Raw genomic sequence first — 65,857 nt, forward strand, 5'->3', positions numbered from 1 at the left:
ATTCTCTTTCAGTGAACTCAGAGAGAAACATTTACACCAGCAGCTGATGCACTCAACTGTTGATAACTGTTTAGCTAAAACAGGATACCCTCCAGTCCCCTTTGTGTTGCAATAAGTTGGCTTTCTTTGCAACAGCTTGTGGTCAGTCGCACCCTACATTATTCCCTGAGCTTCTTGGGCACATCACCCTTGCCCATCTCTTCTGAGCCTTTCTCCATTGTAGGGTTTTACTGGACAGTCACACAGGAAGGAAATACCTTTGTCCTGGAATGAAGATGGGGTAAATGTAGAAAACTGAGTTGGGCAATATCAGTTTAACACACAAGATTCTCCTTCGGTAGCCAGGTATATTTATGCATGTCACCATGCACATAATGAAACAATATGACATAACAAAACAAATAACACTGAGATAAATTTTGATTTTAAAAAACAACATCTATTTTATTTGATATGGTATTCAACTGAAGTAGAATATCAGTTTAAGCATTTTCAGCATTTATCAGTTTAAGCATGTTTCAGGCTGAAACTGCAGGCTGTAAATGGATCAGAACATATAGTGCAAACATATTTTTAATACGGTATTCTCAAATAAATACTAATTAGTCACATGAGCAGCAGAATTAACAAAACCCTAGTTTTTCTTATGACTTCACATTTTGTTGGTGGATTCCCAAGTGTATAAGAAAGTGTGACTTGCACTGACTTTATCCATGCTTGCACATTAATATTCTCTTTCCTATCTGGATTTTTTTGGGTGTCTGCCATTTGGAATATTGGATGTTTGTTAAGGGATGAGCCCCCTACTCAGGGGAAAGTAGGAGAACTTAACTGTCACCCATTATATTTGATGTTCTTGCAGCCATCAGATATTCTGTCTTTTGCACAGCTGGCAGACAAAACAATTTATAGGAGGATGCTGAAGATGAGTAGCGTGGACATAATGGACATAAGTACAAGTTTTGTATTGAATGGGATGTCAGAGAGCCTGAGAAATGAGTGATAGGCACTACATATGTGCAGGGAGGAACTGAATGCCATTCTCCGAAGGTACTGTGGTGGGATCTTGTTGCTGCTGTTTGGATTAAAAGTTACTGTTATTTCATTGAAAAGGGGGAGAAATTTTCTACAGATGTTGTTCAGAAGCAGGGGAGAAGCAGTAGCTGGAAATATTTTGGTGAATTTCTGTGTCAGATATTGAAGAATCTATCTTCTTACAGAAAGACGGATTTCTGGCTGCCGCAGTTACAGGCTTCACTCGTAGAAGCAGCAAATAACATATCAAGTGAAGAACAAAAGGATAACTTTCTATTTGCGTGATTATGTCTGTGTTATTACTGCAGCCATAGCCACACAAAAAAATAGATTATTGAAGTAGCGGTATGAAATCTTAGCTGATAAATTCTGCAGAGAATTCTAAAACTTGTAGCATAGTAGGACCACTATTAAAATACTATCTCCAGTTCTACTCTCTTCATTTCGAGAAGGGTATGAATATATAAAAGAAAATTTACATAAGAGTTGATCTTTCCAGTGACTAATTTATCTTTGAAGACAAATTCTACCCAATGTTTGGGCAGCTGTAGAGTGTAGGGTAGCTGTTGTTTTAAGTCTAACATATGAATCTCTAACCTCAGAATGCTCCTGCATAAGATCATCTTCCCTGGAACCTGGAGAGAAAAGGAAACTGCATTGCCCTTGATCTGCCCAGAACTCTAGCAGCTCTGCATTAAGGTAATGGCTGTTATCAAAATCAGCTTGGCCTGTCTTACCTTAGCTCCATGGAACCATGAAGCAGCTAACTGCAACGGATTTGCCCAAACAGCTATATTTTCCTGAGGGGTTGCCAAAACATCTCTATTGCTCTTTCAAAAGTCTCTGTAGATCAATAAAACCACTTACTAAGTTGATGCCTTCACATATTTTCTCTGGAATTGGCAAAAAGAGAGCCTAAACTTGTGCCTCCACATTCAGCTCTGAAACCACTCGATATCTTTATCCAAACATTTATAATGGATGGGGGTACTGAAGAAACTCTCAGAAAGAAATCTGACATGATGTTGTAGGATTTACAGAGGACTCATCATTTGGTTCCCAGGGGTGGACAGATAAGAAATCTCTTGTTAATTTGCACTAATTTGTCACCCTATCATACAGAGAGGCTAGAACTGTATACCCAAAATAATACTGATTGGTAGAGTCTCAGACTCCCAGATAATACAAATGGCTGTTGATTAATGTGGATAAGTCCTGTTTAGCCATAATATTTAAGTTTGAAAAGCATGTGGTTATTGTGATGGAATCATAGAGTAATTTAGATTGGAAGGGACCTCTGAAGTTCAACTAACCCAACACAGAGCAGATACAGCTTCAAAGGTAGATTCAAGTTTGGAGCTAGATCAGGCTGGTCAGTGTCTTGCCCAGACTAGTTCTGATTTCTCCAAGGACAGAGATGCCACAAACATCTCTTGGCAAATTTTTCCACCTTCACTGTGGGTTTTTTTCCTAATGTCTAATCAGAATTTCCCTTGTTGGAACTTGTGCCTGTTGACGGCCATCTATCTGTATCACTGTGTACATCTGAGTCTGGCTCTCGCTTTGCTATGACCACCCATTGGGTAGCTGAAGTCAAAAGTAAGATACATACTTTCACCTTTTCTTCTTAAGACTGAACAAACCAATCTTTCACCATTTCCTTGTGTGTCACATGCTCCAACATCTTGATGGCCCTCCACTGGACTTGCTCCAATATGTCTCTTGTTTTGAGGAACCCAAAACTACACAATACTCCAGTTGCATTAATTTGCAACAGACGAGCAATTTGATTCTTAATAATTTATGACTACCACTTGGTAGTAGAGGACTAGAAAGCTGTGGTTGAATTAGTAAAACCTGAGATAAACTGGAACAGTGTGTGCCCATTTGAAGCAAACCTTAGACTATTTTGTTGACAGATTGAGGAGGAAGTAGGAATATTCCTTCTATTCAAAGTATCAGAAATATTGGACATTTTGCCTTCCAGTGCAGATTGATCAATTTGCTGGGAACTGCTTATGTATTTCTTAGGAATAGAGACCTCTAAGATACTGGTGGAGTCTTTTTTTATGATATAGTTTTCACTTCTGGAACTAAAATCTTCTGTTTGTTGTGTGGACAGAGAAAGCATAATAGATGCTCTTTTCAACCTTCCTACATTTAGTAGGCAATATGCAATTCCCAGCGATTCCTGAAGTGTGTATTCAACGTACCAGATAGTCCTTTCTCATCCAAAGTTCATCTCCCCTCCCCACTCATTTTCATTCTCTTTTCCTGAACTATTGTTTCCTGTTCAAGGTTTCTTTGGTACCAGCTTCTTCCAAACAACCAATCTAATCTTTAAATTGTACCATCTCTTGTTCTTTTAATCTCTCATTTCAGGCTATTCTCCTCTTGCTAGAAATAGATGACACTTTGGAATACCAAAAGGGAAGGACTGTTACACTGTTATTTAGTTAGTCCTCACAATCTATGGTATTTTCTTATCTTTATCTTGCATGTGTGATGAGATACTGTAATAAGTGAATTGGTTAATGGAATTACTGATACTCTATTCTTAATTTCCTGTTATATTTCTGTATCATTCTTGGTGTTGATGAAATGCAAGCTGGGCAATGACTTTTTTTATAATGCTACTAAAAATATTGATAACTATGAGTTTGTGAATTTGGCAATTGATAAGCTATTAAAACTGAAAAGAGTTATCCAAATCTAGGAATAACTGAAGAAACTATCCAATCAGATATGAGAAGAAAGGAGAAGGGAGACATGCCAGTAACTCAAATAGTTCTTCCTTCCACACCATTATCTACATGTAAGAGCCAAGTTAGTTAACATGCACATAAGTTTTGGCTTGTACAGGTGGTTGTTGCATGGGCTTCCACCACACAGACTTAGCAGACAGTACATTAAGGTAATGTTAAACAATAAAAAGGAGAAGGCTAGGAAACCACAGAGAAGTCTCACTGGAGTGAGACCTGCTCAAAACATGGTGATCCTACTTTCCAGAACAGCGAAATGCTTGCTGAATTAGGCCTCAGTAACTATAATCTATCTGTTTGGTTCTCCAAGGTACCTCCAGGGCAACTCCAAAGCAGAAGGGGACCAATAGCTGGAACGATGATACTGATCAGCAGGTACTCTGGGATAGGATCTAGGATGTTCCTACTGAAGACAGTCTATGTCCTGAGGAGCAGAAGAGATGGGCAGCTCTGCATGTGCCAGGCCCATTTTATTGTTCATCTCTGTGAAACAACTGGCAGAACCTTTCCTTGGCAGGTGAGACAGACTTCAGAAAGTAATCCTGCAAAGTCTACTGAAGCAAGTCTGACCTGCTATCAGCTGGCAGTAGTTAACAGTAGTATTTAAACACAGTTCCTCTAAATTTGTAACTTTTTTTCATAAATATTGAAAAATTTGTTCTACTCAGTTTCAGCATAATTTGGTAGACCACTTCTTCATCACTTCTAGTAATAATCCTGACCTCTGCCTAAAGCTGCTACAGTTGTTGAGTGTACTATTCTTATGGGAACATTCACTCTAAATATGAGTTAGAAAAGCATATTGTGGCATGTTGTCTTGCATAACGCAAGTTGTAACGATTTCTCAAGTTGAGACAGAATGTTTACTTGACTGATGGCTATGGATAACGACATTGCAGATGACACGCTTATCAAGCACAATGAGCTTTGGTGTTCCAAGAAAAGATGCCATGGTGAGATTCTCTTTCTGGTACATTTCTTTTCGAATAACTTAACTACATATGGGACCTCTTAGAGTCCAGAAGAAACACTATAGATAGTGTTATCTTTATATATGTTATATCTTTATATATGTTATATCTATATATGTTTATCTTTATATATGTTATCTTCTATCAGCCATTACAAGGTTGCCAGTAACTGAAGAGCTCCAGAAAGTAAAAGGGCAGTTTCTGCAAAACCCTTATGGGGCCTGTTCTCAGGGATACAGGATACAAGGTTATCACAAAAGTAGAAGAAAACTCTTAATTACCAGTGGTCAGTTGCTAACTATTTCTACACAGGAAAGTGATAAATGGAAATGTAATGATGGAGTTCTGCACCACCACTAAGGAGGTGATGTTGCTGTGTATTATATTGCTGGTCCTCAGGAATTCACTAGTAGCTTTACTTGCACAGTGTTTCTTTACCAGAGGGATCCAATATTCCTTTGTTTTTGCTGTTCTCTGATTTAAGTATCAAACTTCATAAACAGAAAGGAATATTCTTGCACTATGTTCCAACATGCCTGACCACTTCTCATGAAGTTCACATATGTCCAGGCAGTTTTACATGGAGGAATTCACAGTTCCAGATACCAGAATTGTCACAAATTACCACCTGTTCACTGATATTAACTCATCACTGTATGTAGTCATCTTAAAGAAACTCTACATTGCCTCAGCAGTTGAATTGGCTTTTGGTCAATTCTAGTATGAAGAAGCTGCAACAGCTGGATATCACCACTCTCCTTGCAACCTTACAGTAGTGTGCTAAGGCTACTTTAATGCTTAAGCAACACTAAAAATTTGGTCAGACTTTTAAATTTGCACTGTGGTGGATTCAGGCGCTTTTGTATGTTTCTGAGGTAAAATAATCACTAAGAATGTGTTCATGCTAGGTGTGGTTTCATCCAAAATTGCTGCCCCTACAATGGAAATAAAGTGTTCACCTTTGAAGTATTTCTAATTATGGACTGGTGCACAGCACCTGCTGTTGCATTCAAACAACATAATTTTAAATTGTAAAGAACAGATTAATTAAAAAAAAAGGCATTTTGTTACATATTATTACTGTTTAAAATTCTCTCATGTGGTTTTTCCAGTCTTTCCTTCTTTTCCAATATGCAAGAATTACCTCTTTCTTAGCAAACATTTCCTGCTACAATGCTACAGAGTTATGCTTGAAACTACTCCTCTGGAAGACCCAAGCATACAGGAGAACTTTTTTTTTACAGTTATTAAGGTCTGTCAATCTGTCATATATAAAAACCAGAACAGTCAGTGAACAAGAACCTACTGAGAACTGTGGCTAGCTTGAGAGCCCAGGACAGAAAAACAGTGCGTTATGACATTATTTTCTAAGTTATTTACAAGTCATTTATTACCTCCATGCTGAAGTGTACAAGTTCGACATCTGTTTCACTGACTGACCATATTCTAAAACGTAGTAAATGCTGCCATCTAATGGTATTTGCTTGTTGAACAAAAGCTGTCGGCTCATTCCATCTCACACTAAACAGAATAAATAGGTCCACCTCAAAAACATCACTGTGCGCCGCAGGCACAAAACCAATCCAAGCTGGCCAGAAGTAGGTCTCAAAGCAGGCCCACCATGTACCTCCGCATCCTACTGCTGAGTGCTTCTGACACCAAGTACAAATTTCTGAATTATCCTAGTTGGTCTGGAGACCTTCTTTTCTGAACAGAAGATGGTTCTGGAAGTAATAAAGCTAGTTCAAACCATACTATATCTGAGCTCTTTAATTCTCAGCTTTCACGGGCCTTTATTTGTCCTACAAATAGCTTAGATTTGACTATATCTGTCATAGTTTAACAGTATTTAACAAGGGAAATGACAGTAAAAAATGAGTAATTACCTTATTGTTCTTGCTATTCTTGCCCTGAAAACACTAAATTTTTTCTGATTCCCTGTAAAAAGCAAAACATTTACAGTTTTCTTGTGCTAATAGGTAGCTATTTTTTGAAAATTATATTATCCTGGTTCTACCCCTCTAATAACAGATGTGCTGTGTTTGTGTGAGCGGCAAGGTTTTTGGTAGAGAGAGAGGGGGCTACAGTGGTAGCACCCTCTGAGAAGCTGGACCTGCTTCTGGCCAAACCCAAGCCCATGAGTGATGGTGGTTGCGCTTCTGCGATAACATATTTAAGGGGAAGATGGGAGGATGAGGGGGAGTTGTGAGGAGGAGTTGCGAGGAGAACATCTGTGTGAACACTGAGGTCAGTGGAAGAAAGGAGGAGGAGGAGGGGAGGGAGGTGCACCGGTGCAGAGACCCCCCTGCAGCCCGTGGTGAGAGGGCAGGCTGTGCCCCTGCACCCATGGAGGTCCATGGTAGAGTGGATGCCCACCTGCAGCCTGTGGGGGACCCCACACTGCAGCATGTGGCTGCACCTGAAGAAGGCCAGCACACTGTGGGAAGACCCCACTGTTATAGTTCAGCACTGGGAGGACTGCAGCACGGTGGGGGCACCCACACCAGAGCAGCTCAGGAGGCACTGTGGCCTGTGTGAAGGACTCACGTCAGAGAAAGTTCGTGGAGAACTGTCTCCTGTGAAAGGCACCCCATGTTGGAGCAGGGAAAGAATGTGAGGAGTCCCCCTCCCTCCCTTGAGGAGGAAGAAGTGGCAAGACTGACTGCAAACCCCCCCCCCCCCCATTCCCTTCCCCCTGCACTGTCGGGGAAGGAGGTAGAGATATCAGAAGCAAATCTGAGCCCCGAAAGAAGGGAGGGGTGGGGGAAGGTGGTTTTAAGATACGGTAACGCTTCTCACTGTCCCACTCTGTCTATTAAGTGTTGTTGTTTGTGTCTGAATTAAATATTCTTTTTCTTCCCCTTATTAGTGTCTGAATTAAATTTATGTTCTTTAAATTATGCTCTTTTTCTTCCCCCAAGAGATCAGTCTTTTGCCTGTGAACATAATGGGTGAGTCATGCCTCCCTATTCTTATCTCAATTTCCGAGCCTTTTGCTTCATTTCTCCTTCCCAGTCCTGAGGGGGAAGGGGTGAGCGAGTGGCTGCATGGTGCTCAGTTGCCCTCTGGGCTCAAACCACAACAACAGATTATGTCTTGTAATAAACTGAAACTGAAGATACTTCCTACAAAACAGACAAAAATTCATTAAGCATCTGGACTCTTTATTGAATAATCTAAAATAGTCTCATTTCATTAGTAGCCACCATGGCACTTCATCTGACCAATCTAAACTGCAAAAAAATAGTAAAAGTAATATTAATACATATTGTTCATACATGGGTTTTTTTTCAGAACTAATGAAATAAATACTTCCTCTAACTGTAATACTGTCCCAGAAGATATATCATGAAGTCCTTTTCAGATTACTAAGTAATACTTTCTATGACATTTGGATTAAGTATAGTGATGAAATTTTATGTACAATAATTTTTAAGATTTTTTGGAAACAATACCTCTTGCATAATATTTTTTGATTTTGGTGACTAATATCACAATTTTCATACACTGAATGATACAAAGAACAGATTATATATAACTTTCAAGCACAGACACCTGAGGATGATCTGTTAAATCCATTTAGGTGCATGTGTAAAGACACCTCAAAAACTCTTAAGCATAAACAAATCCATCGAAAGGTACTAGAAGGAAGAGGGTCCCAGACAACAAAGAAATTAGTGGCTGAATATACTCAACTGTCTTGAGTGAGCTCTTTTGCAGAAAATGCAGTAATTATAAACAATTTTTCAAACTAGGCTTTATCTCTAAAGAGATATACATTGTTCTACAGCCTTGTGTACTTATAAAACATATTAAAGTTACAATTGATCCTTCACAGATTTCTTCTGTAAACACAGAAATATGAAGTAACACAAAAAATGACAGGTGTAAAAATTAACTCAACTACTTCAGTAGCTGAGGAAAAAATATTCCATGGTTTGATTTTCCTCTAATATTGATGACATAGTTGTTCAAATATTAATTGTTTTAAGAAGAATTTACAAAATTGAACTATCACAATACTTAAAGGCTGCCATCATTATTCTAAATTTAGAGTATTATGCTCTGGGATGAAAATATTTTCTCCATCTAAAAATAACTGATATGGGTTTAATCAAAAATGCTGCAGCCTGGGGCAACCTTATACATCCACATTATCACTATCTGTTTCAGCAAAACCATCATAAAATAAAGGGAGAGATATGGAAGATGTAGTCCGTGATTTATCCAGCTTCCTAGCATTATTTTCATTAAGCATTGATGCAATAAGACCTTCCTTCTCATGTGTTTCTTCTTCAAAGACAGCACTGTTATAATGTTTATGACGGTAAAAGAAAGATTTCTTTTTAAAAGAACGCTGCATCAAATACTTTCTGAAGGCCCTTTGAATGATAAGAGCCGATACCTCCTCTTGTTTTCTTTTAAGAGTTGTAGTAATTGGCTTGTAAGAAACTTTAGATAGATTGGCAGCCATAAATTTTTCTTCCATGTGTAATTCAAGACCATCCAAATCTCCAGATTCTCCCAAGACCCTTTTAGTGAAAGCAAGCAAGATATCCAAGCAGTGGATCTTATCTCCACTAACTATAGGAAGGTCCATGGATATGAGCTGAATTTTATTAGGCTTTGGAATGCGTAAGGGTTCTGACAGAGCATCTGCAAAGTCTGAAAGAGCAGAATATTCAATAAACTGTGTTGCCTGAGGATCAAATTTTCCCCAGGTCTCATAAAACATATCAAAGTCATCCTCACAAAGAGGATCTGTGCTTTCTTCAGTGGCAACACTGAAGTTCTCTAGAATGACAGCTATGTACATATTTACAACAATAAGAAATGATATAATGACATAGCTTACAAAAAATAAAATGCCAACCTCCTTACTTGTGCAATTTTTTTTCTGTTCATCTGTTAAATTTAAGTTGGGAGCACATGAATTAGATCCTTTTAACAGAGGGACCAAAAGACCATCCCAGCCAGCTGATGTTGTAATTTGGAAGAGACAGAGAATGCTACTATCAAAGGTTTGAAAGTTGAAAAGGTTATCAACCCCACCTTCCCAGCCAAGACAGGCGAAGTTCGTCATGCCCACAATGGCGTAAATGAACATAACCAGAAAAAGCAGAAGACCAATGTTGAACAGTGCAGGAAGAGACATCAGTAATGCAAAAAGAAGAGTTCGAATTCCTCTAGCTTTTCGAATTAATCTCAGGATTCGGCCAATTCGTGCCAAACGAAAAATTCTCAAAAGTGTTGGAGAGAACAAAGTTCGAAAGCCTTCAGAAAGTCCAATACCTTTGAAAAGAAAAAGAAAACAAAATGTCAAGCCATATCAGTGAAATTCCCTATTTATGTCCATTTTGTTATTTTCTGTGCTTTAGGTGCTGAAAGCAACATCGATCATATTACATCATTTTCAACAAAAACATTATCATCAATACTGCAATTGCTTACCAAAGAACTTAGGAAAAGAAAGACAAATTGTAATACCTTTAAATATTAAAGAAGTATCAAGATTATGTATAGTTTGGAAACTGCTTTCTCCCAGATTTCTCTAACTCAGGGGATGAAATTATGCATTGCTCAAGTACTTAAAAAATCCTTTTAAATCCATACAGGTCCTGTGCTGAAAGCTATGGGGCTTGTTTCCCAGCTGCTGTCTGATTGCCTCTTCTTCTACAGGCCTAAACCACATGCTAAATGTGAGACTGTCATTAATGCTTGGTACTTGAATGAGATCCCCGAAGAGCAAGAAGAAAATAAAGGGAAACTGTCTTTCAGTGTTTGTCCTGCAACACACCTCATTCTATGATCCTGTTATCAGAGTAATGATACCACAGTAATGTAAAATTATTACAAACAGAAGACTTAAGAAGTCAGCATTCTTCTGGGTTGCATGGGATAGCAAAGGGGTACTGTGCTTAGGGACGAAGTAGAGATCTCAGATCAGTTTTTCTTTCCCATTTTTTAATTATATGATATAACCTGAGACTGAATAGGAAGCACAGACCAAATAAACTGTGCAAGAAACTAAAGCTATATATGACCTTTTGTAGAGGAAATGATAAGCATCTAGTCTTACTTGAAAAGCAAAACAAAACCAAGCCAGTTTTAGTAAGACTTTTCAGAGTCACAAATAGTGGCCTGAGTTTAGAATGGTGCTGAGCAACTAAATTTTGCTGAGCTTTCTAACTCAGCCCTCAGGATCTGCTTCCTTAAAAGAAAGTCTGGAAAATGAAATAAACCTTTCTCATTTTTCATACAAATGTATTTTTAACCTGAATGTACTTTCACTGTGAAAACAAGTTAACTTGATTACATATAAATCAAAATCATTAAGACAACAGTTTAAGTACAATAACTTAGAAAATATGTTACTGTATTAAATTCCTATTCTGTTAAGTACTCAATAAAACTCAAACTTTAAAAAAAAATTAAAACTATCCATTTACCTTTTAGTACTCTGCAAAAATATAAGGGAAAACAAAAATATATCCTTTTAGAAGGAATCACTTAGCATATGGCTTGAAAAAGTACAATGGATCTGGAATGTATTTATCAGATCTATGTAAGTGGTTACTTCATACTGAAATTTGTCTTAGTATTGGTAAGACACATTACCTGATCTAATAACAATTGATACTTACTAACTAGTGAAAGGATCACAACAGCTAAATCAAATATGTTCCAGCCACTGGTGAAGAAGTAATGTCTTAAGGCTAGTATTTTTATGACACATTCCCCAGTAAATATCGCCACAAAAAAGAAGTTGATTTTATTAAGAACATCCTTGATGCCTTTCTGGCTATTTTCTGCCATCATAACGACCATATTTAGACAGATGAAAGTCACAACGGTAATGTCAAATGCTTTGTGCGATACTATATCAAAGAGCAATCCTTGGAACACATTCTGTGGAGAGAACAAGAAGAACTGCTTAACGCTACTTCTAAGACCCAGTCTACATTTGAATATTAATCAGATTTGTGCTTAGAAAGAGAATTTAAGAAAATATAAAATTAACAATAAGCTACTGGAAGCATTTTTTAGGTGATTTCTTTAGACCTTCATAGAAAGCACTCAGTATGCTAAGTATTTTCAGGTATGAAACCACGTTTCCTTAGGAAAAAAATATACAGCAGGAAAACATTCAGAGTATGTTGTGATTCTCTTTTAATAGAAATACTTATTGAAACAGACATTTTAGGATAAGTAATTCTAATTAAAATAACATAAGCAAGAAAAACTCCGAATAGTTACTATGTGAAGCCAGGCCTGGAATTAAATTTAAGAAACTATAAGAAATAAAGCATAAGATTATTTAAAAGTAAATAACAGCCACGGGGTATGTACTACTCACTATTCATTCTCACCTGCAATGATCTAATTTAGTTGCAGAAGCAATATCATGCAACTTAAGTAATCAAGTTCATGTTATGAATATCAAATACTTAATATGAACCTCTATAACTAGGTTGTACATTTGAATAGGTGATAAATAGGCTGTAAATTTCCTTAATTGATACCCACAAAGAAAGACTGCATTAGATGGAAATAAGAAAAAGAGAGTAAAATGTAAATACTATATTGAATGAGGAAGATGATGGGCTCTAATGTGAAGTTTATTTCCAGATGCGTGGGTACTGAGTTGAAATATGGCCACCATCTTTATATCTTCTATCATATTCTACTTAAGATGGTCTCACCAATGGTCTTGGGATGGGTTTTTGAGGTTTCTTAGATCCGAGTTTTTTTAGGGCATTATAGTACTTTTTCTGTTCCTCAGTCAAAAACAGATCTTTTCCACCTAAGTAAAGGGAAAGAAAGCTGTTCTTCAGATGAAGTTTAAGCAGTCAACTGAGCAAACACCAGCAAGTTTATGTAAAAAAAAAAAAAAAGTAAGTTACAGCTGTCACAAACAGGACCTAAGAGAGCACAGAGACAAAATGTGTCTTTACCACTTCTCCTTTTCCCCTTGTTGTTTGAAAAGATGTACTGCAAAAAGCTGATCAGGGTTCGATCATGAAAATCTAGTCTAGGCAGTGTTCCTGAGTCAGTTTCCTCAACTGTGAGAGCCTTTCTGAAGCTTTACAAATCTATTTCATATTTTTAAAATGACATAAGACTCATCAACAAGTAAAATACTTTCCATTTGTATTTTTGGGAAATGTAGAAACAGAAGTATATTGTTGGGCTAGCAAGTAAATGGAGGATTATTAATAAGCACTTTGGGACCAGATTCTACAAGTGGGGCTCCTCATAATGAGTTTCAGGTGCTCATCTTTTTCCCATCTATGCCACCTGTATTACTTAGCAATCGCTTTGAACTGAGTATTCAGAAGAAACCACACATCATTAAAGCATTAAACGATTAGCATTTTGTAAAACAAACATGTAACAATGTTCAGTAGGGCATCTGCACTTTGAATCACTGTAGAAAGACCTCTAAAAATTCAGTTTAACTTCCCTAAAAATTCAGTTTAACTTCTCTATATGGAATCTCAATGAAAATTCCCAAGAAACAGCAAAGAAATAAAAAAGGAGAAAAAAAAAAAAAAAAACCTACTTACAGCATGTACTGAGAAAAGAAAAAAGTGTTATGTCCACATCAACTTCTAGTAAGTGTTCAGGCTCATAAGCTACTGACCCAGTGTTGTTTCTGTCTGTTGGGATTATTATAACTGGGACTTTGTTATAGAAGGAAATTATTATAGTGAAGTTGGACTGTTGTTCCTCAATCCCCACACATAATTTCTCTGTTCAAATGCAGAGAGCAGAACTTCTTGTGGGCCTTACTGCTATCTATCTCTACCAAGGGCGGTAATTCTTTGACACTTGGTGTATAAGTCAACCTGTTGAAATAATAAACGGCTCCTGCAGAGATCCTGTCTTCCAAATGTGAACCTTGAAATTGTAAACCTCCTGTTGGGGTCTGCTTTTCTGGTATTTTTTTAATGAGCAAGATGCTTATTTGAGTTTCAAGTGGATTAATTGACTCAATTTCCCCTGATATTCCGGATACTTTAAGCCCCTAAATGAATCAGGGAGAGAGCTCAATTGACAAATAAGCTTGGCACAAAGAAGCTGAAGTACACCAGGGAAGGTTGACTGTTGCTTTTCTTTGGTTGTTGCATTTTTCATTCTAAGATTTTTGCCTTCCATTTCTTACTGAATAAAAAGAACAAGGAATCTAACAACTATGAGGAGAAAAGTGGAAGCAGTCAGTGCTTCATGGGCTTTAAGAAGAATTTCTAGACAGACTCTTCCTGGGGCCATGGCCTGCATCTCAATGAAGAAATTTTTAAAAACCTCAGTAAATTAATCTGCATATTTACTTAACTGACAACAGGATTTTTTAAAGTGTAGCTAGTTTTAGAAGAAATTCTGTTTAACAAGATCTTTTCAAGTTTCTTTACCAGTAAAGCAGTGGTTACTTCTTTCATGAGCAGCAGTGTTTCTTGATTATCCTTAACACATTTGTTAGGTGTTTACTCTCAGCAAAAAGGGATATTCTGTTTTCCAAAGCAAATCTTCAAAGCAGAAGAATTCCACTCTCCTGCAGCAAAATCTATACACTTTTTTGGCTTCTCTTTTCTAAAACTACCCACTCCTTCCTCCTCATCCTCCTACTTAGAACAAATTAAGGACTTGGCATGAAAATGGAATTTACAGGTAAATTACTAAAAGCTTTGAGGAAAAGGTGACTCCTATTTTCAAAACTTGGTATCTAAATATTATTTTAAATTTCTCCAAACAGCATTCACTTAATCAGATTTGGATTACAAGAGACCCTAGACCAGAAGAACTAGACTAGACTACAAGAATTAGCTCATGTAGTACTTATCTTTTTCCTTTGTTGGTTAAAATTGCTGATAACCACTCCAATGAAAAGGTTCAGCATGAAGAAAGATCCAAAAATAATGAAAATCACAAAATACATATACATGGCTAAGAATGCTTCAAACTTTGGCTGTTCATCTATCTGTCAAAAAAATCAAAACAGAAAAATAATATTCGTAAAAATCAGATAATCACAGCTTTATCATTTCCAATTTATACTAACAAATTTTTAATTGTCAGGAGGGATAAATTATTTCTACACATTTAAACCTTTATTCAGATGTACATGTAGAACAACTGTCTTGTTACTGTTTGTAAAGATAATTACAAACAAAGACATATAGCCAAATCCAGCTCTAACAAATTCTCAAGTAACAGATAAACAGTTCCAATAAGACATGATATACTGTGAATGCCTGGATTAGAAAAACAGCTCAGACTAAACATAATTGTGAACTGCCATCCCCTTGAATGCTCTCCCAGACAAGATGCAGTTTTAAAAAGCTAGCTCACTACGATCAGCCCTCCAAGAAAACATCTTTTTAATTAGCTATTATTTCACTACATTCAAGAGTACAGCAGCTGAATGAATAAGGAAAATGTAAAATAAATTAAATATAAAAAAGTTAAAACACACTATACTAGTGAGAAAGTAAGAAACAGCACATGGAAATAGGTAAGAAATAGTAATGATGTCAAATATAGGGAAGAAAACCTCCAGAAATAACTGCTAAAGATGCATGCCATTTTAATGCTACTGTACACACTTAAAAAAGAAGGAAATTTGCTTCACAGTCCCTCCAAGACCTTCTGAACTCTGTTCCCAGAATAAACTTGTGCAAAACTTGTAACATCTTGCCCTCTGCATTCTTGATGTAGTATGTTTTTGTGTGGTGTCACTCTATTTTGGCTAGCTTTCTCTTGTCTAAATTGCAGGTATTTGGTACTCCAAGGATTATTGTTTCACTGTGTAGTTTTATGCACTCATCTGCTTGTTATTTCTGACTTGATATTGCAAACAAAGCTGGAAAATTAATTGTATGGATAGAAAAGGAAAGAAGGAACGGGAAAAGAGCTAAACTTTCATTTTAGTGACATACATTTCGTGAATCCACTGCTGCATACATAATATCCATCCAACCTTTAAAAGTTGCCTGAAAAAAATGCATTAATAAGGTTATTATCACTTTAAAAAAATTTAAAATTAGGTAGAGCTAATATAAATGTATTTGGAGTTGTGCAAAAGTGAACAGTGTGCTATGAAAAACGTGCATCACTTCTAAAGATCTGCTTGAAAGTATGATTCACTGAAATTTAGTAAAGAGAAAAAAAAAATTCCTGAAAAGAAAAAAAAAGGCCATGAATCTTGTGAAATGTGTTTTAATGTTAGCTCTTGTTAAATTTAATTTTTTGTAAATTTTCTGCTTTTTGAAAAAGCAGTAAAAGTTTCAGCTTAACTAGCAAATATATCCTAAAAGGATAAAAACAATTTCTAAGAAAATAGCATACAATTCCTTCCTGCAATTTTTAGCAACTCTGTAGAATCATAGAACACTCTGAAGGATACAGGGCAAAGAATTTCATCTAGAAAAGATACAGGCATAACAGCCACTTTTAAAAATGCCTTTTGCTCCTTTGTTGTGGTATTAAGGAGATCAATAAATTACCATTCCAAAATTTCATGACTTATACAATAAAAGAAAAAATAGAAATATAAATAAGATGCATCATGCTTTTTCTTTCTCATCCACTCTAAACCAACTTTTACTAAAGAAAATGAGAATAACTTTAGATCCGGTAACATGCAGACTATTACAGATTTAATATGTTAATCAAAATTAAAACAAACCTGAAAAGCCTCAAAGCACAGTGCTTGATTTTAACTCAAGGCTGCATATGCTAAAGTGTTCTTTAGGAGAAAATGAGCATTTTACAGATAAGAAAAATGTTTATGGAAGCTAAAAAAATCCCCAATTTCACTGAGATGAACAGAAGCATAGTGGTGTCCCGTGGTTGAGCTGCTCAACACATTTCCTTAAAGAAAACAAAACTGAGCATGTTTTTATAGAACTTACCACTTGGAGAAGAGCCAAGTATCCCATCCCAACATTATCAAAGTTTACATCATTATTTGTCCATGTCCCATTATAGAAAATACAATGATCTTTGTTATCAATTAGACTGATATTTCCTTTTCTGAGTGTGCATTTCGAAAATTTTTTTCCAAGTAATTTTACTCCTGCAATGTTAAATAGGAGCCAGAAGACAATACAGACGAGCAAAACATTCAAGATTGAGGGGATAGCTCCCAAGAGTGCATTCACAACAACCTTAAATAAAAAGAATGAAAAGGATTAATTATTCACATTCAATAGAATACCTTCCCAGAAAACCACTCATTTTTAATTCTGTATCTATTGCAGATTCTCACCCATATAAAAACTAGTAGATGACAAATGTAAAGCCAGCCTTTAGCCCAACTTCAAGCTTGTCTTAACATGTAATTCCATGGTATCTATCTTGCCTTTTTGAGGAAGCAAGTAAACCAGATGGCAACCAGAATTATCCTTGGGTAGTAGAAATACATAAAATAAGATTATGGGTCTGTAGTAGCTATGGGATCTAAAAATCAGGTATAGGGGAATGGGTTGTATGATCTGCATTTACTACAGTACCATAAATAACCCCTTCTTATCTTGGAGGGGTTTTATAAGAGAACAACAGATTGCTCTCCATAACAAAATGAATCTCATCGAACAAACTGCAGACATCATCAACTCATCCAACATCAGCTGACTGCAGACAGCACATAAAGTAGAAAAGTTTGGCTTCCAGAAGACTGAATTGTTTTGGTCAGCAGTCTTCCTTCATTTAGGCTTGCTTGAGGACAAGGTGAATGCAAACCCATGATGAGCTTAAGTAAGCCTCTTCCAGAAATGGTACCAGTGAAAATGGGATTCCAGCTTTTGGTGTCTGTGCTGGTGACGTCAAGGGACCTGACACAAGCAGTGATTAGAACTTGTATTCACAAATCCAACACACTGATGCTGGCAGACAAGCCCATGCCTGTTGTCAGTGGGAATTTGAGGACCATTATCCAATTCCTTTCACCATTTTTCACCACTCTGTAGTGGGGCATAGTAAAAATCTCTCTGGAAATGTTTAATTGCTATCATTATGAGAAAATTCTGAGCTTTTTATCCTGGCTTTGGATAATATCCATATACTAGAAACATATAGAATGAAGCACATTGGAAGGGACCTCTGAAGATCAGCAGTTCCAACACAGATCAAGTTGCTCAGCACCTTATCCAGTCAAGTTCTGAATTTTGCCAAGGGTGGAGATGCAACCACCTCTCTGGACAATCTATTGTAATGCTATACATGCACACTGTCACCTTTTTTCCCAGATAGCTAATTGGAAAATCCCTCACAGCCAACTCATTCTCTCTCATTTTCTCACCATGGGCCTACCAGAAAACATTAGTTCCGTTTCTTGCATAACCTCCTATTAAGTAGTTAAAGACAACAATTAGATCCCTTACCTAATTAGATCCCAATCAGATCCTCCCTTTAACCTTCTCTTCTCTAGACAGAACAAGCTCCATTCTCTTAGCCTATCCTCCCCAGTTCCCTGACCATCTTGGTGGCACTTTGCTGGACACTCTCCAGTATGTTAATATTTGTCTTGCACTTGAGAGCCCTAAGCTAAACAAAATACTCCAGATTCAGCCTCACAGGTGCCAAAAACAGAAGACTGAATTGCTTCAATGTGCTGGCCAGATTCATGCTAATACAGCCCAATATGTGGTAGATCTCTCTGTTGCTCACTGACCAATGTTTAACATGCAGTCCACCCCAGATCTTTTTCTGCAAAGCTGCTCATTTCTCAGTGTGCCACAGTAACGTGTGGTTTTTCTGGCTCAGGTGCAAGACTTTGCATACGCTTTTGCTGAACTTTCTGAGGTTTCTGCAGCCCCTATCTCCACTCTGTCAAGCTCTCATTGCAGAGCAGCCTTGCCCCCAGTGTATTAACTGCTCACACCCAATTTTGTATCATCTGTGAACTTGCTGAGGACAATTTCTACCACATTCTTCTGGTTGTTAATTAAGCCATTAAGCAGTATTGGTGCCAGGACTGACCTCTGAGCCACTAGTAACCAGTTGCCAGTTAACCTCATCCCAGTGATCTCTGCATATTGAACCTCGCAGTTCAGCCAATTTTCTGCCTAGCTTATAGCTCACCTATCTAAACCAGATATAACCAATATCTGCAACCACAGATGGCTCCTCCCACCTCAGCCATTTCATCATAGAAGACAATCAGGTTTGAGGGGCAAAAACTGCCCTTCTTAAATTCATGCTGTCTATTTCTAACTGATTCCTTCTTGTCCTTCATGGCTTCCAGAAGGATTTGCTCCATATCCATACTGGGGTCTGAAGTCAGTGTCTCATCACATTCTGTGATCTAACACTGGTCAGATGATTTGCATTATACAAAATTTTACTTCCCCTCACTGACTTAAAAGATTCTAGATATTTTGCTCAGAGCTTTTAAAATTGAGTTAGAAGAATCCCCTCTCCTATTAAGAGAATTCCACCCTATTTAAGTTTGAAATGATTGTTATCTTTCAGATCCACCCTGGAGAATCCAAAATGTGGCATGCGAGCCTATCTAGATAACTGTCAAGATGAGTTGACATAAGCACAGCAGTCTAAAGAAGGGGAATTATGAATAGTATCCACTAAAGTAATGAATTAATGAATCCATTTTTTCAAGTCCCAATTTCTTGACTCACACAATGATAAAAAATTAAGGACTGACTGTGGTCACTACATTTCTTATGCCATGAAGATTGATAAACTTTCACAGTAAAGGTAAACTTTCACAGTACAGGTTTCTTTCTCACATTACAGTTTGTTTTCGGTAATAACTATATATATAGCTTCTTTTTTGTTGGCAAGAAATTAAAAATGGTTCCTATTTTTTTCAACCATATTAATTTTTTTCAGAAGAATTTGCCAAATACACTGGATGAAATTTTTCCATGTCTAAGATAAACCAAAGAATGGGTTTCAGAAAAATGCAAGTATAAAAAAATTCTTGTTTGTTCTGAAAATTGCACTGAAGCTGGAAACATGGAAAAATGTTCCAGTGTTCACATTACTATATGTAATAATTCCTTGTGGTAACACATTATAATTCAATTTCCTTATTTCATCTCTATTTATAAATTTCTGTGAAAGTGTTAGGTAATATTTCAAAATAACAACCATAAGATGTAAGTAGGCAATCTGAACCATGCCATTAAGTTCCAAACTAGAGATTCCAGTTGTAATTTTCACAAAAACTTCAAATGCAGCTATTACAAAATATGGACACACACCCCCAGTAGCCTTACCTTTATCCCTTCAAATCTTGACAAAGCTCGTAGAGGCCTCAATGCTCTAAGAGTCCTGAGAGATTTCAGGGCACTCCCAGATGAACAAGGTGATGTGTCTTTTGAAACAGTATTTAGTCCCCAGGAAACAAATGACAGCTGTGTTCATTGAATTGAAACTGAGTTTATTAAATGGTATGCAAAAAAAATATTTTATTTGTGTCAGTAGACAATCATGGGCTGATTGTTTGATCTCTGACCAGTAAGTCAACTGAAGAAGATACCCATTCAAAATTATCGTAATATAATTTTACTTCATTCTTTCCTAATATTTTAAAAATAATGGAGTTCTCTTGTTCTAATTTGAAACACTTTTTTTTTTCTTTTTTTTTCTTCTTTTTTTTCTTTTTCAAAACCAGTTCATATTATTTTCTTAGAATGCTATTATAACAACCAAATTGGTAATTATGGTAATTTTGTACACTACGAGACCAGAAAGGATTATTTAAATAAAATATTCCCATTTTCTGCATAGTTATTCTCAGAAGTGTATACAGTAATTTCTTACCATAACTTCAGATGGTGATGTGGAAACAAAAATTGTTTTTAAAAAGATATGCAGCTTTTGTTTTAAATTTTCTTAAGAGAGAAAATTAACTGAAAACATTAGAAAATTGTTTCAGTAATTAGTGGTTTTTTTCAGTTCATAATTTGCCTCTTCCTGTTTGAATTTGATATCTCATTGTCTAGCCATTGGTTATTTTCATGCTTTTCCTGTTTTGGACAGCACTGCTACTAATATTACAGAACTGTAATTGCAAAAGTCATGCTATATATTCTTTGTAAATAGCCGTAATATCAGATTTTTCTGATTTGTTGAAATTTCCTAGTACTTCACAACTTTCCATACTAACTATGCAGAGGCTATCAAACAGCTACTTTGACATAACTGGAAGTCAGCTGTTTAGATGTCCTTATTTTAAAATATTTAACTTCAGTATCTTCCCACTGTATTGCTGACAAGCAAAAAAATTTCATTTGTATATACAAGATTATGTTATTTAACTTTGTCTGAATTCAGAATAAATACATATATATTGAACACTGAATTTCCTCCATCTCACTATTGATGATTTCAGCATTTCTCTTTATAGCTGTATAAAGAATTGCTAGGATTTCTTTGGTTGCAAAGCAAAACATACTTTCCTACATGTTTAACTCTCTGGTAAATGATTTTTCCAACAATACTTTTCAATTCCCTTTACCATCTGAATTTCTTCTCCTTTAAGGAAGCAACTCTATTTTTTTCTGTTTCTAAATGCCGGAGCTGCCAGCAGCTTCACATTTTTCTTTTGTCTTAATTAATTTATTTTAATTTTATTTCTGATTGGTAATTGCACTCTCTCTCTACACTCGAAAATGTTTTTATAACCAACATGGTCCTCAATGACAGTGATACCTAATAAAATTTTCTTAAGCAACTTCTGATTATTACTTACAATTTCCATTTAAATTTGTCCTAAAGACTCTTTTGAATGGATTTTTTTTTCAGCTTTTGGAAACTGTCTTTTACACTTGTGTTTATTCATAATGAGATTTTACATGTAGTTCTCTATATAGAAAATATCAAAATGCAAAATGTAAGACAAGTTGAATATAATACTTACACATACAATGATGAAGTCAAGCCAACACCAGGCATTTGTGAAATAACTGTGCAAACCATAAGCTACCCATTTCAGAAGCATCTCCATAAAAAAGATATAGGTAAATATTTTATCAGCATACTCTAGAAGCATTTTTACTTTTTTCCTCTCCTGCAGGTGAATATCTTCAAATGCCTGGAATTTCAGAATTCAGTTTTAAAACAGTTCAGTAGTTTTATGGAAAAAATATTTTAAAATTGCACAAGAATACAGAGTTTGGCTTATTATAATCACTTCACTGTTTAACCTTGGCTACCTTGATTTCCATCCACTAGTCAAATCACTCATTCATTAGCAGTGATGCTCTTTCAAACTTCTAACTACTAATTCTTGCTTTGCTCTGAGCACTGAGCACTCACCACATAGTTTTCTATGCATTCCTTCTATTATCACTACCTCCTTTAATTTACTTTGAAGCCACGGACATGCCTGATGGTATGGTATCCCTTCGTTCTAGCTTGTTTAGGAAATTCCATAACAAACAACTTTATAAACAAATGGAAAATGGACAAATCCTTTTTCGCAAGAGGACAACAGTATCTTAGAAATGTGGAAGTTCTTAACACCACAATACATCTTTGATGAAAAGAAATTGTTATTGTTTTGTTATTTTGCATCTGGATACTAGCTAATTCTGTGTTCAACTCAGCCAGATCCTACAGTACATTAAATAGTAACTCAGTTTCCTTTCTTATGTCATTTTAGTTCCAAAGAGTACAGAGGAGCCCATACGGGAATGACAGGGAGTTCCCTTGGAGATGATATGGAAATTTTAAAGAAGATGGTTCAAAGCTATGGTTCAGTGGACAACCTAAACAATGCACACAGAACAGATCTTATTTGGAAAATTCTGACATCTACCATATAGATCACTTTCACACTAGTTGGTTATGTTCCTTCTGCACTATATAGTGTTTTGTTTAACAAATTACTTTCAGTAGACTTAGTGAATATGTTTTCAAATCAGATAAGATTTCTCTTATTCTTCAGTAGAAATGGATATAATCAGAGCAGCAATGCAACATTGTCACCTACCAGTTTACAGCCATCATCACTTTTAGATTCTGATTATTTTAATATTTGGATGATTTTAAATTTACATTTTTACTGAGCAGTTAGTCTGCTGTACCAATTTAGAAGTACTTTTGTTTTTTAAGCTTTCCTAAGTAATTTCAGGCCATGGTTTAGCTTCCTAATTAAGCATACAAGTGCATAAAGAACTATGTTCCATGAAAAAAATATGAAAAAGACTATGATTCCATATATTTAAATACCTTATCCAAGTCAGGGAGAGCCCTATACTCTTGTCTCTCCCTGGGGAGAGTAGAAGAATGTGAGAGCAGAAGAAATAAATTAAATAATACAATTCTTTTCTTTTACTGACAACCATCAACTCAAAATTTGAGGAATTAAATTAAATTTACCAGTGCTGCGCTGCTCAATATTATCATAAAAATTATAAAATTTTCAAACCAGTTATGTTTAACAATTCTGTAGCAGGTTTTTCTAAATTTCCACCAAGTTCTGCCTGGAAACTTAGTGATATCCACTACACAACATGGGCAACATTCAACACAACCTGAAAAGAGAAAGAACAGTATATTGGTTCCATGGAAAATGTGGAGACATGGAATATAAAAAGTCTAAAACATCTTAAAATGAACTTCTACAGGCTATGTGCTCTACAAAGAATGTGCTGTTTTACCTATGGGGTGATGCTGTGGCTGAACCTATCTAAAACTAAAGAAATGACAAAATTTGTAGACCAAAATAATCTCTTTTAATAGAGCAACCCATACATAGAAAAAGCAGAGATTCTTTCATGCCCACAAGCCCTTCTGCACAAAAAAGCCATTACTTCTATCTATCTAAAAAGCTTGCTTATTTTATTTTCTGCATTTATTCTTTTTGTTTTGAAAAGAGATACTACCTTATTAGTGGTTTAGTAAATTATTATTTTTACTGATTTTTTCACTTGATCGCACTGCAGAAACATTACAACTAGATTCTCTGTTCACTGTTTTGCACCAGAAATATACTTCTTCATTAATATGTAAAGGCAGTAGGGTCGAACCATGACAGTCAATAGTCTAAGGAGCAGTTCAGGCAACCAAAGGTAAGTGTCCACATTGGGATGAGCTGTACAGTCCTCTGAATTCCATTAGCTGTATTGACTGGATATTCACCCACTGTACTGGGAGCTCAAACAAACTCAGCTAAGTGCCATTTAAGATACCAGGTACCGACATAAATATCCTAACTGACTTCCAGCTGCCCCTTCAAAAGTACTTGGAGTGCCTTTGTTCATATACAAATACCTACAGTCTGATGCCTCAATATAAGACAGAATCACACTCCAAAGATGGCATTTTGCACAGGTGTTTAGAACCATTTTAGGCCTCTTCAGATATCTACAGCTTCTGTGCCAGCTTCATGCAGTTGTCTTGCATACACTCAGGCATATCACATGCTACTAAATGCCCGTGTTCACATATCCCAACCCTGCTCCAGTTCTGTGCTGGCTTCAGGCATATTTATTTGAGTTTTTATGTTTATAAGTAAGTGTCTCGGCAAACAGTTTCTGCCAATTTGGAAATGTTCCAAACACATATCTTTGAATACTGGTTCATTTGGTGTCACTGCAATACATAAAAGATTCTTACTTTCTGCAAAACAGTCCTTAGGTAGGTGTGACTTTTTAGGCTGGGAAAACGTCTCCAGAAGAATAACTGGATCCACAGTGCTGGCTTCCGAATAGCTACCAGCATCACATTTCTGAACAGCAGAATGGCAAAGAAGATAATTTATTTGCTTTTCATTAATAAGGTTGCCAGATTTAAAATAAATGTAATTTATCACCTCCCCCCCAAAAAAAATCTGCAGCATATAAATTATCTTAATGCTGCTGAACTACCAAAATAAAATTACAAATAACAGGACAGAAAAGGCAAATCCCTACTCATTTCTGAAAATGAAGAGAGAATTGGATTGGCTTGAAGAAATCAGAGTTTCGTCTAAAGTAAAGTTATAGCATAATACAGTCTCTTCTAAACATTTTCCTTCCTGCAAGTCCAATGTAGACCACTAGAAGAAATCAAGAAACTTATTAAATTAAACCCATGTAAACAAAGAGTAGTTTTATAGGTGTGTGAGTTACCTAAAGAAAACAAGGAAAACAAGTATAAAGAAAAAGTAATAAATCAATCTATCAGCCATAAAGTGTAAGTGCCCTGTATAACATGGAAAGGGAAGGCATGAGGATAGGGATAAGAAAGAGAAGACAGAAGAAGGGAGAACTGCCTCTGTTGACAGCCATGCTGCTCTACATTAACTTAAGGTCCTAGGGAACCTTCAACATAGACAAAAATGCAATTATTTAAATTCATGAGCATTTTAATATTTTTAATATTTTTTAAAATATAAACAGAATTAAATACTGTATAACAAACAAAAGTTCTGGCAACTTTAAAACCAGCAAATGCTAAAGTGGTTTGATTTTTGGAGGTAGTAATCCAGGGAGTTGCTGAACTTCCATTTAATTTTGTGGGTCACTGGAGGCAAGCCATGATTCTTCACCTTTTTTGATGTGGAAGGGTAGTGTATTAGAATACGCTAAGTTTCTAGACCAGAAAAAGTATGGTTGTTTTGGGATCCAGTTCTAGAGAACAAATTTTTGCATCCAAGGATAACAGCAAGCAGAATTATCTATAAAAATGAATAGTATGTATCAGGTATATTTAAAGAAAGTGTGTTTCTTGATTAATTTCTGTTTACTTATTTTGTACAAAATAATATATTCAGTTCCACTGTTAGCCATGGTTGTTTATGAGATACAAATCTCCATGCTTTAAACTATTATTACCTCTAGCATCTTCACCAGGATTATACTTACTACTCTTCAGAAAACCCCAGTTTGTCCTGTCATTGCTGAATGAGAGAACTGCTGTGACAATTTTTATCTCTAGCATATTCCACAAGATGATAAAAGTTGTAATTACCTCTTTTTGCTCTTTCTTTTGGTATGTTTCTGAAAAAACATTTATAGTTTCAGAAGTCCCAGAAATCTGACTGAAGTCACTTGAACGTCGACACTGCTCTCTATGTCTTAATCTGTCTCTCTGCATGAAATAACACAAACCAGTTGACTTTACACATTTTTCTTCCTGACAGTCATTCTTAAAAGCCAAAATTCTTTAACAAAATCTAAAGCATCCACAAAATTTAGCATGTTTGTCTTTTTACAGATAATTAAATGATATCCTTAAAAGGCATGTAAAAGAACGGTTTCTTCCTCAGTTTCAAATTCTGTGGTCCTGTGGTTATACTGTGGAAATGTATCATTCCTCAAGATCTACATTTAGCACACAGATGGATTCCTGCATCCAATTCACTAAGTTCTCACGAACTGGCTCAGTAGCAACCTTTGCAGCTAGACCCTAACAGTCTCATCTTACTAGTTACAGGCAGAAGAGCTAAGTGATCCCAATCCGCTCTCGGTCCTTTCACCACTACAAATTCCAAGCAATACCAGATTCCACTGCAGCAGGGAAAGAATTTCTGTGCCCAAATGCTCGTGCACAACATATTTCAAATAGCCACAGATGATTCTAAGGTGACCAGCAATTTCTGCTTCTTTGAGAATTTGTCCAAAGATATTCCACTGATAATGTCCCCTCTTATGACTAAAAACATAGAAAATGGATCCTACCAGTCCACTTAGACATGACCATATGATAATCAATCCAAAAGCAGCACCTGCTTTTGACATTTCTGCCATGTCATAATACTAGGTAACTGCACTTTGAGCCCAAATACTTGTTCTGTTAGATTTAAAATATGGTGGTATCACAATCATAACACAACTGACACTCACAAAATACAATCTTTAGCAAGCTAATCTAGGTACAGTATAGTCATGAAAGCCTGGTGTTCCACCTGAGCTTGCTGCTCACACATTTAGATGTGTTTTTTAGATGAGCTAAACCCCATAATGCCACATGCTTACACCGTCACTTTTACCTATGAACAAAAAAAGCACAGCTGGAACATCTTAGAAAAACTCATTCCTACTTGAATGTGGTAGCTTGAGAAATAAGCAGAAATGAATAAAGACTTAAATGAAAATCATAAGCTACTTTCTGTAAGAGGCTTTCTAGCTTGCTTTATGTGAAGAACCTGCAAAACAGCTCACTCTTCTGTTGTATAAGCCAGCTTCTATTGGTACTTCTTTTAGTACAGGCCTGAGAAGGGTTAATATTTTTTTTTGTTCACCTTCTGACAAAAGATTGCAAGGAAGGTATATTGGAGTCTGCTGCTTCTTATTACCACTGCCTGTGAGTAAGGCAGGCTTCTAAAAGAAATTAGCTTGAGGTCCTTGTGTGCTAAGCTGAGCTGAAACTACTACTGGATGTTTCAGACACCACTGCAGTGCTGTTAATGGGCTAAAAGGTATCACCCTTACCTTCTGTAGGTAAAAACATTTATACAGGAAGAAGAATCTCAGAGGATGCCCCAATGATTCTGAACTAAAATTCATTCATGCAGATAGATCACCATACTCAAACTAGCATTCATATCCTTTCTAAGCAATCACATCACATATAATAAAAGTAATGATGCCGTCACAAGCAGAATTTCATTAAGACACATCACCCTCCTCAAAGGAAAGTAACTGGGTAAAATTCCGTCTTATTAAAAGTATAATACATCATTGGAGAGAAGAAAAGAAAGCAAAAATAAGGAAAAAAATAATCAAGAAAGCAAAATGGGAGAAAATATGAGGTGCGAAAGTGGGCAACATACAAGTAATATGGACATGCAGCAAAGGACACCATTGAATGTAGAGAGGACACAAAGGGTATAATTCAGATCTTGCCCTAAACTGCTTAATTTCTTTTAAGATACCTAGGGGTACCTAAGACATACACATGCATAGTTAAATACAGCACAGGATCTACAGGAACTGACAGACACCGTTTTGAAGGTGCATTTAAAAGCTGTATGAGATAATCCAGCACCTCAAATGGCACTTGACATCTATGAGGTGAATAGTATGTGGAATCCTGAGAGTCAGGTATCTAAATGGAATAATCTAATTGTGGCTGATACCTAGTGTCATCTGAGGTGTTTCTATATATCCCTGGCCTCCAGATGCCAGCAAGAGCTCCTTTAGTTCTGTGTCTTATTTGTCAGTCCCATGTGGATGCGACAGACACCTGAAGTATCTCAAATATCCCTAAATGTCTCTGTACAGGCAAATGAGTCGCACCATTATTGATTATCATGGCAGTATAAATGCCTCACTCACATGCCAAAATCAGTATTTAGGTATCTGTATTTAAATGCCTAAGACTTGAGCTTAATCCTGCCCAACACAACAAAATCAAGAAATATAAAGGGGAATCCAAAGTATCACAGAGGTGAATAGGGGATTAGAAAAACATTAAGAAATATTTTTTTTAAGGTGAAGCTTTTATTTGCATTCCCTTTGGATTCCATGCAACTGAGAAGCAACATATAAGCAACACAAGAGGCCTGTCTTCCAAAAATTCCAGGTGCCATCTGTAAGGCAAAGGAGACAAAAAGAAAGAATGTCTGTCTTGATCAAACTTCATTTAGCACTTGACAGCAATAAATGGAAACAAAACAGACAAAAGCAGAATTATGACTATCAATGAGGAGAATGATGAAAAAGTGGATATTCAACATCTCTTATTGAATAACTAAGACTATTTGGTAGCTCTTGCATTTTGAAGCTACTAGAAGAACAAAGAAAGTAAAATGGCAGAAATTACAGAAGGGATAACACTGTTGAGTCTTCAAGATTATATTTACAGATGCAAGTTACAATAATATTTCAAATATTAATATTACTTACCTGTTTTCTGTATTCTGTCTCCATGCATACATTGTGCTCATCATCACCTTCATCAGTGTAAGTCTCTGCTACTGCAATGGGAACACAGGTACTACGATTGGCTAAAAACTCTTCATATTTCCTTGTTATTGAGGAACAATCTTCAGTATTGTAATACTCAATGTCAAAGCAACTGTTGTCTATATCCTTTCTGACATCTGTCATGGGATAGTTATTTTCCTCTATGTCTTTGGCAGAAATTTTCATCAAAGTCTTCTTTTTGGCTGTTGTTTTGAGGTTTCGTTTCATTATTTTGCCACAATGATCCAAAATTCTGTCTTTCACAGACTGCAGGCCCTCGTGAATCTGTGCAATGGCAATCTGACATTTAGTCATTTGTCCAGGTTCTTCTTGTCCCATTGAGGAGTCAGTACTGAATGAGCTCAGCAGCAAGGCAATGAATAGGTTGAGGACCTTAAAATAGTTAAAGTAAGTTGGAGACACTACTGCTAACAGAAAGGACATTTCAGAAAACCTGTCTTAGATAAAAAAATATCAATCTTGCTTTCATCAACTACTGCAATGAAATTAGTTACTATTACACTGCAATATTAATATAGTACGATATGACTCTTTCTGGAAGGAATGGCAGGAGAAAAAAGAAGTAAGTGAGGGTTTGGGTATATCAAATATATTTTCACATGCTCTGATGTCCATAATGTATGAGGAGCTAGATATGTTGAAAAACAGCAGGCAAAGATAAACTTTAATAACACCACCATCAAAAAGGATCTGGTATAAACCAACAAACCAAGCAGATGAAAAAGATTTCATCTTCCAGTATATACACACTACATATATGTCACACAAACCAGAAAATCTGGGTGCTGTAAACTTTTGATATTGTAAGTTAGTAAGCATTAAAAGCACTGAACAGTTTGGTTATTTGATCCTAGCAACACAAAAGATGAAGAAATCAGACACCAAATTATCAAAAGCACTGCACTTCTATACTCTAGGTAAAAGGAATAATTTTATTTTGCTTAGCAGCTACCTCTTGTGTGAGAAAGAGAAACACGGGGGAAAAGGAAAAAAAGACAGCAGAAAAACATATATTAAGTAGCATGCAGAAAAGAGAATAGTGTAAATACCCTTCAAATGGTAAAGTTTGTCTTGGAATAAAAGAAGCCAGTGTAAATGGATGCATTCAGCAGGGACTGAAAAATAGCTTGAAACTCACCACCAGGTTTCCTATCACCAGGACTAGCAAGAAAATGGGAAGACATAGCTCTTTTCCAGCCACTTCCATACATTCCCACATGGTTTCAATCCATTCTCCACATAATATTCGGAATATAATCAGGAATGAATGACAAAAATCCTTCATATGCCAGCGTAAATTCTCATCAGTGCTTATTTTATAGTAATTTCTCTTATAATGCTTGCCCAAAACCTGCTTTCCTACTACAGCAAAAATAAATACAGTGATAATCAAAACCAGAGTGAGGTTACCCAGAGCACCAACTGAGTTTAGAATTATTTTCATAAGAGTATTCAAGGCTGGCCAGGACTTTGCCAATTTGAAGATCCTGAGCTGTAAGTAAAACACAAGAGAACAACGTGAGTGGCAAACACTGCATAGATAGCACAGCACACATAAAACCAGACCCTGCATTTATCATGCTGTCTTCAGTAACACCATCATATTTTTTTCCCAGAGAAAGGTTTTTAATCGTTCTGATCCAAAAGCACTGTGCTTAAGCTCAGATGGTTAATGTTACTGAGAACAGAGAACTGCCAAAGGAAGCTTTCAAATTGTTTGTGCGGTTAGATATGAGCATATGTAAGACTATTAGTATTAACAGGAATAACAATAATAGCAATAATAATCAAGTGGCTTATAGGTACTTGGGCGAGACTTATGAAATGACTGCATTTTGAACTAAATCAAATGTAATCAGACAAAAATGGAAAAAATGTTTTTTCTACCTCTCACCCAACGGACTTAAAATAGGATCTGAAAAGCCAGATGGGATGTATTCTATGCATCCGCATGAGTAAAAAAGGACATTTTTAGTCAAATTAGCATTCAGGGCTGTTAAAACCTCACAGTCATGATACACAAGATGAAACAATTCAACTGAATTTCTAGTGTGATGACTCTGAAAAGCTATGAAAAATGTTAGAATTAATAAATTTAGCATTCTAAATACACATTAAGGACATAAGCAAAAAAGTAATATTATACATAGATATCTCAAAGCTACTCCTCCTTTTCCCTAAGATGGGAGGAAAGCCTTGAGGAGACCTCAAGGCCAAGTCTAAGCCTTGAGGAAAGCTATGTTATTTTACAAATCTCAGCTCAAAAGGAAAAGCTGTGAAGGAACCTTTGCTACCCTTAAGGTCATAAAAACACTCAGACAATTCCTCTTCCTAATTGAAGATCTGAAATGTAGTTGAGCAGTGCCACTGTACAGACCTAGCAGAGAAACAGTGAACTCTCTGCTAGGTCAAATCTTCAAGGGGGTGCACTGTGCCAGAGGATTTGTAGTATCCAATACAGACAGTATAATAAACATATTGAACCTATTCTTTAAGAGTCATTTAATATTCACTCTAATTAAACATTTATGTCGGCTTACTATTTACTAAAAAAGAGAACTGATTTAACAGATTCATCAGTAAAATAATATGAGGGTATTTCACTGTAATATTTTACAAATCTATACAACACATGTACTTTTAAAAATGAATAAATAAATCATTACCAGCCTGAAATATGACAGATTTTCTTTAAAGCTTATTAGGCCAATCATAACAACTATGCTATCAAAAATATTCCATTTTTGCTGAAAATAGTTGTAAGGATCTAAAGCGATGATTTTCAAGATCATTTCTGCTGTAAAAATCAAGGTGAAGACCTGGAAAGAGGAATAAGAAAATCAGCAAACAGTGACTGAAGAAGTATGTCTCCTTACAGGACTGTCACAGTGTAAATATGGGGTATATCCATAGTCACTTTAGTGTAGACTTAACTTACCTTGTCACTTATATAAATCATTTGTTGGTAATTGCGTGGCATGTCAGGATACTCCAAAGCCATGAATAAGGTATTCACGATAATGCAAACCATGATTAAGAGATCAACAAATGGATCCAAAATTACCAATTTCACCTTCTCTTTGACTACTCTCCAGAATGGACAACAATTCCAAATTAGATACTTTTGAGCAAATCGTTTCAATAATGAAGGGCATTTCAGTTTTGACTCTTGAAGTTCTAAATGGCAAAGAGGGAAAGTGACATAAGAATAAACTTACATGGAATTTCATAGTATGAAGAAAAAGACAGTCAGTCATAGAAAAGATTGAAAAGAAAAATCAATCTCATGTGAGAAGAATGGCATCACTGAAAAAGATTGTTTCACTCATTCTACACAAACTAATCACAAGCTATTTAAAGATCACCATCAACAAATCTCATAACTACAGAAACAGGTGATATTACCCATCTCTTCATATGTTTAGTATACTACTGAAGGATGATAAAGGATCTGTACTAAGGAGAAATAACAACCATCTCTAGGAAAATTGACAGCTGATTTTCTGTGAGTTGCATCTGCACAGTCACAGGTGCAGCATGGGTTGAAAAAAGGTCCAGGATAAAATGAAGAAGGGTGTCCCCCAAATCTTAGTGTCCATAGTTGAGGTTAGGGTTATAAGATAAGTCAAGTTGGAAGGGACCTCAGGAGATGTCTAGAGCAACCACCTTCTCAAAGCAGGGTCAGCTGTGAGGTCAGAGACCGCATAACCTGTTTCTCTGTCTGACTCATGGTGAAAGCTTCTCCTTACACACAGTTTGAAGCTCTGTTCTTTCAATTTATGTCTGTCGTCTCATCTTCCAACTGTGCACCACTGTGAAGAGCCTGGCTCCATCTCCTTGATAATGTCTTCCTACGCACTGGAAGGCTGATATTAACTCCCCCTCAAATCCTTCTCTCCAGGCTGAACCAGCTCAGCACTGGGCAAGGGCTCCAGTCCCTGACTTGGTTGCCCTCTACTAAACTCTTCTTGTACTAGGCGGGTTGGGGGGCAGACTGGGCATAGTACGTGGTCTAGCAAGTGCTTAATAAAGGATGATAATCAGTTTTCTCCCGACTACGCTTCTTTTAATATAGTCCAGGATAGTTAGCCATTGCTGCTGCAAGGGCGTGTTGCTGGCTCATGCTCAGCTTGCTGCCCACAAAGACCCACAGGGCCTTTCCTGCAGAGCTGCTTCCCAGCCAGCCAGCTCCCAGCAAGAAGTTCTTGCAGATATGCAGAAGTTTACATTTGTTGTGGTTGAATTTTCATAAGGTTCCTGTTGGCCCATTCCTCCAGCCTAAATCCCTCTAGATAGCAGCCCTTACCTCCAGTGTATCAAGTGGTTCCCCCCCAATTTGGTGTCATCTGTAAGGTTCAAGAGCAAGCCCTCTGTTGTCTCCTCCAGGTCACATGACAAGACATGTCCTAGAATACACCCCTGCGGTATTCCACTTGTTACCTGCCTGCAGGTAGAATACAACCTGTTCACTAGACACTTGAAGCCCAACCATTTTTTTGTCCAGCTGGTTGTCCACCCATACAGACCCTAACACTCTAACTTGGATGAAAAAATACTGTGGGAGACAGTGTTGAAAGCCCTGCTAAAGTCAAGGTAAATGACAACATTGCTCTCCCCTCATCCACAAACCCCAGTCACTTTATTGTACAGGGCAATCAAGTTGGTCAGGCATGATTTACCCTCGGTAATTGCAACTTACAGTTACAGTTACATGAGATATGAGAATATTTATTTTACGGAAATTTACATTTGACTGCAGCATAATTTCCCCTAGTGACTTTTAAAATAATGCTGACTGTGACATTTTGATCTGTTAGGTCAAGTTACACAATCACCATAGGAAAAACACTACAGAATAACTTACGCAAATTATCTGTAATAACAGTGGCTGCACTCATTAACCTCTGTCTTCGAAAAGGATCATTAATAGAGTCCACTGACAATTCATAGGACAGCAGTATCTGCCTCTTTGGTTAGAAAGACAACAGAAGATAATATAACAAGGGAATATGAATAAATGGCAATATAAAAATGATGTTCAGCATAAGATAAATATGCCTTTTTAAATACACACTGTAATGAAGCCTTACCTTGCTGAAAGAATGCAAAACAACACAATACAACAATATCATGTGTTTGCCTTTGAAGGCAAAGGACATTTCATCAAAACCAGTAATACTTTTCAAGAAATTGTTTGCGTCTGAAAATATTTAACAACAATAATAATGCCATTATATAAGAAGTATAAGATCATCAACAGGGGAACAAAGGAAAAAAATAATTTCATCTTTCCAGTGACTGTTAAAAAGTACATACAAAAAGAACGCTGATGATCAGTTTGAATAAATCATTGGCTATTTAACTATTAATTATTGATTATTAATAAATAATAAATATTTATTAATACTAAGAATAATTATTTAGTGACTCAAAATCATCATTTTCCCAGACCTATTAAGCCTATCAAGATCTATACTAATATTGAACTGCCTAAAACTAGGAATGGGACTATTTTTGTTTTCATTAGAAGTTACAGAATGCTAAACTCAGTGTTCCTGATGTGCACTGAAGAACAGAGAGGGCAACACCTGTGTCTTATGGAACGCACTGAATTATTATCAAAGATTCAGTTCATGACACATTAATAGCCCCCACACACACACTTTTAAAGACTAAATAGACAATTGTAAAACACGGGCTGAAAAGAATAGGTGAGATTCTGAGGTAGAAAAAAACAGAAAGAATGAAGATTCCACTATCAGGGAGGACATAACTAGAACTACCAGCTGACAGGGACTGACCACAGCATAATGCACAGTACCTTATTATTCCTTTTCAGCACAAGTTGATTTGTTTCATTTTCTTTTTGTGGGGAGGGTATATAAGTAAAGATATATCATATCATTCATGGTAATATGATTTTTATGAACATATTCTATAAAACTGTTATTCAGGGAATGAAACTGATGTCCTTGGCCTCAGGGGTTTAATAATTTCTTTTCTTTCTCTCTGGTATTTTAATGACTTGAAAAGCTAAGCAGAACTCAGCTGATAGAACTGCCACAGAATAGACAGATAAAATGAATTTATAATAGAGTGCTAAAATGTTTATTTTTCTACCTGTATTTTTTCAGAATCTAAGACTCAGTTAGACTAATCACATGTCAGTTACTAGTGCAACTTCTCCTTTCATTCTTTTCTATAATGTTTGGTGTCTCAGAGGAGAGAAACCTAGAAAAATTTGTGTGCTGGCCTGACTAAAGTTCTGTCTTCTTGCTGAAATTCACATCTGTTCAGAAGCATTCAGTTAGTGTTTTTAGAAAGGTTAAGAGCATTCATCAACACTGAACTGGTTATTGCTGCCTGTATATCTCAGCTGAAGTAAATGAGAAGTCCTCTGACAAACTGGGATTTAAAATAGATATATGCACTAGAGAAATTGTCCATTTATATTTTTATAGAAATGATTACATCCTACCAAAAAGTTTCTACCCAATATGCTTCTTTCTTTTTGACTTAGCATCTTTAGCCTCTTTTTGTGATTAAAGTAGAGAGTACATTGAAGAGTCCTCACCTGCAGCAGTGCTAGTACTACCAGTAGTTGCCAAAATATGAAACAAACTGCCATGTTTGTTGCAGATTGTATTTATTTGACTAATGGTAGGACTCTACATCAGAGCAGCTCACACTGCTTGGATCATGCTCTAGGTCTTCTTTTCTTTCTTTTTTTTTTTTTTTTTTTTTTTAATATAAAAGACCAACATTTGTAGGACAAAGTGAGAACTGTGATTTAGGAGAGTGAGAGGAAGTGAGTATACAGGTGGACTATGCATCTTGAAGAATGCTTATGATTGATAAATAGCTTCTTCCACTGTCAAATGATCACCTGTAAGTATGTGTAAGACAGCATAAGACTACAACCAGGATCTCACACACAGTAACCTGGAGCTGGGTCTTGAAATTCTTCATGAAGATAGTGTAGAGGCATCTGTTAGCAAGCACAGCAATGTAGTTTAAACTCTGCAGAATTTACTCCTGAAAAGTGGGTTCCACTTAGCATTTCTCCCACCAGGTTCTAATGCAATCTATTATCTGTTTCCAAAAGTTCCTATACAGAGTTATTAATAACTTTGTCATTCTCTGCACATAGAGAAGGGAAGGGACCTTGGGATGGGTCTGAAAATGTTATTTCTGAAATGTAAAAATACAGATCGCATTTGGAATCCAACTTGTGCAGATTTTGAAGCCTTGGAGAAGTAAGGTCTAGGAACTAAACCAAATTTATCTCCTGGCTCAGTCATCTCCTGCAACACAGTTACAGACTTAGAAGAAAAAATTAAATAGCGATAATCAGCCATAAGAGGTGATTTTTATACTTACAGATGATATGACACCTGCTATGGAAAGACTTTTCTTTTTTCCTCAATAGGCATAATAATACACTACCATGGGCTGTGACAGAGTGCTCCCTTTAAGTACAGCAGAACCAAATTAGGTCACAAAATGGCATAATATTCTTAACACTGCAGGAATAATGTTAATGACACTCTATAAGAAGCAAATACTATACTAAAGGAGATGACAGATGGCAGTTGCTGCCAAGTGGATGATTTTGACTCCTTCAGCTCAGACACACAATTTAATGTAGCTAGGATCATGGAATTTAGAAGGAATTCTGACCATGCTGACTGCCAGAATGAAAACTTAATCCATTTTAGCTAGGATGACATATCTGATAAAAACTCCCCTACAAGGATACTTCAAAAGGAAGGAAGTTGTGCCATTACTCCCTTAGTTCTGCTACTGGAAAGTTTTCATTTTCTATGAGATGGTGGGAACAATTCTGATGTTATCCCAGACACAAGAGAGAATCTGTCACAAGATGGAACAGACTATTGGGGGGGGGAGGGTCATAGAAAAATATGTTGGGAGACAGAGGGGTGAGGGATAATATCAAAATGAACAGTGCTTGTTTTGGTGATCATTTCCAGCTCTCCACATCTAGAGACCCTGCTCAGTCACAGTAATTTATCACCAAAGAAATGGAAGGAAGAAACACATCTGAGAGGGTGAATGAAGACTGGTTTGAAATTCCAGACTGCATTATCAAAGGTGTGGCTGGCAACCAGGGTTTCAGTCAAGGTGTCATTTGGACACAAACATCTATTTTTGCACCATCTGTTTTTCCAGTGGACCCTGTTTGGTCTAAGTCACAAGCTGTACTGGAGAATGGCTGTTGCTGAACCAGTATAAACACATTAAAAGCTTTCTTTTTAGATATTGTTGAAAATAACTCAGTAATATGGATAATTGCCTGAGAATTATTTTGGAAGATTCAGTTCAAGATTAAAATATCTAAATATAGGCATCTAAATGTGGATGTCTACATAGAGCCAGAGAAAGATTAAAGTTGGGAGGGTCCTCTGGAAGTCCTCCCACTCCACCGCTCAAAGCAGGGTAAACCTCAGTTGTAGGGCTTTTTCCAGCTACGTTCTGAATATCTCCAAAAGCAAAGATCCAAAAATTTCTCTGTATGACTTATTCTAATGTTTATCCTCTGACACAGTGATTTTTTTTCCCCTTAATAACTAATTAGAATTTCTCTTGTTGCAACTTGTTATCTTTGGCTTTCCATTGTGCACCTGTAAGATCTTGGCTCCTTCCTCTTTAGACACTCCCATTAGATACTAGTAGACAGCAATAATCAGTTTCTTCCCTTTCCCTTTTCTTCTTCAGGCTGAACAAACTCAACCTCTCCACCCCTCCTCACACATCATGTGCTACAGTCCCTTAATCATCTTGGTGGCCTCCACTGGCTTTGCGTGATATCTCAAATTAATCCTTCTACTGGAGAGCTCAAAACAAAACACAAGACCCCAGGTGCAGTCACACATGCACTGGGCATGTCAAGTGAAGATACACACGTGGACTAAGCATTGAAAGCGTAACAAATCTAATCTCTACATGGATGCTGCACCATTAGTAACATGATAATAAGGATTGTCCATGAGATATATGGTATTTTTCCAGTGTCAAAGGTACTGTGAAAAAAAAAACCAAGATTAAGCATAGTAAGAATTACAAGTCTTAACGGAGAGGAGCTAGAAGTCACTGCTGTAACCAAGATGTGAAATAGCACATGTGGGATGCAGCCTACTATTCAGACATCTGCATTTAACTTGTCCATGTGCACAATGCATCTAAAATCCCATTGTAATTGATGCATTTCTTTTATAAGTTTTATTCACTTAAACATAAGTGTCTGAAGGCATTTGAGATGGTCTGTTGAGACATTTGGTATCTGAAACACCCACAGTCTCGGACTAAGCAGACATGGCACATCATGTCTGTACTCTTCTGTAGAGTAGGTGGAGGCCAAGTAAGAAACTCTAGAAATCCTCTAACGTCACTAGGTATCAATTTGTGACCCAAAACATTAAATCTCCATTAGACTCTGGAAGTTTAGAACCTAAATCACATGTAGACACCTGCAAACAAAGATCTGGAGCACAATCCAGTTGTCTAAACCCAGGAATTTATTAACGTTTGAGATGCCATAATGTATTTGAGATATTCACACAGTGTTGGAAGTTGTGCCACAGACACCAAAGATATACAGGATATACAAGCTGTCCAAGTACATCTAAAATGACACTAGATGCTTGTAGTTGGACAAGTGAATCATGCCCCTTATTTTGGAAAACTTCATACTGAACTGAATTCAACCCTAAATATTTAGGCCACAGAATTAGCTGTGTGTACAAAAAAAGAAAGGTTAGGTCATTAGGGAAATTCTAAAACTTACAGGATTTTATATGTTTGTTTATGTAGCACAATAGAGATGCCAACAGATCTCACCACAGCTGTAAGTGCAGAGGGCTATAATGTGTCATAAGTATGCTACTGACAGCCACTTTGAACTTTCCTTTCAAGTCTGTATAGTGCTGTCTCCCTCTGGTCCCAAAACCTAACTTTCAGATTGCTTTAAAAAACAAGTTAATCCAATGCATGCAAGAAGGAGAGAAAAACAAAGAAAAAAAAAAAAAAGGAAAAAATTGCAAATAAAGAAAGCATCGCATGCAAGTCTAATGAATATATCTTCTATTTTGAATACTTACAAGTTTCTTCTGGCAGTGACCAGGCTGTGAATGAAATATATGCTCCTCTTTGTCATTATTACCTAAAATTAAGCTTTGTCTTAAGACAGGTTTTTCATTCTTCATCTCCTTTTCTTTTGAATTTTTCAAGTCAGCAACTGATATTTCAGATCTGACATGTAAGGCCTTATTACCTTCTCCTGCAGCCAACATCTGTAAAAGAAACAGCAAAAGGTCTGAATATTAATACAAGGCAAACGCCAATGCATGGACTAGGATCATATACAGTTTAATAACTATGCTATCTGAATGCTTTGCGCTAACAGTTCCTACCTTTCAAATATTAAACTACTACAAAAAGGAGTACAAAATGCTATTCACAATACTGAAAGATAAAGCAGGGTTACTTATCAGCTAATGTAATTAAAGTTTGTCCTTGCCACTTTAAATATTTTGTATCTGAATTACAGAATATTATGGTGTATCCTTTTACTCTCCTTTTCTTACTTTGGAAAGGACCTTGACCCCAAAGACAACAGAAGGCTAAGGGCTCACGCAGTAAAGCCTAAGTAAATCTTGGCAAGCTGTAATTTTGGACAGAGAAACATTAGAGGCCTGTTGACAGTTGTAGAGGAGGAATTTGGTAAACTGATGATGCCTTTCACCTTAATGATGAAATTGGATAGTTGCTAGAGAATATTTGTATGTGGTCTTACAAGTCTGACTTTTCTGATTGTTAGAAGTAAATCAGAGGTATCTTTTATAAAAAGCTAGAAGATAAAAAGTGTCCTACCAATAATTTTCAATCTATCTTGTTGCCTCAGATCAGATTTGGAGAAGTGAAGTTCTTCTCCAAAATAAAATAAAAACAAGGTGATCCCTGGTCTCATACAGGCCAAGGAATGAATGAATCTAGGGAATACTGTGCCAAGAGGAAACACTGTAGAAATCTGATGTCTATTAGCTCTCCAAACCAACAGCAAAGAAACTAACACAGTCTCTGGATTTCCTTCTACATTAATAAGGAACTAATGGCATTACCCTGGCCAAAGACTATTCCTGCTCTTGTGAACTGGTAGACCTTCAGCATGCAGTCACTCAAAAAGAGGCATGATGCCCCTTAAATAGCTGAGCACAGTGGCTCTCAGAAAGCTTGCATTTTTAATCAATCCTGAAATCTATCAGCATCAGAACTTCCAATCTCAGGTAACTGTAGAAATTACTTTTCTTATGGATGCAAATTTATCCACTCATACTCCCTTCATCAGACTACACAGTAATAGCAAAAAGGAATATCCAGAGAAAGGAATTTTTGTACACAGCACTAGTGATAGTGTACAAGAATCAGGCAAACCACAGAGCGCAGGCACCTATGCAATACCATAAAAGCTATACACTTGCCAGCAAGTCATTCCTATACAGTGTCATGTCTGCAAATTCTAAAACTTAATATGATTTGACTTGGACTCATGCTGTTTGCTTGTATCACAGAAATGTTTATATATATTTAAATATATATGTATACATACACAAGTATTTATAAAGAGACAGAAAGAGAAATTAAGTGTAAAAAGCAGATGTTTAATTAAAAACTTTATTTCCCTAATTCACAAAGAGAAGAAAACAAAAGGAACCACATATTATATATTTTATATAATAATTTACAAACCTGTTCTTTCTCTAGAATTTGTTGGGCATCCTGAAGTAATTTTTCCTTTGCCTCTGTTTCAGCAAGAGTAGCTCTGTTTTGCTCTTCATATGCCATAGTTACTACAGCCAAGATCAGATTGAAGAGATAAAACGAGCATAAAAAGATGACCCCCAGAAAAAATAAAACGTAGTTCTTTCCTGATGTACGGATAGTCTGTGAGGAAAAGGTAAATGTTGTAATAAATTCTTAACAAACTAACATTTACAATAGAATTTCACACTAACATTAAACAATTTATTTTCCTATATAATACAAAAGGTCAACATACTGCACTGTTTTCATTAAACAACAGTAGGATCTACTTCTTGTCTGAATTACACAGAAGGTCTAAAAATACATCCAGTCAGGAGTTCCCCTGGCCTTCAAGTAAATAAATTTCAGCTCTTGGAAACTTCTCTGTCATGATACAATGTTTTCTCCTTATGTAACAGACCATCAAACATTCTAAATGATGGTATGTACTGCAGAGAAGTAACAAAATCCATTCTTAAAATGAAATTAAATATCTCCCAGCAAATTGGGCAGATGATCATCAGAGTTTAAGTTATGAGAAGCCACCTTCAGCTGGAGAGAGATATACAGGTGACTACAGAAGAAATTAATAAAATTCAGTAACAAGGATGAAAGGTAGGATTATCTACATAATCATGAAAGATGCTATCATTAGAGAATCAGAGGCAATGTTTACACTGATTGCTTATTCTCACATTTTTTTTAAATGGCAGCAGAGGGGATGGCTCAAAATTAAGCTCTAAGACATTAAAAACTAAAACCATGTGACCTCCAAATGGCAAAAAGAAGATGTATCAATTTAAAAAAATCTCAGTCAATAAAGTTTGCTGGAAAAAAGTTAAAGTGGACAATACGAAAGTTACGGAAGAAGGAAGAGGATAATTCCCTTCTAGAAAAGGCACTGCACAGATGTAAGGGATCAAGAGAGTTCTCTACATGCAATTTTTGTATCATTTTTGTCAAAAAATGCAATTTAAAAGTTACATTCAACTCTCTGAATCAAAAACATAAAGGCTCCAACTTTTTAGTACCAGTTGTGAAAAATAATCTGAAGTGAAAGTGTAAATGTTGAGCCAAAAAGTTTGGTGAGGAGTCAGGACTGAAAAGGAAGAGAAACAGAGTATGTAAGAAGTCCTCATATCCCCTGCAGCAGTAGTGAGCTCACTAGCCAGATCTACTATATACCCCAATCCTTTGGTAGTTACTTATTAACTTTTAACTACTAATCACTGCACCAAGTGTGTTCTCCAACAAAACTATGAGCATTCACAGGGGGACTGCTCCCATCCAAAATCATTTGCAGAAGGTGTTACAACTTAGTCACTTGAAGCTACTTCCTTAATATTTATGTTGATTTTAAGAGAAATTTGGTATTGGTAATTTTAAAACAGGTACAGATTTTTCTAGTGGACATAAAGCTCTAAACTGCATGTCTGAAGTCATTCTAGCAGGTAATAAAAGTACTTACTTGTCTGTAGAGACGCTCCCAGTAATCCTGTGTCATCAGACGGAATAAGGAAAGGAAAGCCCAGCCAAAATGATCAAAACTTGTATAATCAAAGTCAGGATTCTTCCCAATCTTCTGGCAGCTATAGTTTTCTGGGCACTCTTTACTAACCACAAAAGAAATGTTAAACAATACTTACTTGCAGTATTAGATTGTACCTGAAAGGATCTGGTACACATCATCAAATACAGATTTGTTCAGTTTATTTGAAAGTCTGTTTCATTACTCCCCAATACAATTCTGACAGAAGGGCTGATTTATATCAGATAATCCTAGAAAGCCATTTGTGTAGTCAAAGAAACTAGACAGAATATCTAGTTCTGTCCAGTTTGGGCCTAGACAGAAACACTCCACTGATGTAGGATACATGCAAACAAATACATAGAGAGGGGAAAAAATGGAAATATGCTTACTTCTAAATAATTCATGAAGATGAGGAGAGTTTATTAATATCTCTGTAGTGCTAGGGCCTGAATAATAGGCCTTGAAACAAAGCTGACCTCTAGATGAACCTCACAACAAAATGTTATCCATTATTAGTATCTGTTAATTAGTAAAATCTGTATTACCATTACTGTTTATTATTAGTATCTGATCATTAACAAAGTATGTATGCTCACTAGTGAAAGACATAGCTTAGACAAAACATAATCAGTAGTGAGGATGAAATGTCGTGAGAATGTACCCAACTTCCCTTGTTTAGCCTTGTTCAAGGCTGAGAACCCAAGCGTTTGGCCTTGTTAGAAACTCCCTTGGTTTTCCCCCCCGAGTCCTGGCCAGGCTTTGGTGGAATCCAACAGGAGAATGAAACCAGATGTTTCCGCTCAAAGAAAAGTGCAAGTCATCCTGACTTGCCGATTTTTGGTATATAAGGCTGGATCCTCTTGCCATGACTTTGGATGCCTCACCTACAGATGGACGCATCACATAGGATTTCCCACCTGCCGGGACAGGCTCTCCAAATCCTCACTGCAACTGGGGCTCCCCAGCAACTGTGGATCTGGATGTTGGTAACGTATGCAAGTGGTGATGTGTCTTTCTTAATCACTATTCTCCCCAACATGTAGTAAAGATTAGGTGCATTACCTTGCTTGTTTTTATTTTCTAGAATTATATATCATTCCACATTATATATATATATATAATTGCTTGCATCCTAGTACTTTACTTCATTCTTTTTCTGATGTGAAATACCTGGTTTTTAATTTAATAACACACACAGACAGATTCCACCCTCCTGAAAAATCACCATCATTCCTTTAGGCCAAAAATGAAACCACAGTACATCTGGAGGAAAAAATAAGAAAGTACTAAAATTGTTTTGTTCACTTACTCAGGATTTGAACTGAACCCACAGAGCAATATTTCAGAAGATTTATTCATTCTGTAGCAGATATCTAATAAAAAAAATCAAGGAATCATAAAATCAGAAGTTTTCTGTTCCTACAGCACTTCAACACTAAACCATACATTACTGCATTTTAAAAAGCACCCTGATGGACCAAATCTCTGTGAAAGACTCCTTTCAGAACAAAGGGCATATAGGGCTGTTTCTCAGCAGATCTGTCCCTATGGCAATTTTTTTTAAAAAATAAATTATTAACTGCACAACTCACAATGTAAGATTTGATTTGATCTCTGGTAAAAATAAGAATCTCTGTGAGAAGTAGAAAAAAATCCCCGAACAATATAGATTAAGTAACAGAAAAAATCATTCTCTGTGCAGTACCCCTAAAATTAGGATCCCAGTGCAATATGCATAAGTAAAGAAGCAAATGTTTATAGAAAACTCATTCCCTTCTATCCCACAGACTGCTAATCTTTCTCCAAGTCCAAGATTCACTAATCTCACATTCAGTTGTCCCAAAGACTTCATATTGCTACTTGTGCAAATGGAAGGACATACCTTCTTGTGACAAATAAATGCAACTATATTTTAACATCTCTGTGAAAAAACAAGACATACACAGATTATGTAAAGGGACAAAATAATAACATTTACCTTCATCATTTGGTATATATATCTTGGCATCCTTACATAACGTGTCATTGTATGTAGCATTACTGAGGACACATTTGGATGTTAAATTGCCCATAAAAAGCTGGAGGCCTATCAGAGCAAATACACTCAAGCAAAAAACAGTCAAGATCAACACATCGCTAAGTTTCTTAACGGATTCAATAAGTGAATTTACGATGACTTTCAGACCTAGAAAAATAAGATTCAGTAATATGCAAAATGAGAATAGGAATGCAGCAGCATTTCCATATGACAATACACAACAGTTGCAAGTATGTTAAAAACAATCAGTCTAAATGGTTTTGTGACTTCAGAGTATTAAATGAGGTAAAATAAAGCATAGGAATGAGCAAAGTATTTTTAGTTAAATTTCCTAATAACTTATTTGACTTTTACTTCCTTCTAACACTAATTTTGCTAATTTGAAAATTCTAAATTAAAATGGCATCTAAGCAAACTCTTAGGAACTTTAATGAATATGGACAGGTTTCTGTGCTTGATTAACATTAAGCAAGTACTTTGCATTGTGCCAAATACACATTACAATAAAGTATAGCTTCTGCTGACCTCAGGGAATTCTGTCTTAGAAGATAATGCCTTACAGAGGTCACCAGTTCAAAAGCAAAAGAACATTTATGACACTGAGAAGGCAATAAATATATGTTGGGGACCACCCAGCTGGAATGCAGCTTGGCAGAAAAGGACTTGGGGGTTATGGTGGACACCAAGTTGAACATGAACCAGCAATATTGCCTTGCAACAAATAAAGTGAACGGTATCCAGGGCTGCATTAGGCAAAGCATGACCAGGAGGTCAAGGGAGGTGATAATTTCCCTCTACTCAGCACTAGTGGGGCCTCATCTGGAGTACTGGATCCAGTTCTGGGCTCCCCAGCACCAGACAGGCATGGACATACTGGAGAGAGTCCAGCAAAGGGCCACAAAGAAGATGAAGGGATTGGAGAACCTCTCCCATGAAGAATGGCTGAGAGAGTTGGGATTGTTCAGCCTGGAGAAGAGAAGACTTAGGGTGGATCTCAGCAATGTGTATAAATACCTGAAGGGACGGGCCAAAGAGGAAGGAGCCAGGCTCTTTTCGGTGGTGCCCAGAGGCAAAACCAGAGGCCATGGGCACAAACTGAAACATGGGAGGTTCCCATCACGAAACCCTCTTCTACTGTGAGGGTGACCGAGCATTGACACAGATTGCCCAAGGAGGTTGTGGAGTCTCTATCCTTGGAGATATTCAAAAGCCATCTGGACATGATCCTGGGCAACCAGCTCTAGGTGGCCCTGCTTGAGCAGGGGAGTTGGACCAGATGGCCTTCAGAGGTCCTTTCCAACCTCAGCCATTCTCTGATTCTGTGAAAATCAGTGTCCTGGTTTAGCTAGGATAGGGTTAAGTTTCCCCAGCAGTTTGAGGGAATCTCTAGCCGGGTTATTCAATACTATGCTGATGTGACCTCCTGGCGTGCAAGCACAGGAGCGCGGGAGAATTGGTGAACGCGTGTGTTATGCGATCTCTCTGCTCTCACTGCTGTATCGGTAGATATCTTGCTCTGTTCATTGTTATCACTGTTATTGTTATTGTCACTGTTGTTGTTTGTTTTGTTGCTGTTGCACTGTTGTATTAAACCTCTCCTTATCTCAGCCCCGGGGCTTTGTATTTCACTCCCTTTGTGGGGGAGGGGCAGCGGCCGCATGGTCTCAGACCCCGGCAGGACCTAAACCACCACAATCAGTTATAGACAAACTGAAGAACAGTATTCTGGCAGAATAACTGAATTTTAAATATGACATAGGCAGAGAGTGATATCCATGATTTTTCTAGAAGTATTTCATAAGAAAAAAGTACAATTGCATTTGATCTCTGTACTCCATGATGAATATGTGTGCTGGGTTTGTGTGGCAGGGTTTTTGATAGTGGAGAGAGTGGCTACAGTGGTGGCCCCTGTGAGAAGATTCTTAAAGCTCCCCTGACTCCAAGTCAGACCCACCTCTGGCCAAAGCCAAGCCAATTAGCAATGGTGGCTGCAGCTTTGTGATAACATATTTAAGAAGGGGAACCTGGGAGGGGGCTGTGACTTGTTCATCAGGAGTTACGAGAGGAACACCTATGTGAATACCAAGGTCAGTGGAAGGAAAGAGGAGGAGGAGGAAGTGGGGGAGGTTTGCTGGAGCAGAGACCTTCCCTGTATCCTGTGGTGAGATGGCAGGGCCACCCCCCTGCCACCCATGGGGGGCTATGGTGAAGCAGAGATCTGCCTGCAGCCTGTTCAGGACCCCACACCAGAGCAGGTGGCTGTGCCTGAAGAAGGCCAGAACTTTGAGGGGAGGAGAAGATCCCACTGCTGTAGTTCAGCACTGGCAGGACTGCAACACACAGGAGGGACCCATGCCAGAGCAGCCCGGGAATGGCTGCAGCCCATGGGAAGAACTCATGTTGGAGGAAGTTTGTGGAGGACTGTCTTCCGCAAGAGAGGAACCATGTGGAGCAGATGGAAGAATGCAGAAGAGTGATTCCCACTGCACCTTGGAGGAAGAAGTTGCGAACTAACTGCACCCCCCATTCCCTGTCCCTGTGCTGCTGGGGGAAGGAGGTAGAGATATTGGGAACAAAACTGAGCTTGGGAAGAAGGGAGGGGTGGGGGAGGTGTTTTTAAGATGTGGTAATGCTTCTCACTGTCCCATTCTGTCTGTTAAGTGTTGTTATCATTAATGTTTGAATTAAAGTGATGTCCATTTTTTCTTCCCCTAACAAGCCTCTTTTTGCCCATGAAGGTAATGGGTGAATCATCCTTCCATGTCCTTATCTCAATTCCTGAGTCTTTTGATTGATTTTCTCCTTCCCAGCCCTGGGGGGGAAGGGCTGATTGAATGCTGTGTGGTGCTCAGTTGCCCTCCAGGCTCAAACCACAATGATATGAAAGGAAAAGTATTGTTGGGAGGTTTTGACATTAAAAAATAAGCAGTTCCTATGTTTAACTCCTGTTATAATTCCATAGCAAAATCAAAAATATATTTGTAATTACGTACAAATGGTAAAGTTAATGTATATTATGACAATGGGATATATAGACATTTATAGATTTTCAAATGAGTTTTTGCACTTAAGACTCTGAAATCCATAATTTGGTATCCTAATTTGTGGCTTGACTTACAAAGATAGCAAATATCTGGACAGCATATGCAAAATATTGTTGAAAGTATTATGCTCAGTCCAGATAGTGGATGTGGTCAGTAAACAAACAAATGGCTTTCTGAAATATTGTGAAGTCAGTATTCTGGGAAATAAACCATAGAAGATTGAGCTAATTAAGGATAATGTGAAACCAAAAGTATGTTGGTATAGCCATATTATGTTAAGACAACGTACTGAATAGGGTCTGCTACTCAGGAAAGACAAAAGTAAAAAGACAAAGGCACTGGGCTAAGTAAAATTGAACATTAGTGATAGGATAGAAAAAGCAGAAAATACAAAAATTTGCCTGTGTCAAAATCACTTTGAAGAAGATAATAAAAAATATTCTGTTAGGCTGCTACTGAGAGTTATTACAGACTGCAGAACAGTCACACCTTGGGATCCCATTAACCATCTCAAAAAGTGACCAGAAAACTGAAGACAAGAACAAGAGAGAAATTAGAAATAACATACTGCTGAAGCAGAGAGAAAAATTAGTAAGATGTGTTGTTCCTTACCTGGTATTACTGAAATAGCTTTCAAAGTCCTCAGTACTCTGAAAGTTCGAAGAGCTGAAACCTTGCTCATACTTTTACACATGGTAACATACCTAAAATTTAAAGCACCATATAATTGAATGACAAAGATCTAGCTTTTCAGAGCATATGTATACTGAGCACACAGTAACGAATAAGTTACGGAAAATAAGTAGGTCGAATATGTCCTAATGTAGTTGTCTAAAGTTAGGAATCTAAGTCCATTTCTAGGTATTGATATTAAATAATGAGACTTTTGAATAGTGCCTCTGAAAAGAAACACAGCAAGTTTTTACTTAGTGTGGATTTGGATGCTTAACTTCTGAAGAGTTTATCCATCAAAATGCCAAATAAATATAAAACCTTCAATGTCATAACCACACACTCACATACTGAGGCTAATCTGATTTAGACCACATGGAAGTATATGTTGCAGCTATCTCAAAACTTCACAGTATATACTTTAGGAGAAGGGAGATGAGCAAAACTAAGTTTACAATATGTTAATTCTGTACTACATGGCTGTCTTTCTAACTTCTATTTAACAGTCAGCTAAGAACTTGAGTATTGAAACTAGTTTCAATTTAATCATTTCAACAACTTGAAAACTTCAGAAAATTAGTATTTTAAGAGTTGCATATTCTATACAGCACTTTAACAGGTTACCCAATATTTTATAAGACTTCTTTCATGTCAGAATGGACATGAACTGTGACTCATCTGATGACAAGGTCATAACTGGTAACAGAATTCCGTAAAACAAAAAGTCTCAGTAACAGAATATGAGAAACATTGGTTGGAAAGGACATCTGGAGGTGATCTAGGCAACCTACCACTCAAAGCATGACTTTTGTCAGCAATAGATCAAAACACTATGGCTTTGCCTAGCCTGTAAGATTAAATAATTCTCAAGTAGCTTAAGTAATAACTGCACTTGAGTTAACTGTTGAGTTAATTTCCAAATACTTTTATTTGTTGCATGGTAGGACCCAAAAAAACAGAAGGAGATGCTATACTGCAAAGTGCTTATATCTGCTTGAACACAAATTAATTAGGAGCATGGGTAGGGAAGTAGGACCATAAAATGAAATTGTTCATACAGCTGTTCAACTACTTGATAGTTGCTGATGACTAACAATGTGTAAACTCCTTAGTGGTTTATATATTACCCATAAGAATACTTCGTTCATTTACATATATATGTGCATGATGACATCTGAGTACATAACCTATTATGTACAAATAAGGAAAAACCAGTCAGGGACATGACAGTGGATGGCAGCCTTCCAGAGCCCATGAGATGGTGGAGTTTAAGACCCCAAGAGAAGCAGGTAAGATGAACAGCAGAATAAAAATCTTGGATTTTAGAACAGCAGATTTCAGTGTGTTCAGGGATCTGAAATTGCCCCAAAGGGAAAAGTGGCCCCAGAACAGCTGGTCGATCTTCAAGGGTATTTTCTTCAAAGCACAGGAACAACACACTCTGCTCTGTAGAAAGTCAAGCCGATGTGGCACAAAACCAGTTTGTCTGAACAGGGACCTCGTGACCAATCTCATATTCAAAAAGGAAGTGTGCAGGAGGTTGAATCAGAGAGAGCTCTGGGAAGGGACATTGCCAAGCATGCAGGATGAAGCAAAGAACAACAAAGTTCAGCTGAAGTTGAAGCTAGCAAGGAATATGAAGGACAATAAGAAGGGCTACTTTAAGTAAACCAGCAGTGAAAAGATGACTAAGGAAACTGTGGGCCTATTGTTCAAGAAGGTAGGGAACCTGGTGACAAACGACATGCAAAAGATGAAACTACTCAACGCTACTTTGATTTGGTCTTTACCAGTGAGGTCTGCTTTCAGACCTCCCAGGTCTCTGAGTCTAGTGTCAAAATACGTGGAAGTGAAATATTATCCATGCATCTATGTGCTGTGATCAAAGGGACAAAGTTCAGCTGGCAGCTGGTTACTACTAGTGGCATCCCTCATGGGTCAGTCCTGGGGCCCATATTGTTTAAGAATTTCATTAACATCCTGAAGAAAGGAATAGAGTTTGCCTTCAGCAAGTTCACAAATACTAAACTGAGGGGGGAGCAGTCAATACACCAGATGACAAGGTTGCTCTGCAGGGTGAGCTTGACAGACTGGAGTTATGGGCTGTAGAAACCTCATGAAGTTCAGTAAAAGTGAAGACAAAGTCTTGCACCTGACCACAAGTAGGAGCTGAGAGCAGATGGGATAATGAGCAGCTTTTCAGAAAAGAACCTGGGGTCATGGCAGACAAATTGAACATGAATGAGCAGAGCACCCTTGTGACACAGAACGCCTATCAGATCTTGGGCTAGATTAGCATGAGTCCAGCTCATATGTTGAGGAGCCTAGCTCAGACATTGAAGGAAGTAATTTCTGAGACTGAATCTGGAGTACTGTGTTCAGCTTTGGGCTCTCCAGGGCAAGAAAGACATTTTACATTCTGGAGCAGGTCCAACCAGGGCTATAATGGGGGCAGTAAGACAATTAGATGGTAAAATTGTTAGGCTGGATTGGATTTGTTAAGTCTGAAGAAGAGCAGGCTAATGGCGTAATGGAGCAGGAATCTTATTGCTGCCTTCAGCTGCCCAAGGTAAGGGCTTAGACAAGATGGAGCCAGGTTGTTCTTGGAAGCTCACCATGAAAGGATGAGAGGCAGCAGATGTAAGTTGCTACACAAGACATTTCAATTAGAAATTTGAGAGAAAAAAACCACAATGTGGTTGGAACAGGGTTCTCAGGGAGGTTGTTGAATCTCCATGCTTAGAGAAATTCAGAACTTGACTGGAGAAGGTCCTGAGCAACTTTATCTATAGTATTCCTGCTTTTAGCACAGAGCATGATATCCACATGATCTCCACATGATCTCTAGAGGTCCCTTCCAAACTAAATTACTCTACACCTCTAATAAATTAGAACAAGACAACTGAAAATTATTCAGAAATGCTAAACGACAGAGATTTGCTTTGAAAGCTCTGAGACTGAGCATAAGTGAATCTGTTCACTGCTGCAAGTAAGACTATTTTGTTTTCAAGATTAACATTCTGCATTTGAGATGCAAATTCTGACTTGGTTTCTTCTTCGTTTCTTGTTCACCTAGCTAGTTGTTTTTGTTATGGATTTAAAATTGACCACAGCAGCGATCCATCTGTCTTCAAGAATGACCCAGAACAGATGCTTACAAGGAGTTTAGAATCAAGGGAGTGATGCTTCCCAGATTTAATTCTTCCAGCAAATTTATAGCTCAGTGACTTCCTGAACAAGACATAGTATCTTTGTGTTAAAAATAACTCTTAATGTGTTTTCATCCAGGATTTTGTCCAGAAGCCTTCTGAATGCAACTAAGTTTTTTGCATCCACAACCTCCTATGGGAATATGCCTACACGTAGTGTGAAAAAGTACTCCCTTCTTTTTCATTCTGCCATCTGACAACTCCATTTGGTGCCTTTAACTCTCATTGTAGAAGAAAAAAAAAAAAAAGATTTATTCTCTTTTTGGGTCTTTGCCACAGACTTCAACCATGTTCCTGCTCTGTATTTTTTTTCATGAGAGTTGTATTCTATTTAGCTTCTTATTAAGTGGAACACAAGGCATACTTCTTCTCTGTATCTTTTTTAATTCTGTCTTCTTTTGAGATGTCAGGACCAAAACTACATATAGTCCTGAAGAAAAATATAGGCTACACAGTGAAATAACTATGTGTTCTTCTTCTTTGTTTATTTCTTACCTAAAATGTCCTCATTTTCTATTTCCTTCTCTGACCATGATTGCACACTGGAGTGGCCTTTTCACAAGACTCTCTATTTTAACTCCAACATCATCTTCCCAAGGAATGAAAGCTATTTCAGAGCCCATAACTGTGTATGTAAAGCTAGGTATGTTTTTTCCTTGAGCATCACTTTACATTCTTGGGATTTCATCTGCTATTTACCACCATGTCATTCAACACCTCGTGACCCACTTGGGATCCTTCTCAAATGAGTTTCATCTGATCCAGAGTACAACTAAGACAACATAGAGAGGCATGCTTGGTTTCAGCTGTCTATGCAATTGCTTCTTAACGATATTTGCATACATACTAAACTGAGAACAAACAGTTCTAAGATGAGCTTTGCATTTAGGTCTTGCTTTAAGGTCTATGACTATTTTTCTCTTTGCAGATATGCAAAGGGTGATTCAACCACAGTAACTCTTAAGCAGGTAGGACGCCAACCACTCTAAAGAACTTCAGCTATATCAAATAGCATTTTATCTGCATATTTGTCCCTTGAGTACAAAAGAACAACTGAGTTTTACTTACATTACAACAATAACTACAAGATCTAAGCAGTTCCATGGATCTCGAAGAAAGGTAAATTCATTCCAAACAAATCCTCTTGCTAATATTTTTATCAATATTTCACCAGTATATATGCCAGTAAAAAGATATCTGAAAAGGAAAGTGTATATTAAAGTTACAGAAATAAAAATAGTAATGAGATTGAGACACATTCAGGCACATTTCTACCTTTTCTATGATTTAGTCATTGGACGGAGATGAAGGTAGAAAATGTAAAGTAAAATAGGACAGGTTACATTATTTTCAGAAACATCATGGGAAGATGCCTTCCTGAATTTTAGTAAGATTTCCATGTAAATCTATAATCATAAATGTTCACATAAGCATATCATAGTATTTCTGGATAAAGGATAGCTCACATCTATTTTTAAATTTTTTTAAGACTGTTTTACATTCTAAAGCAGGCTGGAAAACTTCAAAGCCTCAATATTGTGGCAAAACAATAACAACAAAGACTTATTTTAGTCTGTAAAGTCTGCACATTTTATACATTTATTCTGACAAATACTGTACAACTGAGAGAAATCCTATTAAGCTATCATTATCACCATGCTTACCCCAAAATAAGAGGAATTAAAATTATAAAACCTCTGAGGCTCCAGACACATTTTCAAGATTTAATTCTAGAACATTAACTCAAGTTACACTGGATACAGTGCACAATTACAAAAGGTAACAAGACATTATAAGTAGATGGCTTCCTAACGTGAACAACTGAACTTGGGGTGTCCCCGGGAAACAGTAAGAAAGAATGGAATGAATGTTATCCCTTTACTTTTTGCATGAGCTGGCCATAACAGACACTCAGTTTATTGCCTTAGAATGAGAGATATTAAGTTAGAATCCTGCTGCAGTGTCTCTCTAAAAGACTTAATCCTCGAAAGGAAAAATGGGGCAACTTTCTATGTTACACCAGATGGCAAAATTAGCCAATGTAGAGAAAAGGGCATATGGTATAAGCCTCTAAGAAAAGACACTGAAGCTCCACAGAAGACTGTGTGATATAATAATCCTAAATCTTCCTCAGAGGTCTGTCTGAGAATTTTCAAGCCCCAGAATTAGATCACCACATTATTTAAATTTTTCAGTCCAGCATGTTATATCCTTAGAAAAAGAGTGAACAAATGGCAACTGAGATACTTACTCAGTCCAGCTGAGTGCTTCTGGAAGTTTAGTTACAGCCATCGAAACACAATTGAGTAACACAGTACAAGTAATAAAGCCAACGAATAATGTGAATAATAAGTTAAGGAAAAAGTGCTATATTATAAAACAATAAGTTCAGAAGAGTTGCTGATTTACACTCTAAAACCCTTACAGATAGTCAAATAATTACTTTGGTTTTGAATATGTTCAGGACTTCTCATGTGTTTTCCAAAGAAATGGATGTCAGATCAAACTTCTGTTCATCTGGTAAACTTCATGATTTAAAAAATAACAATGTATAATCTCCATGTGGAGATAGTTTTGGAAGTTGGGACATTAGTGGGACATAATAAGTTTGACAGAATAGATGAGGAACATAAAGTAGTGAGCAAAATCTGAGTCTTCTGCTGTCTACTGTTATCTGAAACTTTAGAAACCTCTTTGAAACCATTGAATTACTTGAGTGTGTCCAGAGAAGGGCAACGAAGCTGGTGAAGGGTCTGGAGCACATGTCGTACGAGGAGTGGCTGAGGGAACTGGGGGTGTTTAGTCTGGAGAAGAGGAGGCTGAGGGGAGACCTCATCTCCCTCTGCAACTACCTGAAAGGAGGTTGCAGAGAGCTGGGGATGAGTCTCTTTAACCAAGTAACAAGTGATAGGACAAGAGGGAATGGCCTCAAGCTGCGCCAGGGAAGGTTTAGACTGGATATTAGGAAGTATTTCTTTACAGAACAGGTTGTTAGGCGTTGGAATGGGCTGCCCAGGGAGGTGGTGGAGTCACCATCCCTGGAGGTGTTTAAGAGTCGTTTGACAGAGCGCTGAGGGATATGGTGTAGTTGGGAACGGTCAGTGTTAGGTTAATGGTTGGACTAGATGATCTTCAAAGTCTTTTCCAACCTAGATGATTCTGTAATTCTGTGAAATTTCCATTTCTTCCCAGCAGAAGCATGGAATAAAGAGAAATGGGCCACAACCCCATTACAACTAGGGGCTTTAAGCCTATGAAAACCACAGGAAAAAGCTTAATTATAAATAACCAGTGTTCTTTGAAACTGGGAGTCCATACATAATATTCTTACAAGAGACACCTATGCTCTGCAACGAGTTCAGAAAACTCTCTAATTTTATGTGGCAGGCAATGAAAACATACATAAGAAAAAACATCCTTTCATGAAAGTTCACTTGTCACTTAATAAAAGTGGTTTTTTTTAAAATCAAACACTGGCCTTAAACTTAGAGTTTATTTGAAACTGAACAGCAAATTTAGTAATTTCTAATAGCATGAATACACATTCAAAGTCAGCCATATGTTCCCATAAAAGGACCTATTTCTACAAATTAATAATTCCAAATGAAAACAGATGTTTGGCAGAAAGAGCAGAAACTACTCAGACTATGGTTTTGCACCTGCAACCCTTCACATTTTTACATTTTTCAAACTACATTTATAATTTTGCAAAAATATAAAAAATGGGCGCTCTTCAGAACTTTATAAACTTGAGTGTGAAATACATTTATTAGGATAACAGACTCTTTCAGGAAAGCATTTCTGTAAATCACATCCTTCATTTTTTAATAACTAGGGAGTCAATTTTTCGTTTGCCTTTTCAAAAAAAAAAAAAAAAATTAAGCTTGTCACCACAGTAGAGATTTAGAAGAAGTTCTGGAAAAGGGCTAAAATATCATACAGTAGCCTCTAAATGTTGTTTCATAACAATATCTGCAAATCTGATTTTAAATATGAGCTTTTTGACATTTTTACTTCTACTAACACCATGTAAATATCTCAGCTGTTGTAAAAAAAGATTCAATATAACTTTTTAAAAATCTCTATCACAGCCACATGAGCTTACATTTACATTAATATGAACAGAGGAACAAAGTGACAGAAAATGGTACAGTATATATTGAAAGTGAAATAAGGGAAACCAATAAAAGGATATGAATGGATCAGAATTTTAATTGCTGCTTTTCTGACAGGATTAAAAGGACCAACTATACACAAGGCAGGTGTGGCCGCAAACCGGAAAATAGTCCTCCTTTTATTTATCACCATAAAAGTCTATTAAAAAAAGATTCATAGTATATGAAATATTTTAATGAAACAAAATTTTCCCCCAAAATTAAATGTTTACATTTTCAAATCTGCATCTAGAACAATACCTAACTGTGATTATGAGTAAAGATTTCCTGTATTCTTACTTGGAGCTGTGACCTGATGATACCATGTTTTGAAAGAAAGACACCAGCTATATAAAAGTTCACTATTGACTGTGAAGAAGTAGTAATGGGAATTAATTTGAAGAGCAAGTGATCACTTGGTTCACTTGGTCAAAGTAATTAAAAGATACTATTCTGGGACTGCAACAATGGTGTTTATCATTCTCAAAAGTACCTTACTCTTGGATAGTTTTATAGGCTACAAAAGATTATTTGCAAAATACATATTGTGTAGGACTGCCAGAATCTCGTCCGGCAAAAGCAAAAATTTTAATTTTGAAATATCTCTAAATTAGCAAGTAACACTGTAAATTCCTCCTAAGCTACTTTAAGTCCATGCAGCTCAGTACTTTTGCCACATGAAGTAAAAATGAAATCTCTTAAATCAAAGACACAGTTCACTAACTTTTATGTAAATTTCTTCAACTGAATCAGCCTTAGTTTCTCTTCATCAAGAATATCACTTTGATTACTTTCAGAAAAAAATCTCTGGAAGAACAAAGCTTTCTTCATGTTCTCCAATTAAATTATTATATTCCAGTGACTTGCTGGTATACATAAAAGACAGAAATACCGGACTGGATGGAACCTTATGCTCTTCAGGTCCAAGTTCCCCTCAACAGTAAGCAATCATACAACAGACGTTTCCTTTAGAAGGGATTCCTAGAGCATCTACTTTACACACTCCTATAGGCAATGACACAAATTGCTTTGCAATAGCATGGAGTATATGCAATATAGATATGGTACCATAAACAAAGATGATGAGATAAAATAACATAAAATTAATTTACTATAATGAAAATATATGATTTTGCTACACATAGTACTGGCAATATCTCAAATATGTCTTCCTTAATTTGTATATTCGTTATTCAGCAAAAGCATCTGCAATAAGTCAGCAATTCCAGCGTGATCTACTGTTTGACAGGCACTGTTTATACCACAGTGAGCTCAACCCCACAGACATTATAGAACCTCTCTGGAAAACAAAGCATCAGTTATCCAAGAATATATTTCCTATCAAAGTGTATCATGTTTTCATAATTAATTCTGATTGCTGACTGGAACTTAAAATACCTTTTCATTACATAATATGGAACATATCTTAGCCCTCCTGCCCCAAAAAAAACACTAGTAATGTTTGAAGATCTGTATACAGAACAACCAAAAATCAGCATCTCCTTGAATAGAGCTTTTACTATCTCTTTAAGGGTTCAGCAGACAAAACTAAATAAAAAAATGCTTTTGAAAGTTTTAACCTTGTGATCACTGTAGTATGGATCAACATCTTCCAGGGGTTCCCCAATGAGCTCCACAGGAAGATCTCCATACAGAGATGGCAGCTTTTTGCAGGTTTTCAGATCAAGCTGAGGAGTAAGTTTATCTTCTTCAACTCCTTGATCCTTAGTCTTCCCATTAACTTCGGCTTGCTGCTGTTTTTTCTTAGCAATTCTTTCTTCAATTGCTGCCAAGGACTCAGGGGTGAAACGTCGGAAGCTGTTAGTTTCTGATGGCCAAAACAAGGGATCCATTTTTCCTTCTATATGTTTGTTTCCAGTGCTAGAAGCAACTTAAAAGAGAAAACTATTGACAATTATAAAATATCAGAAATAACACACAACTTAAAACTAATACCCATTACATAAATTATTTCTTCCTTCTGTGAAATCCTGTATGAAAATTAGAATAGAATAGAAGAGAATAGATTAGAATACAATAGAATACAATACAATATTTCAGTTGGAAGGGACCTACAACAATCATCTGTTGTCCAACTGCCCGACCATTTCAGGGCTGATCAAAAATTAAACCATGTTATTAAGTGCATTGTCCAAATGCCTCTTAAACACTGACAGGCTTGGGGCATCGACCACATCTCTAGGAAGCCTGTTCTAGTGTTTGACCACCCTCTCTGTAAAGAAATGCTTCCTAATGTCCAGCCTAAACCTCCCCTGGTGCAGCTTTGAACCGTTCCCACACATCCAATCACCAGATCCCAGGGAGAAGAGATCAGCATCTCCTTCTCCACTTCCCCTCCTCAGGAAGCTGTAGAACGCAATGAGGTCGCCCCCCAGCCTCCTTTTCTCCAAATGAGACAATCATAGAATCGCAGAAATGTTTGGGTTGGAAGGGACCTTAAAGATCATCTAGTTCCAACCCCCCTGCCATGGGCAGGGACACCTTCCACTAGACCAGATTGTTCAAAGCCCCATCCAACCTGGCCAAAGTCCTTAGCTGCTCCTCATAGGATATTCCTTCCAGCCCTTTCACCAGCTTTGTTGCCCTCCTCTGGACACATTCAAGGATCTGAACATCCTTCTTAAATTGTGGGGCCCAGAACTGCATACAGTACTCCAGGTGAGGCCAGACCAACACTGAATACTGTGGGATAATCACCTCTTTTGACTGGCTGGCTATGGTGTGTTTGATGCACCCCAGGATATAAAGCAAAACCAACTAGAAGCACATTCATTTAGAAGAAAGAAGAAACAAAACCAAAAAAGATCAACAATTGATTCTGGATCCACCCTGTATAATTCAGGTTGCAGAAGAGATACTTTTTTCCTTCGCCTTTCCAGCTAGGAAGTGACAAAATCACATCTCTATCAGAACTCCAACAGTTGTTTTTCTCTGTAGCAGCCTATATCATCAGCAGCCTTGCACCTTAGTTACTGTACCTCTGTACTTCTTGCAAACAGAAGTTAGTTCCATATCTACCATCCCTGCTGCTTACATGGGATCACAAAATGGTCTAACTGGTAAGGATCCCGAGGCTCATCAAATCCTTCCCCTGCTCAAAGCAAGGCCAACGCTGAATTTGGCTCAAGGCTTTGTCCAGTTGAGTTTTGAGTACATTCAAGGAGATACTTATGGCTTCTAGTAAAAACGACACAAGAAATGGCAGGTTTTACCTTACCGGTCTTGAGCTTTGCTCTCCTCTCATTCTGCTGATTTGTTAGTTGTGTTTTTGCTTTGCTCTTCCTGTTCTTCAAACTCTTAACTCTTTCCCTTGTGCCATTTAGTTATGGCTGGAAATGTCTGCTCATGAGGTTTTTTTTCTAATTTTTTTGAGTAGTAAACTGAGAATGAGGCCACAACTAAGGCTTTACCATATGTGGTTTGATGAAAGAATATTTGCATTGACATTAACTAACAAACTACATTACAAACTTTTATAAACCTAGGCCAAAACCAAGATGCAGTGTCTGGTAAACATCTGAGTTTCAAATATACCTCCAGATTTCCTGAAGTTTTTATAAGACATCTGTTGAAATTAATGTCTTATCACAAGTGTACATACATACATATGTATGATGCAGCACACTACAACGTGTAAAGTGCTGCTTGATATTATTTCACTAACTTTGCTGATAAGTCCTGCATATTTTCACACCAAGACTTGGTAATTAAGAATCATTCAGTACACAGTTCACAAAAAATTACAGCAACACCAGTGATAGAACTGGGATAGCTGCTATCCTAATTGAGCTTGTGACCACCCCTGTTCTATGTGTTTAGAAAAAACAGGGACCTGCCTTTCCTCAGAATAAACTTCACTAGGAGGTGATTTGACCACTGATCAACCCTCATGAAGCTCCATACCCACCGTTATAGAGAATTTAAACAATCTAAAGACACCATAAGGGACAACTACAAACCAAATAATCAAGTAAATCTGGTATCACCCTCCTCCTCCTGCATGTCAATAGGAAGATTAGTGTCTCCTAGAATTTCGCAGGTGCCTTAATGCTTTGTGGCTCTGCACCAGTGTCTGCTGTTTCTGGAGATCTTGGTTATATCTATTTATTTAATAACTACTCTTTTCCATACATCAGAGGAAACAAATGTAATTACTATTAAGTACTCATATTTTGATCCAAGTCGTTGACCTTTACTCATGCTGACAGGTGTGGGTCAATTCTGCCTCCCATACCAGCCTGGAAAAGGTGAATATGATGAAGCAATTTCACCTTCTCACATATTCACAAATACTGCAATTCTTCTGGGGATTAGAAGAGTACCTTCAAGAATTTATTTTCAATTATTCTGCTTGAGCTCAAACCACTGACAAAGGGGAAGGGTGGCAAGGTAATGAGAAGCACTGAAGTGACTTAAGGCAAATCACTGTAAATATTCAGTTACTAATGACTTCTGGCCCAAATTTACCATATTACTTGTAGATGACAGTAATTTACATGACTGCAGTTCTCATCCACAAAAGATAAAGAAAATTTTGACCCACTACAGGATGACTTGTCCTTTGTGACTCATGTCAAAACCAATTGCTCCCATCTAATAAACACTTTTGGTCACCAATGAGTCTTTAAAACACTCTGCATTTTTGATTGCCTGACGTCCAGCTGTGCTACTTCAGTTCTGTGAGCACACACGTGGACCATGTTAGAGAATCAATACTCTCTTGTAATTACTGCTCTCTTTTTTAAATGCATAGATATATTTCTTTAAAAAAGTATATGCAACTACCTGGAAATAGAATGATTGTGCAATGATTTTGTTTTGGTTTAGGGGATTTGGGTATTTTTTTCCTCCTCTGGGACTTTACAAGCAAGTTCAGATCTGATCAGGGACCACAACTCAGAGATCAAAATTTACCATGGTAACAAATTGGAAGTATATAATCAAAGAACCGTTACTTTGCAAAACCACACAGACCCATTTCCAACTGAAAACTCAAAAGATAAAGTGAGAACCAACATGCTCTTTTCTTTCCAATTTTTAATAATTCTAAGAAGATTAATTTCATCTTTAAAGCAGTTCTAAGGACAACAGAGAGACTGAGCTTTTAGGTAACTACATTGACCGTAATAAATGAAGCAAAGAAACGGTTTTAGAAAATACAAACATTGTTTTAGTATTAAGGACTTGGAAGCTGAATTTTCAAAAAAATGAAGGCTGAATCTGTCAAAAGCAGTGATCAAGAGCAAAAAAACCCCTACACATTCCCTTCAGCAGCAGTAACTAGAAGTCATAATTGGACAAAAATTCACAGACAATGTGAAAGGATTCCTTCAGAAGGTACGTACCAGCAATGTAGTTGTGCCCACATGAAACAACAGACCTTCTGGCCTTTCATCAACTGCCAAGCATTTACAGATTGTGACTTAGGTAAGCAAAAAGGATGCTAAGAAGCAACTGAAAAAACCCTTGTGATACAGATGACTAAAAAATTTTGAACAGACAGAGTGACTACTCGAAATTCCTGAAGCTCAGCTAAACGCAGCCACCTCATTATATGCTGCTGAACTAGCTGAATTTTTAAGTCAAGATACCAAGGTAAAGTGTTACCCTTAGAAATAATTTCAGTCTTTGCATTGGATAGAAAAGTGTCCCTAGTAAATGATTCTGGGCCAGAAGCTACAGAACAAGTGTTGTCAGAAGTAAGCTAAAGTACTACTGAATGGGATCTCTTCTAGAAACTGGAAGAACAAACTTGGGTGTGTAAATACAAGTTAGTGTGCGGAAATCCTAACAATACAGTACCTAAAGCATGCTGCTGAAGGCAAACACAAGGCTAGAGTCTAGATCTGTTAATCTCCAGTACAGGATATGTAAGAAATTTCCATTTAAATTAAATTAAGAATTGCAAATCCTACAACAGATTTTGATATCTCTGGTCCTATCATAGAGAGTGATCCATCAGTAACAGACACAAATGCACTGGTGGGACCTTCAGTTACTAAAGGACCACTCTCTACAGGATCAGGAATACAAAATATGTCCTTAAATTCACCTTTTTTATTTTAAAGTGGAAATTACTTATATTTCTCATCTTGAGAGATTAACTGAATTCAGTGTACATAGCTAGCCATGGGTTTAGGTTAGTCTAACTGGCTTAAGGCTGACTGGGTACTGTGAAAATGACACAGAATATTTTTATGTCAAAACCCAAGGAATTCCAGATATACTGATGAAATTTACTGAACAAATGATCTGCAAAGTATTAGAAAGGGATGAGCAACAAACCATTAAATAAAATGGACACATGGGTACTACCATAGTACAATTATCTATATAAATTTCTTAAGATAAAAGCTGTCTTTTAGGACAATTTTCTCTACAATAGCAAAGTACTGACAAAAAAAAAGTGTCTAATAATACAATGGTTCACAGACACAAGTTACAAAATGCTCACTGGGGTAATGACTAATCATCAGAGTCAATAACTAACAGATTTAGACTTTTAGAACAAAAAACAAAATACAAATTCAATCCCTATATGCAATTCCTTAACTTGGTTCCACCTATGTGAATTTCAGAACTCCTTTCAGCTCCCTAAAACCATGTAGGCTTTCGTTTTATATGCAGCAAGGTAAAAGCAATCAAACTATTGACCATAAAATATTCAAGGTCCATAAGAGAGGAATTTAAACTAATAGAACTGCTCAGTAAAACACTATCAAAGTCAGTAAGGAGCTGAGGAGTTTCCCAAGTAGAAGATAGGAAAACTAGTAGGAACATAAATAGAAAAATGCCCTTATTTGTGTTTCAATCCAGTTCTAGCATGTATTATAATCAATTCTGAGTCTCAAATTATTTTTATCCACTCCCTTGTCAATAGTCACCCACTGAATATTTCCTGTGAGCACCTGGATCTGAAAAAATAAAGGGTAAACTATTTGTTTGGTTTGGTTTTAGTATGCACTTAGTAGATTCTTTCACATGGCAATAAAGAATAAAAATGTGACCGTGTGGTGGGATTTTGTTTGAAAGCACAAAATCAAATAACTATCTGCTTAACATAGGTCAAGAAATACCTTAAAATTAATTAAAAAAAGAATAAAACATGTAGTGATACTTACCATGAGATTCACCACCATTGGCTGGAACTATTAAAATCTATGCTTTAGTCAGAACCCTGTTCCTTTTTTAGTACTTATCCACAGTATTTCCAAAAAGCTTGTTTTGACCAATATGTGCATTTATCAAAACTCATTTTAAGTGGGCATTTGCAAAATCAAATTTTAATAAATCTTATACACGGTTGAGACAATGATAATAACAAAACATCCAGAACCAGATATTTCCAAGCAGTTCATGAAGGAATACTTAACCACACTTAAATGCATACATCACAACCAGTTTTGGTTCACGGAACAAGATGGCCTTTTCAGCTATATCAACAAAATCAATAGCCTTTTCAGTACCCTAAAAATAAACAAATTTGTATTAACACAAAGGCCAGATATACAGAAACACAAAGATGTTATGGATGGATACAGTCTATAGATAAAGACATCTTCGCTGATGTCGTGTGTGTGAACAAGGCACCCTAACTCCCATTACAATCAGTGGATAGCTAGTGGTAGGTATAGTCAATCAAGTCAATCAATGACCAAAGGGAGACAGCTATTTTAAAATCACCTAAAACTCCAGTGACAACATTAACTAAATCTCCACTGACTATGACGGCAGTTTAAACATCTAGATCACAGACAGCAAGCTGCATTTAGACACCTAAATATAGGTATCAATCTTGCACGGAATCATTCCATAGCCGCTAAAACTTTCCTTGCTGTTAAGCAGAGACCACTAACACTCTGGAGTCATCTTCCTATATGACCCACAAGAGAAGAACCATATGTCAGCAAAACCAATGGTCTGCATCAGCTATTGCAGATTTCAAGCTTCACATTCAATCAGTTCACCATGTACAATAGGAAGCATCAGTCTGAAAACTGAATATTATAAGCATCTCCAGTTCATAATCACATGGATGCACTAGATGTGTATACTGTAATGAATGCCCACTATTAAAAATAATTACTTATATTCCACAAAAAAGATGATCAAAAAAGGAATCAAACCACTGTTTTTTATATGTAGCTCAAATATTTTTGAAACAGATGAACTGAAATGATGTTCATCTGGAAAAAGAAAAAAAATGAGAAAGCAGCTCACAGCAACACCTTAAGAAATAGGCTGGGAATACTCACTTTTTTGTGTTGTACAATACCTTGTAAAAAGCTATTGCTATCACCTGCTTAGTTTGAATAAAGATAAAATACTTCTGCTTTCTGATCACCATTTTCTTCTATTTACTACCAATATTAATCAACAGATTTAACAGATTTATTTTAGTCCTTTTGAAAATCAAACCTGGAAATTTTATTGGACTACTGTTTCTAAAATATCTGGCCATTTCTTCCACCTAGCACTTTGTTCCCCACTCCCTGCCACCCCCACCAACAAAAATTTTGTGTTTGGATAAATATCTACAGGTGGGGTTTTTTTAAATCAGATGTAATATAAAAAACTATTCACAATATCAATATAATAAAATCTATTCACTCATTGCCTCCAAAGTCAGAAATGTATGCAACAGACTAGATTGTGCATTGCTTAAACATCCTGAAAAAAAATCACTCACCAGTGTTTTTGTGAGAAAAACATTCTAGATTTGTGTAGGTAAAGAAATTACACTATCTCAAAATAAGTACAGCTCAGACTAGATAGTACTAAAGCCAGTTTGAGGACTACTGTGCATAAGCCAATGCAACAAACCAACAAGACAAAAGTAGTCAGTAATTAGTATGAGAAATATATTAATGTTTAGTAAAATGTTGTAGTGCCACATGTAAACTAAAGGAAGAGCTGCATGTTTAAATCAATATAGTAGTTCTACATTAAAGGCACATTTTCTTATGTACATGCTACCTGTACCTAAAATAAAACCACATCTAAGACTGAAAAGCATGTGTGCACATATTTTTTACATATATATACACACATGTATACATATATCCCTGAATATTTGATCAAGCATACATAGATTTATATTAAGAAAATTAGCAATCGAAATTTCTCATAGTATACAAATATTTATCAAAACCAAAATACTTACAACATCTCCTTCAAAATAAAACACCTTCACAATGATTTCTTAAGCTATTTTTGGTTAGCTTGTATCTTCAAAGAGATAGAAAGTCTTCATTTTCTCACATTCATCACCCCGTCCAAAAGAACATCCTATCTACCTAGCTAGCTCCCATGCAGAAAGTTTTCTTTTGTATTGGGATGCCTGGGGGAGGGATGGAAGGAGGAGCTTGGTTGCTCTCCTGACAGCAATAAATGATTTTGTGATCTCACTGGAAAGACTGTAAAAAAGGAAAAAGTGTGTGGGTGATACTTTTGGAGAATAACCTCCTAAATATCAATCAATTATTTTCTTTCTGCTAAAATTATAGTTACATTTATTAAAAGCAAAGAGATTTTTTTTTGTTCAATAATAAATTTATATGTAAAACCATATGAAAGCAAAAGCTGTCCTGTTTCACGTTTCATTCTGAGGTTTTAACCAGCTGAACTTTCTGGCATACATTAAACATTGGCACAAAATTTGTGCTTCATTAAAAGCTTTTAGTTATAAATTAGACCTACATATTACTGTTTTTCATTCCTTAATTTCTATTTTTTATTATCCCCAGGCTATGATTTATGTTGCTTATATCTTACAAAGACAAAATCTCAAAGTCAAATATATTATCTCTTACATAAAAGATCAGAGCCCAAAATACATTCAATATCACATTATGCTATTAAAACATACAAACCTTGTTTGAGCAAAATAAAAATGACATTTATCCTCATATCTGAAATTGCTTATATTTATTTAAATAAAAGTTAAGTATAAAGCCTGCAGCAACAGGTATTGGATAGTAACAGGTATACATTAATGGTAAGTCCTATTGCTAAGTACACTTATTTTCCTTACAGTTACATCAATAGAACCCATTACCATCCAAAATTTTTTTACTCTTTATTGGGTAGATTCTAAACCTTTCCTATAGTCTTTCCTGATGATAAGAGAGTTACTATGAGTTTTGCTGGAAAAAATCTACCGAAGGAACTACGCTGTCCTTAAAAGCCAGGCAGCCCTAATGCATGCAAACAGAAAAACAATTGTGATCAAACACTTTGCTTGATAGGTATCATCAGAAAGGAAACAACTAAAGATGGTTTTAAAGAAATAAAACGCTAAGTGTTTCGTGATGTAAGCAACTATAAGCCATTTTAAGTTCCAGTGTAAGTTATTTTTCCAGAAAGCAATAGCATGTTCTTGAGACAAGTTCAATTAAGAGAACAGAATTTTAAAGATCAGTAAAGCATCTTTCTATAATGGCACTGTATCCACTACAGTCAAAAGCAGCCACATTTATAATGCTATACCTATACTGCTGTACCAGCCAGTATCACTAAATACAAAAAAGGTCTTTACCTGGATGTACTTTTTCTGCTGTATCTTCTTCATCAACCTGTCCCTGTGAAAAACAGGGCACACAGAGTAAAGACAGAGTTGGGTTGCACTCCTCTGCCCTTCTTGCATGCTGTAATATCTATCGTCAGAAAATAGGAAGGCATGGAAAACAACGAGATTTTTATCTGTAGCTGTTAAAAGA

The 65,857-nt window shown here is 36.7% G+C and overlaps 1 protein-coding gene across 1 annotated transcript; it reads right to left on the reverse strand.

Moving 5' to 3' along the window:
- Positions 1-8,909: 8,909 nt before the first annotated feature.
- On the reverse strand, positions 8,910-56,971 carry LOC141948671 (sodium channel protein type 5 subunit alpha-like). Its single transcript, XM_074881828.1, has 25 exons — positions 56,699-56,971; positions 55,160-55,278; positions 53,216-53,305; positions 52,033-52,161; positions 47,696-47,787; positions 43,944-44,186; positions 43,311-43,374; positions 41,939-42,083; positions 40,417-40,611; positions 38,769-38,960; positions 33,515-33,617; positions 31,589-31,827; positions 31,317-31,469; positions 29,789-30,142; positions 28,570-29,022; positions 24,356-24,467; positions 23,117-23,271; positions 21,620-21,827; positions 20,008-20,096; positions 16,681-16,935; positions 15,706-15,759; positions 14,606-14,747; positions 12,472-12,572; positions 11,413-11,677; positions 8,910-10,060 (listed from the first exon to the last, which is right to left on the reverse strand). The coding sequence occupies exons 1-25, from the start codon at positions 56,969-56,971 to the stop codon at positions 8,910-8,912; spliced, it is 5,376 nt and encodes a 1,791-aa protein (XP_074737929.1).
- Positions 56,972-65,857: the final 8,886 nt, after the last annotated feature.

Source organism: Strix uralensis, chromosome 1, assembly GCF_047716275.1.
Source record: "Strix uralensis isolate ZFMK-TIS-50842 chromosome 1, bStrUra1, whole genome shotgun sequence".
Classification (NCBI taxonomy): Eukaryota; Metazoa; Chordata; class Aves; order Strigiformes; family Strigidae; genus Strix; species Strix uralensis.

Coding starts and splice junctions, on each gene's coding strand:
- LOC141948671 (XM_074881828.1), bottom strand. CDS start 56,971: ATGGATCCCTTGTTTTGGCCATCAGAAACTAACAGCTTCCGACGTTTC. Junction 55,279..56,698: donor CATACTACAGTGATCACAAG/GTTAAAACTTTC, acceptor TTTTTTTAATAG/ACTTTTATGGTGATAAATAA. Junction 10,061..11,412: donor TGTGATCCTTTCACTAGTTA/GTAAGTATCAAT, acceptor TTCTTTTCAAAG/GTATTGGACTTTCTGAAGGC.